Source organism: Triticum urartu, chromosome 7 (assembly GCF_003073215.2).
Source record: "Triticum urartu cultivar G1812 chromosome 7, Tu2.1, whole genome shotgun sequence".
NCBI classification, from domain to species: Eukaryota; Viridiplantae; Streptophyta; class Magnoliopsida; order Poales; family Poaceae; genus Triticum; species Triticum urartu.
The window spans coordinates 665,415,811-665,487,899 of NC_053028.1; the positions used below are offsets into that span (position 1 = coordinate 665,415,811).

The window sequence follows — 72,089 nt, forward strand, 5'->3', positions numbered from 1 at the left end:
TTGTCCTAGGGTGCATGCTTCGGTCCCATGCAAGAAATGGGAATGAATTTTGAACACCATGGCACCGTTGATACCCGGCAAAACATTGAGATGCCTGGTTTTAAATTCTAGTAAATCCAAAACTCGTCTATAATTCATGAGACTTGGCATGCTATCATGGAGCGGCCTCAACATGCTGTGGTAAAAAATTTGTCACTTTTGGGGCAGGTTTGGGTATATGCTTCTCACAAACCGGAGCTTTTCACAACAAGCATGATGGTTTTCGGTAGGGAACGTCCCACCTTTGGGGACCAAACGATACCCATTGCCTCTTATTGCTTTCAATTTTTTTCTCGTGTCAACATAGAACAACAGGAGTGTTGTGCGAATTTTTGTGATTTTCAGGGTTCGTTTGGACATTTTTATGCACTAAGTGAGTTTTTAATGCATTTATGTGCATAATTCAAATTTGAACTAAATGCACATGCTCCAGTACATATAAATTGGTCAAAAAATCAAATCTTTGTCCTTGGGTGCATTCTTAGGTCCTATGTAAGAAATGGAAATGAATTTCAAACACCATGGCACCGTTGATAGCTGGCAAAACATTGAGAAGCCTAGTTTTTTAATTCTAGTAAATCCAAAACTCGTCTGAAATTCATGAAACTTGGCATGCTATCATGGAGCGGCACCAACATGCCGTGGTAAAATTTTTGTCCATTTAGGGAAAGTTTGGGTATATGTTTCTCACAAACCATAGCTTCTCACAACAAGCATGATGGTTTTCGGTAGGGAACGTCCCACCTTTGAGGATGAAACGATATCCATTACCTCTTATTGCTTTCAATTTTTCTCTCGTGTCAACATAGAACAACAGGAGTGTTGTGTGAATTTTTGTGATTTTTCAGGGTTCATTTGGATATATTTATGCATTATGTGAGTTTTCAATGCATTTATGTGCATAATTCAAATTTGAACTACATGCACATGCTCCAGTGCATATAAATTGGTCAAAAAATAGAATATTTGTCCTTGGGTGCATGCTTAGGTCCCATGCAAGAAATGGGAATGAATTTCAAACACCAGGGCACCGTTGATTGCCGGTAAAACATTGAGATATTTTGTTTTTAAATTCTAGTAAATCCAAAATTCATCTGAAATTCGCGAAACTTGGCATGCTATCATGGAGCGGCACCCGACATGCCGTGGTAAAAATTTTGTCCCATTTGGGGCAGGTTTGGATATATGCTTCTCACAAATCGGAGCTTCTCACAACAAGCATTATGGTTTTCGGTAGGGAACGCCCCACCTTTGGGGACAAAACGATATCCATTGCCTCTTATTGATTTCATTTTTTTCTTGTGTCAACATAGAACAACAGGAGTGTTGTGTGAATTGTTGTTATTTTTCGGGGTTCGTCTGGACATTTTTATGCATTAACTGAGTTTTCAATGCATTTATGTGCATAATTCAAATTAGAACTACATGTGCATGCTCCACTACATATAAATTTGGTTGGAAAACCAAATCTGTGTCCTTGGGTGCATGCTTAGGTCCCATGCAAGAAATGGGAATGAATTTGAAACACCAGGGCACCATTGATTGCCGGCAAAACGTTGAGATGCCTGGTTTTTAAATTCTAGTAAATCCAAAACTCGTCTGAAATTCACGAAACTTGGCATGCTATCATGGAGCGGCACCCGACATGCCGTGGTAAATTTTTTATCCCATTTGGGGCAGGTTTGGGTATATGCTTCTCACAAACCAGAGCTTCTCACAACAAGCATGATGGTTTTCGGTAGGGAACGCCCCACCTTTGGGGACGAAACGATATCCATTGCCTCTTATTGCTTCTAAATTTTTTTCTCGTGTCAACATAGAGCAACATGAGTGTTCTGTGAATTTGTGTGATGTTTCGAGGTTCGTTTGGACATTTTTATACATTAACTAAGTTATCAATGCATTTATGTGCATAATTCAAATTTGAACTAGATGCACATGCTCCAGTGCATATAAATTGGTTGAAAAATCAAATATGTGTCATAGGGTGCATGCTTAGGTCCCATGCAAGAAATGGGAATGAATTTCAAACACATGGGTACCGTTCATTGCCGGCAAAACGTTGAGATGCTTGATTTTTTAATTCTAGTAAATCCAAAACTCATTTGAAATTCATGAAACTTGGCATGCTATCATGGAGCGGCCCCCGACTGTCAGGACCCCGATTCCAAGTCACATCGATCTAGCCGGTAACACCTCATATCACTTTGCGGCCTCACGCACGGTATCCCACGGGTGTCGCCTTACCATGGCCCGGAACTGTTTGCGCCTTTTGGCTCACGTATATGATAGTGTCGCTAGCATCCATATGACAGAGAACCCGGGCCGACATGGCTAGTTGTGAACCCAAAGCGGCACAGACCTATGGAGATAGGCATACATGAATCACGTCAAGCATGTCGGTCATCAACGAGTGATTCCGGGCTGTAGCACTGGGCTAACAGGACTCCGGGGAACCCGGGCTGTAGCAGGCTAGGCAGGACTCCGGAAGTCACCGCGTGACATTTCCCCGAAGGGACAGACATAGGAACGAAGTGAAACACATGCCGGCCAGTCAAGTGTCCTGAATAGTAGTGCTGGGCTAGCAGGACTCCGGTGAACCGGGCTGTAGCGGACTACTATGGCTCATGGAAGCACTAGACTACATTTCCCCATAAGAGAGACTGCCAAGGATAAACAACTAGATTGTCGGATCCCACACATACCAAGCATTTCAATCATACACACAATATGCTCGATATGTGTAAATACAACATGGCATCACAACATAACTCTACAACTCAAGTATTTATTCATTAGGCTCCGAGGAGCGAGATATTACAAACATGGGTCTTATGACCCAACACACAGAACATACAAGCAACAAGCACATGCGGAAGCTTAACTTGTCTAAGTACAGACAACTACAAATGAAGAAGGCTGAGAAGCCTGACTATCTACCAGATCCTGCCAAGGGCACAAGATCGTAGCTGAGGTATCAAGCTAAACGTCGAAGTCCACGCGGAACTACTAGCGAGACTGAAATCTCTCTGCAAAACATAAATTAAGCAAACGTGAGTACAAGAGTACTCAGCAAGACTTACATCAGAACTAGCTACATATGCATCGGTATCAACGAAAGGGGAGGGGGTGGTGGAGTTTAACTGCAGCAAGCCAGCTTTGACTCGATGGCTATCTGAACTACGACTGCAAGCAACTCTTTTGAGGTGGCGCACACGAGTCCACATATTCACCATCCAATACACCACTATGGAACCACTCCGGTCTCCCTACGAGAAGGCCATCCATAGCACTCACACTTATCTTGCGAGTTTTAGAGTATCCACTTTCACTTGTCTATGAACTGTTATAGGCAACCCAGAAGTCCTTTACCGCGGACACGGCTATTCGAATAGATCATTTATAACCCTGCAGGGGTGTACTTCGTCACACATGTTTCCACCACTTAGCGTCTGCACACGACATGTGCTCGGCAGACTTCAAGCGAAAACCGACGTGGGTGTAGACCACGACCTGACTAGCCTCACAAGTCTCTAGTCCAGGTTTATCGCCTATTCAGGTTCCATCCGCAAGGAAATCCGGCCGGGGTGTCCTCAACGGCCCCAAACGATGTGAACAGGGTTCCCGAGACACCAAACGGGTGACTCGGTACACCGTGCCACGGTGTATCTACCGCAACATAGCCCACCCCTAGGGTCAGCGCTACGCACGGCCGCCAACACATGTCCTACAAACACCAGAAACTAGTTGCAACTCCTGGACAGAGGCGAGAGGGGTCAGTAAGTCGAGCGGGGTCATACCAACACATGTCCTACAAACACCAGAAACTAGTTGCAACTCCTGGACAGAGGCAAGAGGGGTCAGTAAGTCGAGCGGGGTCATATTTCAGGGCCCAATGTGGTAGTAGCTGTTCATGGATCACAAACACAGACTCAGTTCCTGAGGACAGTTTCAATGAGACAACCCACCATGTACTCCTACATGGCCTCTCACCGCTACCTTTACCAAATCGTGTTCACACACTTAGCACACACAGTAGGACATGTTCACCACATTCCAATTCATCCCCGATGAATCATACCTGACTCAACTCTAAGCAGTAGCAGGCATGACAAACAAGCATGAATGAGTAGGCACATCAGGGCTCAAACAACTCCTACTCATGCTAGTGGGTTTCATCTATTTACTGTGGCAATGACAGGTCATGCAGAGGATAAAGGGGTTCAACTACCGCAACAAGTAACAGATGAATCGTTGTTGTCCTAATGCAGTAAAAGAGAGCAGGAGCGAGAGAGTGGGATTGTATCGGAATGAACAAGGGGGTTTTGCTTGCCTGGCACTTCTGAAGATATTATAGCTCTTCATCGGTGTCATCGAACCCATCGTCGAAACCACGTCTATCGAGAGGGGACAAATACCGGCAACAGGAGAAAGAAACACAATCAATGCAATGCACAATATGATGCATGATCATGACATGTCAATATGCTATGGTTTGAGCTAATGCAACTAGCAACATGTTAAATGGAGTTGGTTTGAACCCTAGGTTCAAATTCAAACTCCATATGTGAGAGTTTAAATTCCATTTATATGAATTGGCCTAATCACAGCCATAAGTTGTTCTAACATGCATGAAAATGCCATAAACAGATTCCTTGAATTTTTCTGATAATTTTTCATATATAATTTATTTCATTTGGAGTTACGGTTGATTTCTATGATTTTTAGAAGTTTTGGGCATTTTCTGGAATTTTCTGAATTATTTAGAATTAACTAATTCCAGAAAATGAATTATTGCGTCAGCATTACGTCACTGTGACGTCAGCTGGTCAACACGGTCGCCCAGAGTCAAACCTGACGGCTGGGACCCACGGGTCAGTGTAACAGGGCTGGTTTGGGTGGATGACATGTGGGACCGGTCAACTGCCGCGTCAGCAATAGTCAACACTGACGGGTGGGGTCGGTCAACGTGTGACGTGGCCAGGTCAAACTGACCGGTGGGGCCACGGTCATTAGCTTAAATTAAACAGGGTATAACCCTGTGGTTAATTTAACGGGTGGGGCCCGTCTGTCAGCGTCTGTTAGGAGAGGGATTAGTGGTGATTAGTCTTAATTAAGCGACCACGTCAGCGGTCGACGCCGGCGACCAAAAGCACGGCGGTGGCTCGCCGGAGATGCTCGGGACGGAGCTACAGAGCATCGTTTCGCTCGTGGTTTGCGGCTACGGCGAGCTGGGAGACTCGCGCATCCAGCGGTGGCAACACCTCGCGCCGGGGTTGACTAAATCGAGGCGGCGGCAACTTTTGCGGCGGCCGGAGTTCGGGAACATGCGGGCACGAGGCTGCGATGCACTAGGGGGCCGGCTAGCGGCTGCGTTGGCCTCCTGGGGAGTGTTCGGTTGCGAGTTTGCGCGGCTGTGGTCACGGTGGCGGCATGGCCGGCGGAGCCAAGCTCTCGGGCTCGACGGGAACGGGTGCTACGATGAGCTAGTGGGCATGGGAGTAGGGGGGATCGGTAGAGGAGCTCACCGCGAGTCCAACGAGCGCGAGGGCGAGGTCGGGGACGTCCGGTAGCTCCCGAATCGACGGCGATGAGCTTCGGTGGCCGGCGACGGAAACGATGGTGACGATGAAGCAGCGCGTCCGAGGCCGGGAGAATCGTCGAGGAGGAAGAGGCAGATGAGGCGGAGCTCGTGAGCACGTTGGATGGGCGAGGGAGGGCCAGTGGCCGTGGCAACAGCGAGCGGCGCGACGGGCATGCTCGGCCATGGGGGGGGGGCAATCAGAGGAGCGAGGGGGAGGGAGGTCCAGAGAGCGAGGGAGAAGTGAGAGGGGGTCGGGGAGGTGGCGTGGCACTCGTGGAGGCGTCCAGGCCCTCGACGGCGAGCAGGAGCTGGCGAGGCGCGTGCCAGCGCGCCGCGGCCACGCTCATCCTCCTGGCAAGGAGGAAGACGACAGGGGAGGGGGCCAGGTGGGCCGGGCCGGCCACTTGGGCCGCCAGGTAAGGCCCAAGTGGGCTTCTCTCTCTTCTCTGTTTTATTAATTGTTTCAGTTTTCTATTTTTCTGCAATTGTTTTGGGTTTAGTTTTAACACCAAACCATTTTATAAAATCCTGAAAATAATTATGTGACTAGAACTAAAATATCCCAAAACCACATAAAATGTTCCAGAATTATTGGACATATATTAATTATATAAAGAATATATATCCAATGCAAATAGTTATTGAATTAATTCAAAGGCCCAAAATAAATATCTCTGAGATTCCAAAAATATTGTTTTAAGTTTTACCTCTTGCCAATATTTTCAGAGACTAAGAGGAACATTTTCTTGGACTTCTTTGAAAAGATTTTAATGTTGATTATTTTTGAAGTGATTTATGAGGGTTTCAACTAACCTCAATTCAACTTTCAGAATTTAGACATGATGCATGATGCTCACTCAGGTAAAAGCTACAAGCAACATCTAGGGCTGTGACAGCTACAAGCAACATCTAGGGCTGTGACACCGACATGCTGTGTTATTTTGTGTGTCCGTTTTCAGAGAAGGCGCACTCGAATAATGACTACCAACAAAGGCATTTTGAAAAAAGTATCTACCACTTTAATATCTCAAACGTTTGTATAATTCAAACCATGTGTGTTCGGTTAAATATTCACGTGACGCCACGTGTCTTGGTTTTAATGGCTATAGGAGGTGCCGTGTGGACAGCTGCTTGACTGAACGGGAGGCATGCGAGCGCAGTCCGGTGCGCAGGCTCACTGGGAAGCATACAAGCTGTTCAACGCAGGATTTGTGCATCTCTTCAATGCAAACGGTTCAGATTACGGTATGCAAATTAAAGCCAGACTTCGGCGCTAAGCTAAGAGACACTACGATTTGTCAAAATATGCAGCTAAAAATCAATATCACTATCTATTTTTTGCAACTAAACTTCAGTAATTAAGCATAGATTTCATTCATACTAGAGATTAAGCAGTCGTTCTCACCGGGAAGCGAGACAGCCTTGGACCGCCGCCCGCCTCACTCCCACTGGTCTATATTAATGGCGCCGCCGAGCGGCCACACCCCCCATCCTCGCCACACACACAATTCCTCTTTCTCTGCCCGCATCCTCGACGCCGCTCTGAGTCCTCAAGGCCGTCAGTGTACGAGGATGCCGCCGAACCGCCCCATCGGAGGGAGTGGCGACGCCGGGGCTGCTGAAGCACCGGAGCACGGCGTCAATATGGAGACAAAGGTTTCCTTCCCGGCCGACGAGGTGGAGAAAGAGGCTGCCAACAAGCGGAGGCGAGTCGAGAAAGAACCACAAGCGAATCCAACAGGCCTAGGCTTCATCGACAACCTCCCCGATGATATGTTCAGAGTCATCATATCCCTCCTCCCAATCCAAAATCTGGCGAGGACAGCCGCCGTTTCCCGACGGTGGCGCACCCTATCGCTCCGCACCCCTGTCGACCTCCTCCATGAACACAAGCTCTGGCATGGCTATCACCATAGCTTGGATGCGTTCTCCCATATCCTCGACAGTCACCATGGCCCAATCAAAGGCCTTATCGTGGGCAAGTTCTGTTCCAATGGCAAGGAGTGAGCCAAGCTTGACGAGTGGTTCCGATCCCGCGCCATAGATCAACTCGAGAACCTAAGTTATAATGATGGGCATATGAGCTTGCTGCCAACGTCCGGGCTCCGCTTCACGCCCACGCTGCGCCTCGCCAAGTTCATGAACTGCCATTCCCCCCCTTAATGACGTGCCCGCTCTTTTTCTACCACGACTGAAGCACCTCGAGCTCTTCGCCGTCCACATCCCAAAGGTTGACATGGAGTGCCTGCTCCGTGGCTATACTGCACTCGAGTTCCTTTGTCTTCAGGCGATGAATTGGTCGAGTACCTTGCACATCACCTCCAGGACTCTCCGCACTACTTATGTGTGTTGCTGGTGCTGCAACGAGAGATCACAAAAGGTGGACCACAATATGGTGATCCAGGACACACCTTCACTTGAGAGATTACTTGTAGTTGATCAACAAGGTCCAACAAGAATCATTGTCATTTCTGCACCGAAATTGAAAGTGGTGGGCCACTCGTCTGTCAAATACTACAACTTTCAGGTACAACAGTCGCCTTATATACCTCTCCTTGATATCAACGTTATTTCTAGTTTTGAAGATGTATGTTCGTCTGTCATCCAGCAAAGCTTCACCCAGACTCTGGGCACAGTGAAGGTCTTGGCACTAGAATCTGTCGTCCCCAACCCGGACCAAGTTTTCAGTTGCCTGGGATGCTCTTCGTGCCTGAAGAAGTTGTATATCGAGGTGATGTTCCTTTCCTGTTAAATGTTAACCATAAGGGAGTTTAATTTTTTGCACCTTTTCCCAAGTTTACAATGACAATGTACTACGATTTCTGAAGGAATTTTGGAGGATTTTAGGACATACACCCTACCCCATATTGGTTGCTTTATTCATATGGTTACAATCGTCCATAAGCATTTCTCCTTTGGATTCATCTGTACTGGTTTTCTTAGGGAATTTTTCATTCAATCCAACCTCTTGTGAAGAAGGCTACATGTTTCTAGATTGTAATCAAATTAATGCCCATGTTTATCATGCCATATCAAAGATGGCATGTTGGTGCATTTTACAAATCCTGTAAACCAAACGGGCGTGTAGCAGTGTTCAAAACTGCATGTAGGCACTAACACGTTCTGTTCTTTTGCAGTGCATATTAGGCCTGGTGGAAGATGTTGATAACGACAATCACATCGAATGCCTGGCTCTGCATCTCTCAAATATTACTTTAAACTCCTACCGAGGGACCCCACCGAAGATTACACTCGCCATGTTCTTTCTTGCTAGAGCCAAGGTGCTGAGGGTACTGAGGTTGAACACGCATTTAATTAGGAAAGATCAATGGTATGATTATCAGAGACGGCTGGTACTGCAGAATGGAAGTGCCTCCAAAAATACCAAACTTCGTATTGGAAGAGCATATGGCAAAGCAATTGGAAGTTATTGTGTCAAACTCATACATGACTTATCAGCGGTTGATCCCTTTTTAGAAATGACGTAGCTTGCAATGTTTGAATTTGGGCGTTGTAATCTTTGAATTTGAACCTTGCAATATTTATGGTATTTGTTATATTGAACCGTTTCTGTTCTCTTTTCTCAACGCAAACAGTTCAGCCAGGTGAACCGCATGTCATACATCGCACACACCTTGATCTGGCTGACCGTTTCTTCTATGTTGCCTAATCACAAACAGTTCATCCGAGTGAACTGTATGCTTTATATCGCACACACCTTCATCTGGATGCTCGTTTCTTTTGTGTTGCCTAATCACAAAAAGTTCATCCAAGTGAACCGTATGCTGTATATCGCACACACACCTTCATCTGGCTGCCCGTTTCTTTTGTTCCTCCTCATCCAAAATGGTTAACTGAACTGAACTGTATGCCGTGAATCGCACACACAACTATAATCTGAACCATGTTTGATGCATCTGTCATCACAAATGTTTTGCATCTTTTTTGATGATTTTTTACAGCACCGTTTGCGATTATTGCATCGCACACAGTTTCGTCGAAGGGTCTCTAATCGTATTGTCGTGTTAGCAGCATCCTACACTATCTGTTGGCATATGTAGTATCAGAAAGACTGTCGGCGTAGCTATGGCATCACACTATCCATCGCATAGTACTGTGTCAGAAGAAATGTCGTCATAGAGTGGTCTGTCGCTGTAGGAATGTCTGTCGGCGTAAACCTCACCAATGGTGGCATAATTTCTGTCGGCATATTTTTTTTCTGTCGACGTATACCTTTACTAGCAGGACTATAGGCGACACCTTCTATTCATCGGGAAAGGTCTTTGCCGACACAATATGCGTCGCCTTAGGTGATCTATGTCGACTTGGGTATTTCCTTAATGTCTGTAGCTAACTTGAGTGAAGAAAACTAGTGAATATTCTATATATGTTGAATGAATGCATTGGCTGTTAACTTCTAATGAATGGAAGAGTGCAATTGGAATCATCTAGATATCTTGAATGAATGGATTGGCTGTTATCTCATGATTAATAGAAGAGTGTAATTGTATTGCATACTGAACATGAATTGAATAGCATGATTTTAATTTCATGTTAATAATGGTGTTTTTGCATTTATGCTGAGATGTATAACCCTCGCATTAAGTGTGTCGGTAGAAGGGTTGCATGCCACATTATTTGTTGGAATAACACAATAGCAGAATATCTCTCAGCATAGATACATGCGATGCACTATCTTGCGGCATATGTAGTATCAGAAAACTATCGACGTAGCTATGCCATCACACAATCTGTCGACGTAGTACTTTTTTTCATATGAACTGTCGGTATAGAGTGGTATGTCACTGTAGAAATGTCTGTCGGCGTAAACCTCATCAATGGTGGCATAATTTCTGTCGACATATATTTTCTATCAGCGTATACCTTTCCCAGCAGGACTATATGCAACACCTTCTTTTCTTTGAGAAATGTGTTTGCCGACACAAAATATGTCGCCTTAGGTGATCTATGCCGACAGATTGTCGGACGCTGCTTTGAGTGTCATTGTGTAGTGCAGGTTCAAGAAAAATCTGTTTCAATGAACCCGAAATGCCCTTCAAAAGTTTTCATGATTTATTGTACAAGGTGAAAACCTAGGCCAAAATGGTCAACAGTTTTCTGGTCATGTATGGGCTTTGAAAGAATTCAATAGGTATTTGAATTTGAGCTATTTAAATGCTATAAATACTTTTAGTAACACCAATAATTATGAAAACTTGTGAGTGGCTCTGAATATAATGTATGAAGCAACATAATAATTTTTAGAAGGTACAAAATTGATTTGGTTTAAAAATTAACTCAAAAAAGACTGCTGAAATTAAAAAATAGAAAGAAAATGGAAAAGACACACATAGAGAGAGAACTCCCGTGCAGCCCAACACTGTAGCTGTCCGGCCCAGCCCACCCAGTGCAGACTTGTCATCTTCTCCACCACACCAGGAGGACGTGTGTGTGGCCACCGTGCGTGCGCATGCGCGCAGGCCACCTCCGGCCTCCATGCTTACTCCCGCGACTCCCCGGAGACGCCACACAACCCCCCAGCCACTCTCATTCTCGCCCCGTGCTCATCCTCTCCTCTGCTCTCTCTCTCTCTCTCTCTCTCTCTCTCTCTCTCTTCCGTCGACCCGGCCATGTACAAGAGCGCCACCGTGCACTGCCATGGCCACAACCACCCCGAGACTTCTTGCCGTGTCCCTGAGCTATGTCTCATCATGTTGAAGCTCTCCGCTGAGCCACGCTTCGACGGAAGCCCTGCAACATCGCTACCATCGTCATCTTTGCCTCGGCCACCGTAGATCATCGACGTTGATTCGTCGCCTGCAGAGCCTCCCCCGAGCCGCTCACCTTCCCTTCGACCTCACTATGAGTTCCTGCTCCGAACCTCTCCCCCCCTCGCTTTTGCATGCTCTAGCTCCGTCCGCCGCCATGGCCGTAGCTTCCGTCGCCGTCGTTATAGTCACCGGAGCTCACGTCTGTGCGCGTCTTCCTGCTAATCACAGCTCCAGGAGCAAGTAGCAAGTAGCAAGTAGCCGCTTCTCCTGTCGGGTGCCGTGTCGCCTTAGCCGTTGAGCTCGTATCCCGGCCGCCGTCACGAGCTTGTTTCTGGCGAGCTCTGACCATCATGCGCCCTCCTTTCGCCTTCCCTGGATGCGGACAACCACGAGCTACGCCCCGGTGCTCTCAGCCGTCGCTACCGTGGCCGGAAATGCAGACACCGCCGTGTCCCGTGGTCACGGGCGGCGAACTCCGCCACCTGAGCCACTGACCGGTACGTCCCGCCAGTCAAATAATTAAATTAGGGCTAATTACCCCCTGGTGACACCGATAGGTGGGCACTATCTTCTTAATTAACATGAAAAAAATATTTAGTTAGGCTAAATAAACCCCTGTTAACGCTGTGCCACTGACCTGTGGAGCCCACACATTCGACTCTCCTGATGGCTGACTTGATGATGCAATAGTGATGCATTGCTGATGCGGTTAGTGATTTTCTGGATTATATATAATCCAGGAGACTCCAGAAATTGTTTACACTAGTAAAATTCATAGAAATTCAAGCGTAGCTCAAATTGAAATAATTTATATATGAAAAATTATAAGAAAAAATCAAGCTATCTATATGTACCATTTTCATGCATGACAAACCAATCTATACCTATTGTATACATAGAAACACATAAATGGCATTTTAAATGCTTAAATTTGGAGTTGCATTTGAATCTTGATTCAAATGAGCTTCATTTAACTTGTTGCTAGTTGCATTAGCACAATCCATAGCATCTTTTCAATGTCATCATCATGCATCATATTGTTGCATTTGTTGTGTATTGATTGTCTCTCCGGTACTTCCTTTTTGATAGGTTTTGCTCCTGTGAGTGGCACTGCATATCTATGTGAGGAGCAGTGCTACTGTGTTGATCTTTGAGGCATTCCGATACAATCCCACTCTCTCGCTCCTGCTCTCCTTTACTGAATTTAGACAACAACGTTTCAACTATTACTTATTGCGGTAGCTGAACCCACTTCCTCTACATGACCTATGTTTGCCATAGTAAATAATAAAACCTTACTAGCATGGTTAGGAGTTTCTTGATCCCCTATTGTGACATTTACCATTATGTTTGTTATGCTTTCTAAGCTTAGAGTTGTGTCAGGTACGGTTCATCTCAGAGTTGGATTGGAGTGAATCGTGTTCTGATGATGAGAGCCAAGTGTGTGAACACAATTCGGTAAAGGTAGTGATGAGATGCCATGTAGAAGTACTTGGTGGGTTGTCTCATCGATACCGTCCTTAAGAACTGAGTCATGTTTATGTTATCCAAGACAAATACTACCACACATTGGGCTCGAAACCAATGACCCCTCTCAACTTATTAATCGCCTTGATCTCTATCCAGGAGTTGCAACTAGTTTATGGCGTTTATAGGTTGTGCTATTTTTCTACCAAGTGGCACTTGGTACCAGTGAGCTTGGGATAGACTAGGCACCATGGCCCGCTGTACCGAGCGCAGTTCCACCCAGCAAGGTGGGCTTGGTAACCGTGCACACATTGTTTGGCACCATAATGGAAACTTCAGCTGGACTTCCCTTGCGGGTTCAGCCTCAGGTAGGCAATAAAACTGGACTAGAGTCTTGCGTGGTTAGTCAGGTTTCTGCTTGAAGGTTGTCGAGATACATGACGTTTATATGGTGGTAACTGGTGAGAGCGTGTGTGAAGAAGTACACCCTCGCAGGGTAATATGATCTATTCAAATAGCCACGTCCTCGGATATGGACTATTTGGAGACTTATATGGTGTTAAACAATTCAAAGTGGACACTCTAAAATGCACAAGATAAGTGTGAGTGTTATGGATGGCCTCATCATATGGAGATGGGATAGAATCCATAGTTATGTGTTGTGGTGGTGATTAGTGGACTCGTGTGCGCTTTCCCACTTCAAAGAAATTACTGGTTGTCATAGTACAGGATAGCCACTGAGTCAAAGCTTTCTTGCTGCAGTTAAACTCCACCACCCCATTCTGATACTGATAAAATATAGTTAGTTCTAATGTAAGTCTTGCTGAGTACATTGGTAATCATGTTTGCTTAATTTACGTTTTTGCAGAGAAGACTTCAGTCTTATTAGTAGTTCTAGGTGGACTTCGATGAGTAGCTTGTATCCCAGCTACAATCTTGTACCGTTGGGAGGGTCTTGTAGTTAGTCGGGCTTCTCAGCCTTTTTCATTTGTAGTTGTCTGTACTCAGACATGTTATGCTTCTATTGCTTGTTTTCCTTGAATGATGGGTCATGTGACCCCTGTTTGTAATATCATGTTATGTATGGCTCCTCGAAGCCTTTTGAATAAATATTTGAGTCGTAGAGTTATGTTGTGATGCCATGTTGCATCTACACATATCGAGCATATCGTGTGTATGTTATTGAAATGCTTTGGTATGTGTGGGATCCGACACCTAGTTGTCTGTTCTTGGTAGCCTTCCTTATGGGGAAATGCCTCCTAGTGCTTCCATCTGGAACACATGGATTGACCAGCATATATCCTTCTTAGCTCTTGTGTCTGTCGCTATAGGGAAATGTCACGTGGTGTTTACTGGAGTCCTTTGTAGCCTCACTACAACTCGGTTACACTCGCTGCTGACCGACACGTGCATTCTTGGGTCACTGATGTGGCTTGAACTACGTCGGTATTTCTCCAATGAGGTGGATAATGCAGCACAGCTACGGTAGGTATTTCCCTTAGTGGTGGGACCAAGATTATCGAACCACTAGGAGAACCACACAACACTATGTAAATGGTACCTGCACACAAAGAACAAATACTTGCAACCCGACGTAAAAGAGGGGTTGTCAATCCCTCCCGGGTAAAAAGATAGATAAAATTGTAGTAGATTGGATAAATAGATCTCGCGGGAAAGTGAGATAAGAAAAATAACAAAAAATTGCAGCAAGGTATTTTTCGGTTTTTGGATTAATAGATCTAAAAATAAAAGCATCTTGCGAATGACAAGTGATAAACACTCATCTTGCCAATAACACATCTAGCATGGAAAAATATCGGCCACCCCCTACCGTTTCAAGAGGGGTACGAGCACACAAAAAGGAAATTTATTTTGAAAGTTATAGATGGTACATACAAATTTGCTTAGAACGACACGAAAATACCGCATATAGGTAGGTATAGTGGACTCACATGGCAAAACTGGGGTTAAGGATTTTGGATGCACAAGTAGTAATCATACTTAGTACAAGTGAAGGCTAGCAAAAGATTGAGAAGCATCCAACCAAGAAATGAAAAATCTCATAAGCGAGCATTAGGCATAACTAACACCGAATAGTGCACCCCAAGTAGGATGTAATTTCATTGCATAAGTATTGACTTTCGTGCTGCATAGGGAATCACAAACCTTAACATCAATATTCTTACTAAACCATAATTACTCATCAACATGACTCACATATTATATCATCATATCACCAAACTATTACAAAGAATCAAGTTTTTATTATATCCCTCTTGAATATCTATCACTTTGGGACTAGCTTTATATGTTGCTTTTAATAGCTCAAACAAATCTAAGTGAAGAACATGAGCATAAAAATTTCTTCTCTCAAAATAATATAAGTGAAGCATGAGAGAATTTCTTAAAAATTACTAACTCTCAAATAAATCTAAGTGAAGCATTATAGTATTTCTTCAAAAATACAAAAGCGTACCGTGCTCAAAAAGATATACGTGAAGCACTAGAGCAATTCCATAGCTAAAAAAGATTAAGTGAAGCACATAGAGCAATTCTAACAAATCATAGCATAGTTTTGGCTTTCTCAAATAGGTGTGGCTAGCAAAGATAGATGACACAAGATAAAAAGCAAACCAAGCAAATACTGAAGATGCTCCAAGAAAAACTCATGATATGTGACAAATAAAAATATAGCTCCAAGTAAAATACGGATGGTCGTTAGAAGAAAGAGGGGATGCCACTCGGGGGCATCCCCAAGCTTAGTTGCTTTCTTCTTCTTTAGATAATGGCTTAGTATGCCATGGGGTATCTATCCCCAAGCTTAGGATCTTCTTACTCCTTATTCTTTCATCCATCGTGATCTCACCCAAAACTTGAAAACTTCAGTCACACAAAACTCAACAAAACCTTTGTGAGATCCGTTAGTATAATAAAGCAAATCACTACTCTAAATATTCTTGAAAACCCATTCATATTTTATTTTTGCATTATATCTAATGTATTCCAACTTTACCATGGCTTATACCCTCCAATACAAACCATAGATTCATCAAAATAAGCACACAACACATAGAAAACAGAATCTGTCAAAAACAGAACAGTCTGTAACAATCTGAAAACTACGAATACTGTTTTAAATCCAAAAATTATGAAAAATAAGGAAAACGTGGGAAATTTGTATATCAATCTTGTGTACAAAAATCAGGATTTATCATGCTTTTGTTAGAAACTAAAATTGTTTTACTGGGTCCAAAAGTTTCTGTTTTTCCACAAGATCAAATCAACTATCACCCAACATGATCCCAACGGCTTTGCTTAGCACAAACACTAATTAGAACCTAAAAAACACAATCATAACAGTAGCATAATTGTGCAAACACTCAAGAACAGAAAGAAAGAGGCAAAAAATAAAATTTATTCATTGGGTTGCCTCCCAACAAGCGCCATCGTTTTATGGCCCTAGCTAGGCATAATGCAAAGATCTAAGTATTGTTATTTGTAGTTTTGGAAACTTTTGTAAGGGCTTTCTCAAACCCGGGAGGATCTTTACACTTGCCTAAATTCTCAAAAAGGAAACCATCTTGAGATAAAAAATATCCAACCGTCTATTGCAAAGAGTAATCAAAGTATTCATGTGATTGAGGTTTCCACTAATATGTTTGAGAGGCTCATTATATTTTCGCAACTCGTCCATATGTTTTTGAAAATCACTCAACTTGTCTAAAATTTGGACCCCTTCTTGAGTAAAAGAAATCCCCTATTTGGTTGGTGGGATTCCCAAGATTCCCTCTAGGATCTCATAAGCAGCATTAGCATCAAGTTTGATAAAATCCCCTTTAGCGGCAAAATCCAAAAGTTGTCTGTGATGCAAAGCTAATCCTATATAAATTTTTTGAAGCAAAATCTTTGCATCTCCTTTAAGATTGCTAATGCGACAAAATTCCATTAATCTATACCAAGCATCTTTCAAATTTTCTCCTTATTTTTGCTTGAAGTATAGAACTTCAAAATCTGGTGACAAAGGAGGGGTAGTTATGCTAGCCATAAAGACAAAGTAGGAAAGAAAGGTTGCACTCATAAATAGATCTAACGAGAAAGCGGTGAATGAAAAAGAGGGTGAATAAAACGAATTTTTTTGTGAAGTAGGGGAGATGAAATCGAGAGGCAAATGGTAAATAATGTAAATCTCAAGGAGATTAGCTTTGTGCTTAGGAACCCGATAGATGTTGATGATGTCTTCCCGGCGACGGTGCCAGAAATTCCTTTTGATGTGGTTTGAACTACGTCGGTATTTCCCCAAAGAGGAAGGGATGATGCAACACAGTTACGGTAGGTATTTCCCTCAGTGATGAGACCAAGGTTATCGAACCAGTAGGAGAACCACACAACACTACACTACTAGGAAAATTCTTATACACAGTAGCATAGTAGTAGCGCTGGAAAAGAGTAAACGCTGCTGCTACTTAGTGGTAGCGCTGTTGCACTACAAGCGCTGCTACTATGGGCATAGCAATAGCGCCAGAAATGGAAAACGCGCCACTACTAAAACTGACACACCGTTCTAGGTATGCTTGGGATACTAGTAGCGCTCATGGAAAAAAAGCGCTACTACTATTGATCTTAGCAACAACGCTTTTTCCCTTACCAGCGCTACTGATATATTCAGTCCCCTCCTAATAAGACCAAAGTTTAGTCCCACCTCACTCAGTGAACGGAATTTTTAGCACCTTAAATATGGTGCTTCTCAAACCATCACAACCACTTGGTCTTCATTTAACTCTATGTGTAGGATCTGTGGCCACAATAGGAATTCCCATTGACAATTTAGATTCTACACAAAAAGATCATTTATGACCAATGTATTTTTGAATTTTTTTACATGCTTAGCGTTAGCAGTAGTGCTTTTATACAGAGAGCGCTACTGTTATTGATTTTAGCAGTAGCGCTTTTCTTCAGAAAGCCTACTGCTATAGATTTTTGCAGTAGCGCTTTTTAAGGACAAGCACTACCACTAAGGGCCCTTGTCCAAATTAACTGGCCCACGCATCCTCTCACTCTCCCCCTCACACTCTCGCCTCCTTCGCCTCTCTGTCGCCGCCGTCGCCGTCCTCCTCCTCCACCCCAAGGTCTATCCCTCCCTCCTCCTCCTCCCTCTCCGGCGCCGGTGGCCCCCTCCTCCTCCTCCTCCCTCCTCCTCCCTCCTCTCTCCTCCTCCCCCTCCTGCTCTCTCTCCTCCTCCTTCCCATCATCCTGGCCTCCTCCCACACCTCCTCCTCCCCCTTTCTGTAAATAGGTTTTAGTTTTTGTTAAATGTAGGTTTTTGTTTTTAGTAAATGCATGTTTTTAGAAAATTTGAATAAGTAATTTGAAAAGAATAAGTAAATGTAGGTCTTTTGAATAGAATAGGAATTTTTTAGAAATTTTGAATAAGTAAATTTGAATATAATAAAATATGAAATTGAAAAAAATAAGTAAATGTAGGTGTTTTGAATAGAATAGAATTTTTTTTAGAAAATTTGAATAAGTAAATTTGAATAGAATAAGAAATTATAAGTAAATTTGAATAGAATAATTTAATGTAGCTTATGGAGTTTCACTAAGTCCTAAGATGACGATAATAATGTTTTTGTTTATATTTTGTTTTTGCAGAAATCAAGGAGCCCCTACATCATCCCCGCCGTCGTCCCCATCACCAACTCCCTCCGACCTTGATCGAGGTGAGAGCAGCCACCCCATGTTGTTAATTTAATTTAGGTATTTTAGGTGTTTAATCTTAGAATAATATAGTATGAACCCTAGTTATGATCGAATCATGTTCAAAATGTAGGTTTTTAATTAGGTGTAGTTAATAGAATTTAGGTGTTTTAGGTGTCACATTAGTTGTTATTTTTTAGTTAAAGCAATTATTCCCACATCGACGTCGACAATGCCTATCCCGCATCCTCGTCGTCGACTCGGCGGAGGAGGCCTGGGCTTGGTGAGGAGCCATATCCGGAACTGGGCTCCGCCGGGCTGGTACTGGTAGGTGCTACCTTTCGGGCAGCGCAACTTGGTGGGGAGCCAGCCCGTCGTTGACCCGAACCTTCTTTGGTGGCGGTAGTGTGGGCCAGTGACGGTGCGGAGGCTTGAGGACCCCGCAGAGGTGGTACATCACCGTGTCAGCGAGGAGGACAAGCATGTCCGTCGCTACATGGTTGCATTGGAGGGCAGGTTCTCCAACACCTCGGAGGTTCTTCAGGGATCTCACTGGAGCTATGATCCTATGATGGTTACTCCTCTTTGGGTGTCCACCGCCCGCGCCGATACCTGTCGTTTGCTATGGTTTTAGCTGTATTAGTGATGTTATATGTAAGATACTATTCGAGATCTATTATTGATAATATTCGACGATGTACGGACGAAAGAGATGATTTAGTTTTTCTTATTGAATGAATACTAATTTATTTTACGATTTAGATATGTGCTTGCCCATATGATGTTAGATATAAACATGTATATCTTGTGTTGCTGAAATAGGATATGTGCTTGCCCAAGTGGTCGGCCATGTTTGCAGGTTACACCTCCTATAGTGGCCTATGTTTTGCCGGAGTGTTAATCAATTTCTATTCCGGCAAATTTCAGGCACTCGATATGTCATTTTTTAGCAAAGGTCATGCCGGATTTTTCCGTGAAGTCTGGCATGACTTGTGCTAGAATATGTAGGAAATATCGAGTGGCCTGGATTTTCTCGAAAAATAATTAAACGACATTTCGGGTTGACTTTAAGTCTGTCGAGGCTCGATCACCAAAGGTCGAAAAATCAGTGAGGGAGTGTATCCACCATATATGAGAGAGGATGAAGAAGCCCGAATGTTGTCGTGGGGGTCGTTTTTCCTTCTTCTCCTTGTGCTAGACATTTGTTATGCACTAGGGGAAGGAGAAATAATGACCATCACCGCCGGTCGAAAAATCTATGAGGGAGTGTATCCACCATATATGAGAGAGGACGAAGAATCCTGACTGTTGTTGTGGTGGTCGTTTCTCCTTCTTCTCCTTGTGTTAGACCTTTGTTATGCACTAGGGGAAGGAGGAGTAATGACCATCACCAACGATCGCAAATGTCAGAGAGGAATCTGTGAGGGAGAGTCTCCACCATATAGACTCGGCAGACCGATAGTCAACCCGTGATGAATAATAATGATCTAATTTAATTTTTATGATACATATATTGAATTGTACAAGTTTAATCTTTGAATTATGGACGTAGGAAATGTCGTCATCGGACGACGAAAGTCTCCCGGGGGAGTGCAGCTGGTGCAACGACGACCGCGATCTGTGCGACAGGACTCATCCGGACGAAGATCGGCGCTTCAGCATTAAGCTCCAGGAGACCTTCGATGTTGAAACGGTACACAACGACGAAAAGTGTTTTGTTCGTAATTAAGCATGACTTCAACTATTTCAACGTGTAATTTTCATCTTTTACAATTTGAGTAGCTTATCCCATGCCATCCAAGACGCTATGTCTTGGAGAGGATGGGTTTTGATGACCATGAAAATTTCCAAACAAAGAAAATTCATCTAAGGACCCATCATGATGTGGATTTTGAAGTAAATCTGTATAATTCTGAGAGCGTAACCCATTTTGGTTGCAAAAATTGGGAAGAACTTTGCAAGATGTATGGTTTTTATGAGGGTATGCTTGTCACCATGGATCTTGGTGATCCTGACATCGACCAAGACAATATGGACATTTGGGTCCTTATTGATACGCTTCCAATTCTACAGGTAGTGAGTTTCTCAAACATAGTTATTAACTAATTTATATTGTCCATTTCAAAATAGTTGACAGCTTATTTCCATTGATAGCTTATTTTCATTGTTCAAACAATGTGCGGAACATGGTAGACAGAACCTACTACACCGATGGCTCTGAGTTAACTTATCAGGAGAAAAATCATCTGGTCGCATTTTGTACTGATCTTGAGAATTACAATATCTATTATAAAACTCCTCCACATTATGGTCAATACGTACCACTAGTGCACGTGTTGAACTACGGTAACATCCATGGAGATTCCATGGTAAGATTTTTTTAGTATTACGACATCCGTGCATCTTTTGCATAAATTCTTTTAAAACTTAACTACATTGCTAACTACGAAGTTATTACTATGTTTTTCAACAGAAAATCCCGAATGATTGTGTGCCTCATCTGATGTATCAGAATGGTCGCCTTGATGTATTGAACATACAGCCAGGTCATCATATGAATCTCACATGTCCATATTGGATTTCTAAAAGAAGTGGAGACATGAAAAATCAAAGATTGGGAAAAATGTATGGACAGTCGTAAGGAGGTACTTGGAAGCAACATTGTGCGAAAGGCAAGAATTGAAGACAGGATAATCTCCATTCTCCATAATGGAGAGTCAGGGCCTATCTTGTTTTATGCTATTATACCTAAGAGAAGGTAGTAGGTCCTAGTTAATAATACTCATGATCATGTGCTAAGAACAACTAAGTAGGATTGGTTATATGACTATGATGATGACGTGGTATCGAGTAGAAGTTGTATGATCGATGGTGATGAGTATGACTTGTTATTATGATACCAATGATGAGTTATTTATTATTATGATCCATGATGCATGATGCTAAGTTGTTATATGAGCATGATTACTTATTATATATAACAGTGGGTGAAATGAACGTGGAGTAGATTCAAGTGGAGGCAACATGTGGTGCAGGTCGAAAGTACTACTAATCCAAACTAGATCAAGTTTGGATTAGAGTAGTACTTTCGACATGCACCACATGTGGATTAGAGTAGTACTTTCGACATGCACCACATGTTGGATTCAAGTGGAGGCAACATGTGGTGCATGTTGAAAGTACTACTCTAATCCAAACTTGATCTAGTTTTGATTAGTAGTACTTTCGACATGCACCACATGTTGCCTCCACTTGAATCTACTCCACGTTCATTTTACCCACTGTTATATATAATAAGTAATCATGGTCATAAAATCATATGATGAAAGTACTGTATATAAAACCACACAATGAAAATAAGATGTATTTTTAAAAATACAGGAAAAATTAGCAGCATCGCTTTTTAGAACAAGCGCTACTGCTACTTACAAGTAGCAGTAGCACTGTCCAAAGGAAAGCGCTACTGCTAACTAGGTGTAGCAGTAGCGCTCCCTTTCCAGCACTACTACTACTAGTTAGCTGTGGCGCCTTAGTGGTGGCACTAGACCCAGTGCTTCTTCTATGAATATTTCAAGCGCTACTACTAGGGTTATCCCTAGTAGTGCTATGTAAACGGTACCTGCACACAAAGAATGAATACTAGCAACCTGACGCAAAAGAGGGGTTGTCAGTCCCTTCCGGGTAAAAAGATAGATAAATTGTAGTAGATTGGATAAATAGATCTCAGGGGAAAGTTAGATAAGATAAATAACAAAAAATTGCAACAAGGTATTTTTGGGTTTTTGGATTAATAGATCTGAAAATAAAAGCGAATAAAAATAGATCTCGAAGGCAAATATGATAAATAAGAGACCCGGGGGCCTTAGATTTCACTAGTGGCTTCTCTCTAGAAAAATACCATATGGTGGTAAGAAAATTACTGTTGGGAAATTGATAAAACTTCAAATAATTATGATGATATATAGGCAATGATCATTATATAGGCATCACGTCCAAGATTAGTAGACCGACTCTTGTCTGCATCTACTATTATTACTTCAAACATCGACTGTTATCTAGCATGCATCTAGTGTATTAAGTTCATGGAGAAACGGAGTAATGTAATAAGAACGATGACATGATGTAGACAACATCTATTCATGTAGGAATAAACCCCATCTTGTTATCCTTAATAGCAACGATACATACGTGTCATATGCCCTTCTTGAAGGAAATATGCCCTAGAGGCAATAATAAAGTTGTTATTTATATTTCCTTATATCATGATAAATGCTTATTATTCATGCTAGAATTGTATTAACCGGAAACTTAGTACATGTGTGATTACATAGACAAATAGAGTGTCCCTAGTATGCCTCTACTTGACTAGCTCGTTAATCAAAGATGGTTAAGTTTCCTAGCCATGGACATGTGTTGTCATTTGATGAACGGGATCACATCATTAGAGAACGATGTGATGGACAAGACCCATCTGTTAGCTTAGCATAATGATCGTTCAGTTTTATTGCTACTGCTTTCTTCATAACTTATACATGTTCCTCTGACTATGAGATTATGCAACTCCCGAATACCGGAGGAACACCTTGTGTGCTATCAAACGTCACAACGTAACTGGGTGATTATAAAGATTCTCTACAGGTGTCTCCGATGGTGTTTGTTGAGTTGGCATAGATCGAGATTAGGATTTGTCACTCCGTGTATCGGAGAGGTATCTCTGGTCCTCTCGGTAATGCACATCACTATAAGACTTGCAAGCAATGTGACTAATGAGTTAGTTACAGGATGCTGCATTACAGAACGAGTAAAGAGGCTTGCCGGTAACGAGATTGAACTAGGTATTGAGATACCAATGATCGAATATCGGGCAAGTAACATACCGATGACAAAGGGAACAACGTATGTTGTTATGCGGTTTGACCGATAAAGATCTTCGTAGAATATGTAGGAGCTAATATGAGCATCCAGGTTCCGCTATTGGTTATTGATCGAAGATGTGTCTCGGTCATGTCTACATAGTTCTCATACCCATAGGGTCCGCACGCTTAACGTTCTGTGACGATCGGTATTATGAGTTTATGTGTTTTGATGTACCGAAGGTTGTTCGGAGTCCCGGATGAGATCAGGGACATGATCAGGAGTCTCGAAATGTTCGAGACGTAAAGATCGATATGTTGGAAGGCTATATTAGGACATCTGAAAGGCTCTGAGTGGTTCGGGTATTTATCGGAGTACCGGAGAGTTACGGGAATTCGCCGGGGAGTATATGGGCCTTATTGGGCTTTAGGGGAAAGAGAGAGGGGAGGCTGCGCACCCCCAAGGCCTAGTCCGAATTGGACTTGGGGGAGGGGCGGCGCCCCCTCCTTCCTTGTCTTCTCTTTTCCCTTTCCTTCTCTCCTACTTCTACTACATGGAAGGGGGGATCCTACTCCCGGTGGGAGTAGGACTCCCCAGGGCGCGCCATAGTAGAGGGCCGGCCCTCCCCCTCCTCCACTCCTTTATATACGGGGGAAGGGGGTACCCCATGGTCACACAAGTTGATCAGTTGATCTTTTAGCCGCGTGCGGTGCCCCCCTCCACCATAATCCACCTCGGTCATATCGTAGCGGTGCTTAGGAGAAGCCCTGCGTCGGTAGCATCATCATCACCATCATCACGCCGTCGTGCTGAAGGAACTCTCCCTCGAAGCTCTGATGGATCAGAGTTCGTGGGACGTCACCGAGCTGAACGTGTGCTGAACTCGGAGGTGTCATACGTTCGATACTAGGATCGGTCGGATCATGAAGACGTACAACTACATCAACCGCGTTCTCATAATGCTTCCGTTTACAGTATACGAGGGTACGTGGACAACACTCTCCCCTCTCGTTGCTATGCATCACCATGATCTTGCGTGTGCGTAGGAAAATTTTGAAATTACTACGTTCCCCAACACTTCTGTCACTGAGATTGAGCACCGTAAGATCGAACCCATCACAAAGAACCTCTTCCCATGGCAAGAAAAATCGATCTAGTCAGCCTAACTAAACAAAAGATTTGAAGAAGAAATACGAGGCTATAAGCAATCATGCATATAAGAGATCAAAACTCAAATAACTTTCATGGATAAAATAGATCTGGTCATAAACTCAAAGTTCATCGGATCCCAAAAAACACACCGCAAAACGAGTTACATCAAATAGATCTCCAAGAAACCATTGTATTGAGAATCAAAAGAGAGAGAGAGGAAGCCATCTAGCTACTAACTATGCACTCGTATGTCTACAATGAACTGCTGACACATCATCGGAGAGGCACCATTGAGGATGATGAACCCCTCCGTGATGGTGTCTAGATTGGATCTGTGGTTTCTGGAACTTGCGGCGGCTGGAATTGTGTTTCGTCGACTCCCCAAGGGTTTTTGGATTTTCGGTGTATTTATAGAGAAAAGAGGTGTTGCGGGAGGCGACCGAGGGGGGCACAACCCACAAGGGCACGCCTGGTCCCCCAAGCGCGCCCAAGTGGGTTGTGCCCCCATTGGGGCAGCCTCTGGTACTTCTTCGGCCCATCTTGTGTCTTCTGGTCCAAAAAATCTCCAAAAAGTTTCGCTGCATTTGGACTCCGTTTGGTATGGATTTTCTGCAAAGTAAAAAACAAGCAAAAAATAGCAACTGGCACTGGGCACTATGTCAATAGGTTAGTCCCAAAAAATGATATGAAGTTGCTATAAAATGATTGTAAAACATCCAAGATTGATAATACAACAACATGAAACAATAAAAAATTATAGATACATTGGAGACATATCAGTCACGTATGCTTCTCCTTGTAAGTTTGTGCCACCTTGGTTTACGACTAGTCATCTCGACCCGGGTTCTCTGTCAGAGGGATGCTAGCGCACAGTCATATACTTGAGCCAAAAGGCGCAAATAGTCCCGACCAAGGTAAGGCTGCACCCGTGGGAATACCATGCCTGAGGCCGCAAAGTGATATGGTGTGACTTATGATCGGGGTCCCGACAGTTGCAAGCATGGGAACATTATGGGGGAAAAGTGTTATCCAAGAATTCTTTAAATGCACGGGGACATTGTCTTGTGATGATATTGCTATTCTTAAAAGAACCAAGTGTTACACCGAAGCTATTTCATCGCTCGTTCTTAAACTTGAAAGAAAATTCATGCATACCCACCCCACTTTGCAAAGGTTGTTCTGTGAGTTGCCTATTATCAAGCACCCTAGGGCTAAGAAAATAGCTACTCTCATCCTCATGAATGAATTTTAATATATAGTATGTGAGGATAGAGAAATCTTTGATTTTCTTAATATGAGCCGTGAACATCTTGTCATAGATGAAATTTTCTATGAAGAAGATTATTTGTTGAGGCACTTGTTCTATTATAATCATACCTTTGATGAATATACTAAAAAAGGAAGTTACTTCTATACATATTATCCAACAAATTTTCAATGGTATTAATCGACAATATTCTTGGATAGTAAAGAGAAACCAACAATGGTTTGAGGAAGGTTGTTTTGACAATGCTAAAATCATGCTTAATGATCTGTTTCCCATTCTTTTTGAAAAGCCTCCCGATGAACCCATGCCTAATGATGCAAAAAACTATGGATGGCAACACTTCAAACTATGCATTACGCTTAGCTATGGGCGTAAAACAATAGCACTTGTTGGGAGGCAACCCAATAATTATCTCAATTTTTCTATTTCTTTTTTTTGGTGTGCACACAATTATTCTACTGTTATGGTTGTGTTTTTGTGTTTTCATTAGTGTTTGTGCCAAGTAAAGTCTTTGGGATGATTTAGATGATAGTTGCTTTGATTCTGTGGGAAAACATAAACTTTCGCGCCCAGTAGAAGTGTTGTTGAGATTCACCGGAGTGTAATAAAATTCTAATTTTTTTACATATAACTGATAAAATAATTGCCCACGCTTTCCCAATTTTTTAAAATTTAGAGTTACACAAGTATGGTCGTTGTTCGAATCATTATAGATTGTTCTATTTTTGACAGATATTATTTTCGTTGTGTTGTTTGCTTCTTTCGATGAATCTATAAATTGTATCGGGTGGTATAAGCCATGATGAAGTTAGAGTATAGTGGATATAATGCAATAATAAAATATGAATGAGTTTACAACATTACCTAAAGTGGTGATTTGCTTCGTTAAACTAACGGATCCCACAAATTTTTTGTTAAGTTTTGTGTACTGAAGTTTTTAAGTTTTGAATGAGGTCACGATGGATAAAAAAAATAAAAAGTGGTAAGAGGCTAAACTTGGGGATGCTCGAGACACCCCAAGATAATATTTAAGGACTCCCAAGCATCTAAGCCCGAGGACCAACTATTGGTGGATTACTTGGAGCTATATCTATTATATTATTAAAATGGTAGAATAAAACAAATGGCTAATATGTAACTGTAGAAAAAAAAGCCCGAAAGAACGGTTACGATTTACTTAAAAGAAGTAAAAGAATTTAGAAAAATGAATAAGAGATAAACTAGAATCCAAGTGCTATATGGATCTATTAAAAAAACACGGCTATGTATCCCATACGATTCCAGCTAGCCTAGAGAAAAATACGAGTTCAGAGTCTAACTCCAATCCGAATGTGCTAAATACTCAACACACGTCTCTTTGTATGGGACTTTCTATGCTATGTAAAGAACAAACTCCTTTTTACATATGCTGAAAAACATTTTTTTAATATAGTATAGATGCAAGCCCTCATACATACGCGCATACTCTCATTCCTATGAATGCACACACGCACACCTACCTCTATAAGCATCTTCAAGAGATTGAGTTGGCATATCATCTTGAGATTTACGAAGTTACTGTAGGCGCTTCGTCGTCGACGGGAACATCTCCTCTCACTAAAAAGACATTGCTGAAAATTGCAAGCACCAGGATTTGAACCCTGACGGACAGGGGATACCGCTACCCCTCTAACCATCCAACCACTAGTTGGTTCGCAAAACAAATTCTTTCTTGACAGGATCTTTTTAATATAATTTGGAGAACTGGATCACGCTATTTTATTTTACTTTGTAATGTTGACCCACGCTATTAGTCGGAAAGCAAAGAATAAAGGATGAAACATCCAAATAGTTCCGTATATCACGTACGGATACTTCCAGAAGAGATACATAACTTTGAGTCAAACACGATTGATAGGGTAGCAATCCAGTTTGCACGTGTACATGTTGAAGGCAAAACTGGTCCTATCCGGTTCGTAGTAGTCATCCTAAACTACAAACAATGGCATCACTCTGTTCTCATATCCTAGAAAGATACTCTCTCTCTGTTTCAAAATACTTGACTTTTATTTGTCCAAAAATAGATGTATCTATATACGAAAATATGTCTAGATACATCAATATTTTGATAAAAGGAAGACATGTATTGTGAAACGGAAGGAGTACAACGTACCGTCTTTGGTCCCAGTTTGCGTTTCTTCGGAACTTACCAAACATCCCCAAGTGCGCAAATACGAAAGTGGCGGTTTTCTCCCAACCACTCCTCATAAGGTTTTTTTTCTTTAGTCTTGTTTGGAATTATGTTCAAGACATAACACGAAGTCAACAAAGCCTCCCCCACCATGTCTTAGATAAACCAGCAGTGTCCAACATGTCATTCACCAAGCCGGTCAGCATGCAGTTTTACCTCTCAGCAACCCCAGTTGATTGGGGCGAGTAGGGAGGCGTCCTCTCATGAATAAATCATGTTCCTCACAGAACTCATCAAATATTTTGGGAAAATATTCCCTACCGCGATCCGACCTAAGACGTTTGATCTTTCTCTCTAATTGATTTTCGATTTCAGCCTTATAGATTTTAAAGTAGTCTAAAGCTTCATCTTTAGTTTGCAACAAATAAACATAGCAGAACCTTGTAGCATCATCAATTAACGTCATAAAATTCAGAATTAAACTCAAATTGGATAGCCGAGATAGTAAACCAAAATTAACATGACATAAATGAGAGTGCCAAACATCAACCTCTGAATGAACATTGCCATAAATATGGTTTACTGACTTATTGCAAAATTTGAAATGTGAAAAGCGGAACAAGCCTCCGCAGCATAGCCTTTACCAATAAATTGTGCAAATCTCCATACAACTACTTTATTGAACTCAAACACTATTTTAAACCCATCTCTGCAAAGAAGAGAGCCGCTAACGAGATTCTTGTTCATAGTAGGGACATTTTGCACATTCCTCAGTTGCACGATCTTCCCTGAAGTAGACTTCGGATCTACCATCCCAACACCACGAAGAGTAGCATGTGATCCATTCCCCATTAGGACGGAAGAATCCCGAGCAACTTGATAAGAAGTGAACATAGAGATGTCAGCACACACATGAACATGTATCAATCCACCAACATGAAGACTGAAAAGACTGAAAGTAACATCAGAAAATTACCGTACCCATCAGTATTTCTAGTAGTCACGATGTTGACATTCTTTGTGCTGTTTTCCCCCCTCTTGTCCGCGCGATCAAAAAACTCCTTAGAAAAGTGGCCGAGCGCTCCACAGGCATAGCACTTGAGCCCAGCTTTGTTCATCACCTTCTTCCTATTATTCCTGAAGGAAGTAGTATTGATAGGACCATTGAACTGGAGCTTGTAGTTCCCTTTGTTCTCATTGTTGTTCTCGACATGGTGATTCTTCTGCACCATGTTGGCGCTAGCCTTAATCTCACCACCTTTGTCACTTGTGTCCTTTGCCCTGGCTTTCCCCTCAACATCAAGAGATGCTATCAGATTTTCAACCGATATCTCCTGTCTCTTATGTTTGAGATATGTGGCGAATTTCCTCTATGAAGAAGGCAACTTTGCAATAATGCAATCAGCCACAAATCTGTCAGGCAACACAACGTTGAGGAATTCAAGCTCTTTTGCAATGCATTGTATTTCATGAGTCTGTTCAACTATAGAACGGTTATTCACCATCTTGTACTCGTGAAAGCTCTCCATGACGTACAACTCACTGCCTGCATTGGTTGCACCAAACTTAGTATTCAATGCATTCCAGAGCTCCTTAGCGTTTTCGATGTGCATATACACATCGCACAGACGCCCATTGTCGGTGTCAAAACCGGCGGATCTCGGGTAGGGGGTCCCGAACTATGCGTCTAGGCCAGATGGTAACATGAGGCAAGGGACACGAAGTTTTACCCAGGTTCGGGCCCTCTCGATGGAGGTAAAACCCTACGTCCTGCTTGATTAATATAGATGATATGGGTAGTACAAGAGTAGATCTACCACGAGATCGAAGAGGCTAAACCCTAGAAGCTAGCCTATGGTATGATTGTTGATGTGTACGTTGTCCTACGGACTAAAACCCTCTGGTTTATATAGACACCGGATAGGTTAGGGTTACATAGAGTCGGTTACAATGGTAGGAGATCTACATATCCGTATCGCCAAGCTTGCCTTCCACGCCAAGGAAAGTCCCTCCCGGACACGGGACGAAGTCTTCAATCTTGTATCTTCATAGTCCAGGAGTCCGGCTGAAGGTATAGTCCGGCTACCCGAACACCCCCTAATCCAGGACTCCCTCAGTAGCCTCTGAACCAGGCTTCAATGACGACGAGTCCGGCGCGCAGATTGTCTTCGACATTGCAAGGCGGGTTCCTCCTCCAAGTACTTCATAGAAGATTTTGAACACAAAGATAGTGTTCGGCTTTGCAAAATAAGTTTCCACATATTGCCATAGAGAGAATAATATCTCTACTACTATAGTACACGATTTTTTGAATATTTGAATCTGCCCTCTTCTCTCTTGTTTTACCCGCCACATCCAAGATGGAATCATCTGTGGCCGTCAACTTATTAAATCGAACAGCCTGTATCACCCGGATTCGTGGCCCACGCAATCCCACCAAACCTGAAAATGAGCCGCGCTTCTAGAGAACTCCACGACCCACGGTAGCCTCCAGGCTCTGGCAAATTAATTCCCCGCCAACCTCCTCACGCTGATCTTTCCCCTGTAATCTGGATGCTCTGTATCCAGTATTCCAATTTCTCTAGCCCGCGGGTCACACACCACCAGCTCCATTGGTCCATCCCCCCGTCCACACACCCAGCACGGCAGCACCTCCAAATCACCTCCACGTCCAGATTGCATCTCCAGCCCTGTCTCCTTGCAGTCTGTGGCTTGCTTCGAAATTTGTTTGCGCCTGGTGATTCCAGGCTCAGAGTAGTTGGACATCCATCTACGGCCAGCTGACCACAGGTGCCGCTGATCACAGGTGAGGTTGCTGATTCTTCTGCTTCCTTTGGGAATTTTGCTGCGTGAGAATGTTCTGCAAGTGATTCTTCTTGCTTACAATGATATGAAATACAAATCCACTGGTCCGATTGTAGCTTGCTGATTTTTTTACTTTTCTTGCACGCAAGGTGTTTATGTTTTTGTCCAAACAGTACACTATGAAAGGCAATGCAACATATGTTCATTCTGTTCATGTCTCATGGCTATTTGTAAATTTGTATATGCTTTAATTATTTTTCTTGGGTTTGGTAACCTAAAAAATGGTCTAATGCTTATACTGTAGGTTGTGGTTGAAAACACTTGGCTTACAAAATCAAGTAAAATCGACAAGATGGAAGGCCGAGTTCCATTCAGAGATATTACAAATGTTCACCCAACAACTTCACCAAAAAGGATCTACTGTAAGTTTTTTTATTATCTTGATATCTAATTATTATCCTTATCAATCCTTTGCCTTGACATACTATTTGTTTTTGTTTGTTTTGTTTTGTGGGGAAATATTAGCTGTCGTTGGAGAGTAGAATGATCCTTTAGTTGAAACCAGAAATGCTACGCAAATGAATTCTTCCCAGCGTAAGCGTTACTGTGACCGGGATAGATACTTGCAAATGACTCCATATCAGAGGGAAGCCTATTTGCAAAGGAATCGTGAGTACAAAAGAATGAGGCGTGAGTGCAGCGCAAGTTGTAGCAATACACAACCAGCACCCCAGCAGAAAAATACAAGAGCTAATAAGAACATATGCATGACAGGTACTGTTCTAATCGACAAAATATTCATTTCTAATATTATCAATGACCATTGAATGTTCATTTACCTTTTTAATATATGATGTATAATTTTTTACGGGATAAGGTTGAACCTACATTACAGGAAAGGAAGTCGTGGCCAGTTCAAACTATGAGAAGCATGATTCGGTATTTACTCAACTGGGGTCTTCATCAAAAGGAAAACAAGGTTGTGATACATAATGAATTAACAAATATCAAATATCAAAATTTATTTTTTTGTATATTTCATCACACTGTCGTTGACCCTTTTTCCTTAAAACAGTGGCGGATGTTGGTGGTTCTGGCACAAGTCGTCCAAAAGCTGGAACTCGATTCACCATCAGTCCATCTGGCATATATTTATCATCAATATCCTCGGAAGATCAAGCTGCAAAATATGAATTGAAAAATGTACGTCAGCGTAAGCGACATCGTTGCGTCAACATGCACTCAGAACTGTCACATGATCAAGAAGAAACACACGTACAAGAGATTTGTGGCCATAATAAAAGACAGAGGCCAGAAAAAGAAAGTTGTAGTACTGCACGGGATCGTGGCAGAGAGACCAACAACTTGCATGAAGACCTCATTTATGTGCCCCAGGATTCTTTTCCTGCCATTCATGGTAATGTTAGTCATAAATAACAATGATTTAATTATATGTTGCACATAGCAAGTATTTCATCTATTGACAACTAGAGATAATTTTTAACAGAATATCTGGCAAATACTGAAGACTCTATTGAGTACGATGATGTGAATGATGAGAGTCTAATGTATAATAGACCATGTAAGTATTGACTGATATTTTCATCAATGATTCTCAATTTTTGTAATACTTACTAAATTACTTTTGAAAAACACAGGTCTTGACTTTGAATCATATCAAGAGCCAAAGCATGTCACAAAATGCATACAAGCAGATCCATATGATCATATATATCATAAATTGCCCCGTGGCTATCATTTTCTAGAGCGAGTGCCCAACTGTAGACATTGCAATGCGAAAAGGTTCCAATATGAGACGCCAACATTTTGTTGCATGAATGGAAAAGTAAAGATAGTAACCCCAGTGGTTCCTGATGAATTGCGTCAGTTGTACACGAGCCAGGATCCAAATGCAAAATACTTCCAAGATCATATACGGTACTTCAATTCTCATTTCTCTTTTACCTCTCTTGGTGTGATCTTGGACCAAAGATTCTGCAATAGGAGGTCTGGAGTATACACCTTTCGCGCACAGGGCCAAATTTATCACCGTATTGACCAGTTGGTTCCAAAAGAAGATGGCCCCAAGCATTTACAGTTATACTTCTATGACACGGATGCAGATTTGCAACAAAGATTTCTTCACTCGCCAAACCTTGACCAAACTCTGATCCGGAAGTTGGTGAATATACTTTCAAGTAATCCTTATGCACAAATATTTAGAAACCTTGGTTCTATTCCAAACCTTGATGAATATAATATTGAGCTCAACACAAATATTGCCTTAGATCAAAGAGTATATAATGCTCCGACAACATCACAAGTAGCAGCAATTTGGGTCGAGGGAAATAATCCTCGAAGTTATTTTGACAGGAGTATCATGGTTTACGGTAAATCGGACAAACCACAATACATAAAAGCATACCATGGTTGCTATGATCCATTGTCATATCCACTTTTTTTCCCGAATGGGGAAGTTGGATGGAACCTGAATTTACCAAAAGTTGCTCCCCATGGTAAGAGGAAGAGAAATGATCAAGCAGATGCTCTCAGCGAAGAAGGCAAGTTTTTTTTTCAAGTTTTTTTTTGCTTGATTACTTTGTTTCAGATTCATTTATCTAACCATAACTTGCCTTGAATGCAGGAGTGGAAAAGAGCTCTGGTTCTTGTGTATCACCAAGGGAATATTATTGTTATAAGTTACAAATCCGAGATGGCGAGTTCAACGTCTTACTATTTGGAAAGAGATTAACTCAACAGTATATTGTTGATATGTACATCAAGATTGAATCAATAAGGTTGGCTTTCTATTTACAATAGTCAACTCAGGTTCTCATACGTGCAGATTTATATCAAGGATTGGTTGATAGTGTTGTAGCCGGTGAGACACGTGCATGCATGACTGGAAAGCGTATTGTGCTCCCCCCAAAATTTATTGGAGGACCAAGAGACATGCGCCGAAGGTATCTAGATGCAATGGCATTGGTCCAACGGTTTGGAAAGCCAGACTTATTCATTACAATGACTTGCAACCCGCAATGGGAAGAGATAACTAGAGAGCTGGAACCAGGTCAATCGCCACAAGATCGTCCAGATTTGGTAGCACGGGTCTTCAAGGCAAAGTTGGAGGATCTTAAAGATCTTTTATTCAAGAGGAAATTATTTGGTGAAGTTGTTGCACATGTTCATGTAATAGAATTTCAGAAGAGAGGCCTACCGCATGCACACTTCTTAATTATTCTGAAGTCAACTTGCAAGATTACTAATCCAGATCAATATGATGAGATAATATCAGCAGAGATCCCAGATAAAGACAAATACCCTGTACTGCATGCTTTAGTTATTAAGCACATGATGCATGGACCATGCGGAGTTCTCAACAGTAAAAATACTTGCATGGAAAATGGAAGTTGTAGATACCATTATCCACGGACATTCTCAGAGACAACATTACAAGGAAAGGACTCATATCCAATTTATAGACGGAGGGATGATGGTTGTCGAGTTCGCATTAGGGGTGCGGTCTTGGATAATAGATGGGTTGTTCCTTATAGTCCATCTCTACTTATGCGATATAATTGCCATATAAATGTAGAAGTTTGCTCTAGCATTAAGGCCGTTAAATATTTATTTAAATACATCTACAAAGGTCATGATCGCGCATCCTTTGTCATTGAGTCCAGAGGAGATAATGTTTTTATTGATGAGATTCGCGAATATAGGGATGCAAGGTTTATATCACCTCCAGAGGCTATATGGAGGATTTATTCTTTCAATCTAAGTGAGATGTCACCTCCAGTTTTGCAGTTACAGGTCCATTTGCCAAATATGCATCTTGTGCATTATGAAGATTCTGATAATTTGGATAGCGTGTTACGCAGAGAATCATCTTCAAAAACAATGCTTAGTGAATATTTTAGAATGAATTCTGTTGATATTTTTGCAAGGAATTTCTTGTACAAGGAGTTTCCAGAATATTTTGTGTGGGATAGCAGTTGCAAAAATTGGAGACGTCGCAAGCAGAAACGAATTCAGATTGGTAGACTTGTGTCTGCGCACCCTGCTGAAGGAGAGCGTTATTATTTGAGGATACTACTAAATCACGTGAGGGGAGCCAAATCATTTGAGGATCTACGAACTGTTGATGGTGTTATTTTCTCGACATTTAGAGAGGCTGCACAGAGAAGGGGTCTCATTGAGGATGATCGTAGTATTTCTGATTGTCTCAACGAGGCTGCGGCATTTCAAATGCCATCTGCACTTAGAAGACTTTTTGCAACAATTTTAGTTTTCTGCGAGGTAACAAATGTCCGTGAACTGTGGGACAAGCATTTTGAAGCCATGGGTGATGATTTTCGAAGAGAAAATGTAAATGCTGAAGTAATTGATCAGATGGTGCTTAAAGATCTTAGAAGTTTGTTATATTCAATGGGAAAGGACATAAAGAACTTTGACTTGCCCTGCTTATTGGATGATAATGATTTGGAGAGCTTAGATTGGAGAGAATTATATGATGAGATGTTTATTGAGGTTGAGCAGGAACACTTGGATTTGTATAACAAGCTAAACAATGAGCAGCGACTTGCTTTTGATGAGATAATGACTCATGTCTTGCACCAGAAGAGTATGGTTTTTTTCATAGATGGTCCGGGAGGTACGGGAAAAACATACCTTTATAAGGCTTTGCTCGCTAAAGTGCGATCGATGGGGCGAATAGCTATCGTAACAGCAACGTCAGGCATTGCTGCGTCTATCATGCCTGGCGGTAGAACAGCACATTCCAGGTTCAAAATTCCCATTAATATTCAGGATGACAGCATGTGCAACTTCAGTAAACAGAGTGGAACTGCAGAATTACTCACGAGGTCGTCTTTAATAATTTGGGACGAAGTTGCTATGACAAAGCGTCAAGCTGTGGAGGCACTTGATAGATCCCTGCGAGATATCACCGGTTGTGGATCACCCTTTGGAGGAAAAGTAGTAGTGTTTGGATGTGATTTTAGACAGGTTCTTCTAGTGGTGAGGCATGGCACTAGAGCACAAATTACAGATGCTACACTAAAGAAGTCTTATCTTTGGCAAGACATAAAACATATCAAACTTTGGCGCAATATGAGGGCTTTGTTTGATCCATGGTTCTCTGATTTTCTCCTTAGAATTGGTAACGGTGAAGAGGAATCAATTGGTCAAGAATATGTGCGCCTGCCTGAAGAAATTGTTATAGGTTACACGGATTTGAAGGCCTCCGTTAGTAAGTTAATTGATGACATCTTTCCTCTAATGGACAAAAATGGAAACTCACCGTCCTATATTAGTGCACGTGCAATTCTTTCCACAAAGAATGAATATGTGGATGAGTTAAATGATATGCTTATTGACCGATTTCCTGGAGAAGAAAAGGTCTATTACAGTTTTGACTCAGTGGTTGATGATCCACATAATCACTATCAACCTGAGTTCCTAAATTCACTCACACCTAATGGCCTTCCTCCACATATTCTCAGATTGAAGATCAACTGCCCTGTTATTTTGATTCGCAACCTTGATCCTTCTAATGGTTTATGCAATGGTACAAGGCTTATCATTAAGGCATTTCAAGAGAACGCTATTGATGCAGAAATTATTGGCGGACAATATGCTGGGAAGCGAGTGTTCCTTCCACAAATTCCTCTCTATCCTTCTGAGGATGATGTTCTCCCCTTCAAGTTTAAAAGAAAGCAATTTACAATTCGGCTTAGTTTTGCCATGACAATCAACAAAGCCCAAGGTCAAACCATCCCAAATGTTGGCATCTATCTTCCTGAGCCGGTGTTATCTCATGGCCAACTCTATGTCGCTCTGTCTAGAGGGATATCAAGACAAACAACTAGAGTACTTGCAAAACCAAATAAGGATATTGACCCATCAGGGAAAAGCACAAAAAATATTGTCTACAGGGATGTTTTGGTATAATTCATGTACATGATGTGTATTGCCGTGTGATGTTTCTAATATGGTTGTATTCCTGTAAATAGTACTACCCAGGAAATATAATGTTATATAGGGTTTCAGTCATTAGCTTGTCCCTGTGAGAGTTATTATGTACCAAAAGATATATTTGAAGTGGTATTATTCTAGCATATACAATACTCAAGTCTTATAGATGTACCATTCCTTTTTCAGTTATTGCATATAGCAAAAATCCAGCAACATAAGTGAGCAAATATCATTCTTTATTATACCGAGCCATTGGGCTTCACATGTATATGCAATATACTGACATTTTTCAGTTTTAACATACAACAGAATCATCCGGTCAACAGAAGGGAGCACAGACCATTTTGCTTTAGTCATACGAAATCAATTACAGAGTCATTACAAACCAACTCAACAATGGAGGGACATGCCCCATCCATAGATAGATTACTAATTCGAATCTGATGTGCCTGGGCAGCAAGAACATGAACAGAACCAGCACGTTGCCTACCAATTTTCAGGAACTTACACAGGTGATAAACCAGGAACGAAGGTTACGAACATCAGCGTAGATGTTGTAGCTTCTACATGCTGGCGCTACATCAGAGTTAGCAGAATCATGTTCGAACTCAATGGGGTAGTGCAATGATCCAGCGTCAAGTGCATATCATACTTCACAGTGCTCACTTCAGAGTTTTCAGCATCGAAACAATTCTCACGTTCCTGGTTATCAGCAAAGAGGATCTCGCCAAGGTGATACCTTGAAATTACACCTGCAGAAGCTACAAATACAAGATATGAAAATTCACAATAATGACAACGAACCTAAAAATTGTTCTTAGTATTGGCAACATCCAATATATTTAGTTACATTGAAAGGACATAGAAACAATTACAATTTAACTATGATTTTTTTGTAACCAACAAATGGGGGCACAAATGTTTCAATCACCACGCTTATTCTTTATTTTTGGAACCTACAAATCAGCAATTTTCACACTTCTCTATCAAAAAAAGGATCACAACCATCAATCTTATTCTTCGTTCTTTAATTGGAAAAAAAATCAGAAATTGAATCCCCTCAGAGACATCCGATAAAATCCGAAATTGGAGAACAAACCATGTTGATGCCTGCTAAATGCCGAATGTTGATGTAGTGATGCTACGGTCGGTGCTACTCACCTGCGTCATCGCTCGGAGGCATGAAGTGTGCCGCCTACCGGCGTGTGTTGTGTGCGGCCATGGCTGCTGAATTCAGGAGCCGCTGTGCCTGCTGATGACGACTGGGCGAGTCCAGCACGATATCCAATGGCCGGGTCGTGCGCTGCGCCAGCGGCGTGGGAATCCTAGGGTCGGCGTTCGGCGGGTCGGCGGGGACGGGAGAAGGTGCGGCAGTGCGGCGGCGCTCCGCTCGACAGTCTTTCATTTTATAGAACTCCGCTCGACAGCCAGAGGCAGAAGGACCTGGTTCGCGTTTTTGAGTGGGGCTCCATACAGCTAGCCCAGTGGCAGGCTTCAAGGCCCGTCTGGCCGAATGTCAGCCCAAATCCATATTTTAGCCTGCAGAAGGTCCAACGATCTCCCCTCAAATAAAAAACAAATTTTTTAAAAATAAAAAATATAGAAACAAATAAAAATTTGGGGAAAAACAGAAGGTCAAGTGGAACAGGCTATTCTCACGTTTTCCCCATGAATTTTAGGACTGTATATGGACTGATATAGACTACTAAAAAAGTATATATGGACCGACACATATCCATTTTTTTGTTGACAATAAATATTATGCAAGGTAGAATGCATTACATTCCATGTACATCCAAGTGATGTAGAATGCGCGGAGATGATTATTTCTTGAACAAACTTTAATCCCATGATGTAACTTACTGTTTTGAGAATGTTTACTTCAAGTTTGTCTCTCTCTTTTTTTTGCGGGAAATTGTAAATTTGTCAAGTACTCCCTTCGTAAACTAATTTAAGAGCATTTAGATCACTACTTTAGTGATCTAAACACTCTTATATTAATTTACAGATGGAGTAAGTGTTAACCAAAATTACTCTATGCATGTTTTGAAAATATAAGAAAATCAAATTTGTCCATGGACATTGTAAGTTGGCAAGTGGTTTGTCAAAGTGCATCGTCTGTATTTAAAATTTTCTTCATGTATGATGTTTTTAATTAAGAACGCACACGTGCAAAGCACGTGCCTTTAACTAGTTTACACCAATCTAATCTGCTGACGTATTCCATAGCGTGTCACACCACGGCCAAGCCTTTATCCGAGTCGTTTCATTATCCCACCTCAGCGCGTCATGTGAGGCGGTTTCCTTGGCACGTCTTGTTAAAGCAGAGATCGTGTCCCCTTATCCCGGGATTCCCATCAATACGGGCGTGGGTAACCCAACCGCGCCATTGATTATGGCACTTGGAGATAAGCGAGTTTTACCAGGCTGGTGGGGACATGTAGTTGCATCCACCCATATAAGGGGATAAGGATCCACCTTTTCACCTACGCCTTCTTCCTCCTTCGCCTATCCATTCTTGCGCACTCGAGCTCCAGCGCCCACGTCCGCACTCCCCACCTCAACCTTCTCCAGCCATGTCTGGAGCGGGAGGCAAGTGGATGGTCTTCTCCGTCATGGAGGGACATATCAAAAAGCTGAGGAAGGCTGGATACCTGTCTAACGACATCGCGTACCGGCTCCCCGAAAAGGGGTAGCTCATCCCCACCCTAGGCCCCATGAGATGGTGGTGTTCCTCCCCCATTTCCTCCGCGGACTGGGCTTCCCTCTCCACCCATTTGTCCGGGGGCTCATGTTCTACTACGGCCTGGATTTCCACGATCTGGCCCCGAACTTCGTCCTCAACATCTCGGCGTTTATCGTCGTGTGCGAGGCCTTCCTCCGCATCCGCCCCCAATTCGGCCTATGGCTCAAGACTTTCAACGTCAATCCGAAGGTGGTGCACGGCAACCAGGCGGAGTGCGGAGGCACCATGGTGGGCAAGATGGCCAACGTCCTATGGCTCGAGGGCTCCTTTGTGGAGACCCTGAAGGGGTGGCAATCGGGGTGGTTTTACATCACCGAGCCGCGCGACGCCGAATGGGTCGCACCCCCTGAGTTCCGATCCGGACCCCCTACGCGGCTCACCTCCTGGAAGGAGACGGGCCTGTCTTGGGGTAAAAAAGGAGAGCTAACCGGACTCCAAACATGCATCCAAACCCTGGCGGACAAGAAGCTCAAACTTGTCAACGTAGTCCAGGTTATGCTCATCCGCCTGATCCTCCCGTGTCAACAACGGGCTTTCAACCTGTGGGAGTTCGACCCGGCGCGGCACCAAACTCTAAGCAGGCTCTTCGACACGACGTATGAAGATGCCTGGAAGGTGCTTTTCAAAGGCGCCGAGGCTCCCGCATCCGCTACCGAAGATCGCGGATTCAGTGCGCAGCGTCATGCTCTCGTGGTAAGCTGTTTTTTTTCTTTTACAGGGTATCAGTTTTTCATAGTTTGACTCCATGCGGGACATAAGCTCCCTTACCTTTCACAGGATTGGCAGGTGACGTCCGGATAGATCAACTGTCCGGCTCCTTTGCCCGAAGGCCCAGTGGACGCTCGCTTGGCGAAGCTGCTGGTTCCGGCACCCTATGTGGTGCCGGAGAAGAAGGCCGCGGGGACTCGAAAGAGTGCCCGGTGCCAGGAGATGTCGGATCCATCATCCGACGGTTCCGAGGCGCATTCCTCCCGTGAAGACGAGGAGGAAGAAGAGGAGAATTCTCCCCCTCCGGCGGGAGGAGAGAAGAAAAGGAAGGCCGCCCTCTCTGGGGAGGCCGGAGGGTCCAAGAAGGGGAAAACCCTTCCTCCGGACTACTCCACCGGCGCCGACGACGGAGAGGAGTGGCAGCCCAGGGCCAAGCCCCTGGCAAAATCGTAAGTATCCGGATACCATAGTAATTCATAGTATTCGTTTATTGCATAGCTTTCCCTTACGTCGAATATGTTTATGCAGCCCACCCAAAGACCGGCTCGACGCATCGTCGAGCGGCTCACTGGACTCGTCGGATGTGAACTCGCTTCCGACGGCTTCCTCCCCCCGCCCTACGGACGACACCGAAGTGTTGTCCCAACAGGTTCCAAGCCGAGAGGAGGTGGTCCTGGAGGCGTCACAAGGCGACCTCCCGGACTCCAGGAGTAAAGGGGATGAAACCCCCCCAGGGCTCCAAGTCCGGCTCTAGGCCGGACACCGCTCCGGAACCTTCAAAGGTTCCAGAGTCCGGCGGGGGACCTCCTTCCAAGAGGAGCAAGTCCACCATGCCGGCGGCCCCCGTCCAACCGGAGGCGCCGGACAATATGTTGGAGGCGCTCCAAGGCGCCTCCATCGACGAGGAGCACCGCACTATTATGAGTGCGGTGGGCCAGAAGGTTCAGTCCGCCAAGAGCGGACTGACGGAAGCTTGTACTAGCCTTTTGACAGGCTTTGAGGTAAGTAAAGAATGTGTAAATAATAGTACCGCATAGACAGTAGCCCCTGATGCTCTGTTTGGCGTTCGGGAAGAAAAGCCGAATAGAGGATCAAATAGAATTCGCAGGAGTCTAACAAAAATGAGTCAATATGCATATGCAGGCTTCCCTGCTTGCGTCCGCCGCACTGACTGCGGAAGTGGACACGCTAAAGCAGAACCTCGAGCGGTCCGAGCAAGAGCTCGGGCGTGCCAAGAAGCAACTCGAGGACAATGAAGGTAAGAAATACCTTATTTTTAAATATATATAAAAAGGTGCAATTGCAAAGGATGACAGGATTATCGTGGCTATTTTAGGGGCCACGTCTGAAGTGGCGACCCTTAAGCGAGCGCTGGTCGAGGCCGAGAAGAGGGCGGCCTCGGAGCGCACCGAGCAGGAGAAGTATGAGGCCAAGGTTGGCAAGGTGCAGCAAGAGCTCAAGGCTCTCATGGAAAAACATGAGAGTTTGGAGCTTGACTCAAAGACGCAAGCGTCCGAGCTCGCGGTGGCTATTGAAAATGCCAAGTCTGCCAAGGCCGAATCCCAGAAGACCCTCCAGGAGTTGGATGAGGTGAAGAAGATAGCGGTGGGTAAGGCATTCTTTATGCAAAGCAAACACATAAACGTGAGTTACTTGTTACTTACCCGAATCCGGAGCTCTCTAGGAGCATTCGTAGATCTTCCCCGGAGTGTGTCTGATGCCGCCGCATTCTATCGAGCCAAGGATGGCAGCTCGACAGAGAAGGTGTTCTGGTCTCAGTATGCTGAGGCCGGACACCCCGTTCCCCTGAGAGACCAGCTGAAGCAACTGGTCGAGCTCCACAAGGCGGCCGAACAGGCCATGAAGGGCCTCATTGTTCGGCTGTGGCCTGGAGGGGCTCTGCCTGGGAGCTATTTCGGGTTGGTGCGGCGGTTGGTGGAGGCCTGTCCAAGGCTCGAAGTCATCAAGCGCTCCGTCTGCATTGAAGGTGCCCGTAGGGCCATTGTCCGTGCTAAGGTGCACTGGGACAAGCTGGATGCTGAGAAGCTGGTGAAGGACAGGCCACTGCCGGGGAAAGAGCATCGCAAGCCCGAGAATTACTATAAGGATGTTCTGAAGGGTGCCCGCCTTGTGGCGGATGAATGTTCTAGGGATGTAATTTTTGAGTGAAACTTGCTCGTTTTGTCCTGTGCGCTGAAAACTTGTTTATATGCGCTAAGCAATGCTGTTGGAATTTAAAATATTACCTTCTGTGTGGCTGTTTATCAATTCTGAGAGATGGCGAGTCGTCGGCTTCTGCCCCCATGCCGCTAGTGCTGGGGTGTTCGGGGATAAACATGAGCGCTCTTTTTCCCATGTTTGGGTCCTTCGAGGGAGGCGCTCAGCCCCAACGAACAAGGCAATCGGACTATAATGCGTGAACACTCTCACTTAGCCATAGAATTCTATAATTTTAAATTTCGGCGAAGCCCCTGGTATTCAGAAGACCGAGTTCGGGGCGCTATCCACGCCTTGGCCGGACAGAGCTGGCTCCTCGCCCTAAGCGGCATAAGTCTTTAGGGACTCGAAAAACCTCTCGAACAGCGACCAGCTCTCACTTCATCATGACAGTCAGTTTTAGCTTTCTCCACTGAGGTGCTCGACCCAGCTCAACTGGGGCACAATCGCAGTGGTTCTCCTAGTGCTACCTTAGCCGATATAGCGGAACGTAAGGCAGCAAAACATAGGAGCCGGGCAAACCCAACTATTGACCCAAGACATGATTCGGAGCCAATGCATATAATGCTATAAGTTCGGGGTGCCACACTTGTTGAAGTGTTCGGACTTCTCACACCATATTGAGGGGTACTAAATCCCCTGGTGTATTTTGGCCGTACCAACGTGTACGGGTGCAACATGTCGTTAAGGAACATATATAAAGAAAAAAGGTAATGCAAAAATAGACGAAAGCTATGCACTGTTTATTAAAAAGGGCTGCGATCAAAGCAGAACGATACAAATAATGCGATAAGTGGAAGGTTGGACTAGTTAACATGTCCGTTCCAGGGGCAAGCCGCGGAATAGTATGCGGAACAGGTATACTGCTCGTGATAGAGACCACCTGGGAGTTTCGTACTGCGGCGTGGCTTGTCTGCTTTCCCTGGTTCTTGCATCGTTTGAGCGGCGATTGAACTACCGAACAGGCCTTCCGAAGGATGGAGTCCTGAAAGTAAGAGAAAATTAAAAAAAATCGGCAGCCCCTGGTACGGTTTAAGCCGTATTTTTGGGCGTGCCGTGATGGTGCCCCTCCCCCTGTACCCATGGTATCTCTAGAGCGTAGTTATGTACGTGAAGTACTGGCGTCGCCTTTTTGCAAGGGTTGGGGTTGGGGCCGCATTGCTACGCCTGCTCGAATCGTGCCAGGCGGTCTTGTTCTAGGTTACTCCAGGCGCGCTTGACAGTGTCCGGTCGTTTAGTGGCCGGACTGGGGAACTGCCTGGAGAGGCTGCTTTGTACTTCCGTTGCAAGGGCCACCGTGTGCTCCTCCGTTTGGAGGGAGCGTTCGGTGTTTCCATTGACCGTAATTACTCCTCGAGGGCCTGGCATCTTGAGCTTAAGGTATGCGTAGTGCGGTACCGCATTGAACTTAGCGAATGCGGTTCGCCCGAGCAGTGCGTGATAACCACTGCGAAACGGGACTATGTCGAAGATTAACTTCTCGCTTTGGAAATTATCCGGAGATCCGAAGACCACTTCAAGTGTGACTGAGCCTGTACAGTTGGCCTCTACACATGGTATTACGCATTTAAAGGTCGTTTTGGTGAGCTTAATCCTCGAGGGATCTATGCCCATTTTCCGCACTGTATCCTGGTAAAGCAGGTTCAGGCTGCTGCCGCCGTCCATAAGGACTCTAGTGAGATGAAATCCGTCAATAATTGGGTCCAGGACCAATGCGGCGAATCCGCCATGACGGATGCTAGTGGGATGGTCTCTTTGATCAAAGGTGATCGGGCAGGAGGACCATGGGTTGAACTTTGGGGCGACTGGCTCTACTGCGTATACGTCCCTTAACGCGCGCTTCCGCTCTCTTTTGGGGACGTGGGTTGCGTATATCATGTTCACCGTCCGCACTTGTGGGGGAAAACCCTTCTGTCCACTGTTGTTTGGCGGCCGGGGCTCCTCGTCGTCATTGCTATGCAGCCCCTTGTCTTCATTTTCGGCGTTTAACTTGCCTGCCTGCTTGAACACCCAACAATCCCTGTTGGTGTGATTGGCCGGCTTTTTGGGGGTGCCATGTATCTGGCACAAGCGGTCGAGTATTCGGTCCAAACTGGACGGGCCCCTAGGATTCCTTTTGAATGGCTTTTTCCGCTGACCGGATTTAGAGCCTCTGAATCCGGCATTAACTGCCGTATCCTCAGCATTGTTGCTGTTAATGCGGCGCTTCTACTTGTTGTGACGCGACCTGCCACTTCTGTCCCTGGTGTCCGAATTACCAGGGTTCTTGGTCATATTGTTGCTACGAGCAAGCCAGCTGTCTTCTCCCGCGCAAAAGCGGGTCATGAGTGTCGTGAGTGCTGTCATAGATTTCGGCTTTTCCTGTCCAAGGTGCCGGGCCAGCCACTCATCACGGATATTGTGCTTGAAGGCTGCTAGGGCCTCAACGTCCGGACAGTCGACTATTTGATTTTTCTTTGTTAGGAACCGTGTCCAGAATTGCCTGGCCGATTCCTCTGGCTGTTGAATTACGTGTCTTAGGTCATCGGCGTCTGGGGGTCGCACATAAGTGCCCTGGAAATTGTCGAGGAATGCGGCTTCCAGGTCCTCCCAACAACTAATTGATCCTGTTGGCAAGCTGTTAAGCCAATGCCGAGCTGGTCCTTTAAGCTTGAGTGGGAGGTATTTGATGGCGTGGAAATCGTCGCCGCGGGCCATGTGGATATGAAGGAGATAATTCTCGATCCATACCGCAGGATCTGTTGTGCCATCATATGATTCGATGTTTACGGGTTTGAAACCCTCGGGGATTTGATGATCCATTATTTCGTCTGTAAAGCAGAGTGGGTGTGCGGCGCCTCTGTACTGGGCTATATCATGACGTAGCTCCATTGAGTCTTGTCTACTGTGTTCGGCCCCGCCGAATTGGTGGCCGGCGTGACGGTTACCGTCTCGAGCCGTGGGGCGCCCACGCGATCCGTAGATCGACTTGTTTGCCTTGCCTTGTCCTCCAACATGTCTCGTAAGTCCGGCGCATATTCCCGTGCCTTGGTACGGGATGCGGCTTGAGTGGAGGGCCGAGAGGCCTCTCTGTCGCGACCACGAGGTGGCCGGTCGGCCGCATCAAGTGCTTCCTCCTCTAATCGGGGTAGCAACCTGCGCTTTGGGTAGCTCTTGGAGGGGCGTTCGAGTTTATGCTCTGCGGCCGCAAGGACTTCAGTCCATCTGTCGACTAGCAAATCTTGATCAGCTCTAAGTTGTTGCTGTTTTTTCTTGAGGCTTCTTGCCGTGGCCATAAGCCTGCCTTGAAAACGCTCTTGCTCGACGGGATCCTCTGGCACGATGAATTCGTCGTCGTCGAGGCTTGCCTCGTCTTCGGAGGGAGGCATATAATTATCGTCCTCGACCTCTATGTCTGCCGCTCTCTCATGAGGGCTGGTTTCTCCATCCTCCTATGCTAAATCTTGCTGGAGGGGGTTTTCTTTGGCGCTTTCCGGAGTATTATTATCTCCCGTGCTGGAATCGTCGTGTTTGTTTTGGCGGGATTTTGAGCGGCGCCGCTGACGCCGGCGCTTAGGATGTTTCTTGGAGGGGTCATCCTCCGCTGTTCCATCCCCATATCCCTCTTTTGGGGTGTCCACCATGTATATGTCATATGACGAGGTGGCTTTCCAGGGCCTAGTAGGCGCTGGTTCTTCATCATCTCCTTCATCGGCGTCCATACCGTCCATGTCTTCAGAGTCGAAGTCAAGCATGTCGGTTAAGTCATCGACAGTGGCTACAAAGTGGGTGGTGGGTGGGCTTTGAATTTCTTCATCGTCCGTACCCCAACCTTGCTGACCGTAGTCCGGCCAGGGCTCTCCTGATAAAGAGAGAGACTTCAGTGACTTCAGGATATCGCCGAAAGGCGAGTGCTGAAAGATCTCCGTGGCAGTGAACTCCATGATCGGCGCCCAATTGGATTCGATCGGCAGGGGCGCGGAGGGTTCGGAGTCCGGCTCCTTGGAGTCACGAGTCTCGCAGAGTACGGGGCTGGTGTTTGGCTCAATCGCCATCGGGGTCGCAGCCCCCGAGGTGGCGTCCAACCGCCCATCCTCGATCGGCGCAGCTGGCTCCAAATTAAGGGTCGGACCCGATGCGGGTGCGGCCTCCAGGGCACTGTTCGGCGGCAGAGCTAAATCATGCTCGTCGTGATAGTGCGGCGCGCTCGGCAGTGGCTCGAATCCATCAAAGATCAAGTCCCCGCGGATGTCATCCGTGTAGTTTAAACTTCCAAATCTGACCTGACGGCCGGGGGCGTAGCTTTCGATCTGCTCCAGACGGCCAAGCGAATTGGCCCGCAGTGCGAAGCCGCCGAAAACGAAGATCTGTCCGGGGAGGAAGGCCTCACCCTGGACTGCATCGCTATTGATGATCGTAGGAGCCATTGAGCCTGATGGCGACGACACAGAGGAACTCTTAATGAAAGCACCAATGTCGGTGTCAAAACCGACGGATCTCGGGTAGGGGGTCCCGAACTGTGCGTCTAGGCCAGATGGTAACAGGAGGCAAGGGACACGAAGTTTTACCCAGTTTCGGTCCCTCTCGATGGAGGTAAAACCCTACGTCCTGCTTGATTAATATTGATGATATGGGTAGTACAAGAGTAGATCTACCACGAAATCGAAGAGGCTAAACCCTAGAAGCTAGCCTATGGTATGATTGTTGATGTGTACGTTGTCCTACAGACTAAAACCCTCCGATTTATATAGACACCGGATATGTTAGGGTTACATAGAGTCGGTTACAATGGTAGGATAATCTACATATCCGTATCGCTAAGCTTGTCTTCCACGCCAAGGAAAGTCCCTCCCGGACACGGGACAAAGTCTTCAATCTTGTATCTTCATAGTCCAGGAATCCGGCTGAAGGTATAGTCCGGCTACCCGAACACCCCCTAATCCAGGACTCCCTCACCCATCAAGGACACTCAAAACACAACCTCCGAAATTAGTATTGGCTTCTTTAAAGTTGGCATCTCACTTGCCATCTCTTAAAGTTTGTACCCTTAAAACTTTCCGGTCTCATAGCATCGGCAAAACCAGCAATGGTCAGTACAGGAAAATGCCTACAATTAGGTTTTTGAATTGTTGAATAATTAGGCATAACTTGCATGATTAATTTCAGAATATTAAACATGACGAACTAAACAGCATGAACTGTAGCAACACAAGTCAGGTGGAGACAAAATTTGTCTCGGCTCAAGGCTCGAATTCAGGAAACGTGATCGCGACGTGTCGAGACAAACGAGCGGTGGAGGAGGAGTTCATGAGATACTTTCTTATTCTCACTCATTTACAAGTGCTACAACACTCCACCTTATAAGGTGGTGTGCAACTCCTCCAACTTCCAAGGTGAGACAAAACTTTCCACTCCCACCACTTGCTCACACACATGGGTCTTTGAGATTTCAGAAATTGTCTATTGGGGTGCCCCATAAATGGGCCCAATACTCTAACAGAACGCGTCTCGTTGAAAAACCTAAAATTAATCCAGAATAAATACAAGTATCGGGACTTGAAACCTAGTGGGTTAAGGATATCACTGTCCTACTAACTATCCAACCACGGGTTGCTTTGCATGACACACTTGACTTAGCGCCAACTTTTTAGTCTTTTCTCCAAAAAAACTTTTTAATCTTATCAGCAACGTTATGCGCTGTTTTCGAACAGACTTGCTTGCTATTCCGAGGCTTGAGCCCATGTGCAAGCACATAATTAAAAGAGAAACCCTACTGCCATCGGATGCTCCTTTGACAACTCTCTTAATCATGCTGGAATCATTGCTGCAGGGTCAGCTTGTCCCCTTGACTGCTCATGATTTGTGATAAGATAACCTCATAATGCATGAATTTGTACCGCATAATTCAGGCCGGCGCGTCGATCGTTATCGTGAGGCGCTGTCATCCAGGTGGCTCCCGTGCTTCCTCCCTCCACATGGCTGCGGGTTCTGGATTGGCATGTGAAGCTGTATGCAATCACTCGCCTTCGCTACCACTGTTTATGAGCTCCTGATGGCATGGCATGTTTCGACGTACATTCCACGAGGAAGGCGAGGGCCTGGTGATGCCCCCACACCTGGCACGTCTCAGCTAACAGCATATTCATGTGTGCACTGCAGGCACACAAGCTCGGCATGATTGATCGCCCGTGCAGGCTGCCACGGCATGGCGAGAGGACGAGACGGTAGGTCCCGGCCTGAAATCTCGTGGGCACAGATCAAGCTGAGGCGAGCAGATCGTATCCGCATGCCGGTGATCACGCCCTGTGACGATGATACATAGCCGACCGATCACGGTGGGTGTCACGGGCTGCTGGATCTCAGACGTGAGGACGTTCGATGCTGCAGCTGTCACCCACGTATGTGTCTCGGGCTTGGTCTCTAGTCTCTACATCCTTTGGTATCATATCACGACACCTTCAGAAATCTCTAGCGCTCCACCGAGAGGTGGTTCTAGTTCGGAGCACGTGAATTTCAGGACAATAAACGAGTTGACACCAGCAGAAAACAAGGCAAGCTACCCCACAGTTGGTGTTTTCTACTGCTGCAACGGGATGGACACGGCTGCCTGCCACGACGGTGAGCTATATCTTTCTGGGAGAGCGCGACGACGTCTCACCTCCACGCAATCTCGTTCCGGAAGAAGAACCCAGTCGCAATTCGCAAATGACCGTCTCCCACGGCATCTGCAGGGCGCGGGCTACGAAATGATCTGGGTGGGAGCACACGTGAAGTCCGAACGAGCGCGTGCACCACGAGCGCTCCAGCCCATCCGTCCACCCAACAACCAGGAAGCGGATCATGTCAAATCACGACGCAACCATAAAATAATCCTAGAAACTGGGATCAGTAAGATGGGCAAATCATAGAGTACAGAATCTAACAGATCATTTCGAATTCAAAGGCGGAAATTTTGCACATATACATGACGATTGTGTTAGTAGAGAACTTTTCTTCAGCGGACGGTTTTTTTAGAAGATTTATGAAAAGGTTACACATAGTCTGCACGTTTTATGCATTTTTCCACGCTGGGAACTAGTACTGCTGCGGCTAGTCGGTAGGGCCCCAGAGCTTAAGCGCACGCCTATATAGAACTGCTAGCTAGTGAGTGTGGTGTGGCCGTGTGGGTGAGGTTTCCTCCGTCAGAGGCCAAATTGTTGGAGAGGCAGGGCAGAGGCTGGCCCCTCGCGAGTTTGTGTGCCGGCGGGTAACAGCCACGCGAGGCTCGGCGGCCGTCCCCGGCGTCCGGCGGAGCCGTTCGACGGCGCCGGCGAAGCAGAGGCGAGGCAGCCGGCGACATCGGCGGCGGCGGCAGATGGGGGCGCGCGTCATGGCGTGGTGGCGGGCAAGGGTGGTCGCGCCCATGCGCCGCGCCTGCAGGCTCGCCGTCGCAGCCGCCCGCGCCCGCGTCCGCAAGGGTGGTACGTAAGCTATCACTACTCACTGCTCTGCTTTTCTTGGAACTGCCACTGAAGCGTGAACTGGAGCGATGAACTTGGTAGAAACAGTACAATGCAATCGACTCGTTTTCTTCGACTCTACATATTAGCTCAGGCAGGCTCAAAGGATTTGCAGGCATAGCAAACCTGCCATTCTTTGCTGAACCGGTGGATGTAGTCATGCATCTCGCTAATGCGACGGAAAATTCATCATGCCTGAACTAATTAATCTCCGAGACCAAATTTGCGGTAGCCGTCATGCTTAGTTTGTTTAGAGAAGACGCTCAAATGGCATCTTATACTATCTGATAATTACCAAGAAAATACCCAATATTCAATGGAAAGACAATAAGATTGGTGGTCAGTTCATGGAACCAGAAGATAGTAGCAGTGCTCCAAAGAATTAGGTGAAGGAGCATTATCACAAGAAGCAAACAAACGGATCCGAGAGATCGGCCATGGCCCATGCGCGTTATCTTTTTGCACGCTGCTGCACACCAAAGGACTTGGGACACGTTATCTCGTGCTTCCAACCGCCCATTTGCATTATGTACTTTGGACCACCTAATCTAATCCGCAGCCCTTATGGTGGTTACGCGGATACATCACCTGATATTCTCTCTCTGAGACAGGAGTATCCAGTAGTACACAATGCAACTAATTTGCTGCATAATGTAGTACTCCCTCTGTTCCATGTTAATTGTATTCAGGAGTACTACCAAACTGCTTTAATCTTCGTTTGGTTAATGGGATGAATGGTATGCAGAGTGCGGGGTCCTGAACCTTCACCAGGACGTGCAGACGTGCGGCTACCACGACGTGCAGGTGATGTGGGACATGCTCAGCTCCGACAAGGAGGCCGCTGCCGCCGCCTCGGCGCCCGCGAAGCAGCAGCAGCGGCGGAAGAGGCCGTTCTGGAAGCTGCCTCCGTCGTTCTGGCCCGCCGGGTCGCCGCGCGACGCCGCAGCGCAATGAAGTGAACGGTGTACGAGCTGGTGCCTGGCAATGTGGACAGAACGCCTGTACCATGGCACCCTGCCGCTGTCATGCTGCTGCCTGTCATTGCGCCGCGAGTTCATGGCAATGATCCCTGCGACCAGACCAGCCCGACCATGCATGTGTACACATGATTTTTGTATAGTTTTTGGACAGTGCAAATCGCTTCTCCTCTGATCTGGTGTTAATTTGACCGTGCTCTGGCGTGGACAGAGCAGTTTGGACTTCGGACTTGCCCCCGTCGATTTAGTGTTTGATTATCATCATGCAGGGGGCAGCTAATATTCAACATGCAATTTGAAGAGGAAGTCATGTATTAGTCAGGCATCTATTTTATTGTTTAGATTACAGAGGAGCTGCTCTCCTCCCTCGCCAGAACCGCCATCTCCTCTCTTCCCCACAGTCGCCACCTCGTACCTCTCTCCGTCCACCCTTTCCCTCGCTACTGCTAGAGACCAGAGGCCGACTAAGTCCCGACATTGATCGATGAAGGCGGCGGCGGGGACATCTCTTCTCCGGTACCATTCCGCGTCGAGATGCGAGATCTACAAGCAATGACTTGAGGCAAAGGTTATGACTATGCAACAGTGGCGGCGGTGTTTTCGATCGGGCTGGCGATCTGGGTGGTGAGGCGTCAGTGGCCGCAATCTCATTTGCATGTACACGAGCGGCAGTAGCGACCTTCTACATCCCAATTAGGCGGTCCTAACTCAGGCACGCAGTTGGCGTCGTGCACATGCGCTGCTGGGCGGTTGTCATGGAGCATCAAATCGGGCGGCAACGATGAGTATGTTTTGTCGACCAATTCTGCCATCACTGACGAGGACGGTGGAGAATAAGGATAGTGGGAGACTACCAGAGTGTCCCCAGTTGGGATTTTGGCGGGGCCGGTGACATTATCCCCTTGCATTTTTTTTGCATGTGTGATGGTGACATTTGTCATTCCAAGCCTTTGGTAGCAACTGACACTTGTTGCGGTTTGACTGTTACTTATACAGGCATGGACTTCAATTGCATGGCATATTAGGTCAAGACCATCTTATGCATGTAGCTGGTGAGATCGCATAAAGTGAAGGCGGCAACACATGATGATTTTGATTTTGGTGGTGCTTCTCAAGTACTCGGTCTCGAGCTATGGGGTGAAATTCAAAGTTATGGCCCTAATTGATTGTACCGGTCAATGGTGATGTTTTTGTGGCATTACCTTGTTGAAGATATTTCTTGGATTTGCTCGGGCCTTATCTTCATTGTTAAAACTCAGGATTTGACCTTTGGTGGTTGGATATGGGGACGGCGTTGTTGGATCGTTGTTGCCTTTCTCGAGATGTTGTCGCTGAAGAACCTTTCACATTGTTTTTGTGATGTCATAGTTGATGCATATGGTCAGTGTTGTAGTTCATAGATCGGTGGCTTGATCACTGCTGAAGAACCTTTCTCATTGTTTTGGTGCTGTCATAGTTGACACATATGGTTAGTGTTTGGGCAATTATTTGCCCAATGTTCCTTCTAACGCAAGTAAAGCATCCATCTCTCTTTTTGTATTTCTTCTAACGCTTCTTCTTCAAGGTTGTATTCTGTTGGATAGAGTTCTTTCCCTTGAAGTTGTGGAAATTCTTCTCCACCACATTGGCGCTAGAAGAAGACTCTGCCTCTTTTATGTGTGAGTTCTTTGCTCTCCAGTTCTGATCAACACTTAGATGGCCGATGACATCCTCAACAAAGAATTCACGTCTCAAGTGCTTGAGAGAAGTAGCAAAGTTCCTCCATCTAAGAGGGAGTTTTGCAATAATGCAGTCCGCGACAAACTTGTCTGGTAACTCACACTTCAAGAGCTTCAGCTCCTTGGAGATGCACTGTATCTCATGAGCCTGGTCCAACACAGGACGGCTATCAACCATCTTGTAATCATGGAACTCCTCCATATATAGCATACAATTCTCTTCCAGCATTGGTTGTACTCGAGCGCATCCCACAAGTTTTTGGCAACGCACATATGGAGATATGTCTCAACCAACTTGTCTCCGATCACACTAAGAATGGCCCCCACAAAGACAGTGCTTGCTACCCCGAATGCCTTATCCTTCTCGGGATCAATCGTTCCAATGGGAATCACACCACAGACCAAGAAGACATTCATAGCAGGGAGCCACAAGGTTTTCCTCATCTGCCAACCCTTAAAATGTGTTCCGGTAAACTTTTCTAGTTTCGGTGTAGCAACAAAGCCTTGAATCAAAAAGTAGCTAAAATAAGGTTTTTGGATTGTTGGAACGTTAGGAGCTTTTTGACTAATCTAATCCACGAGTAGGTAATAAACATTGCAATCACAATATGCAACTCATAACGATACCTAAGCATGTGAGCGCATACAATACATAGAACCGAATCATTAATGAACAGAACATATACGTCTAGCAGATGAACGAGAAAAATAGGGGATGAATGAGTCATACCCTCCGGTTCGTCAGGACAATGCGGTGGCGGTAGCCACAACATCGTCCGATGCCTACTTCTTGGCGGCTTTGTTGTCAGCCATGGAGTGGATACAGAGGAAGTAGTGGAAGCAGAGGTGGGTGGATACGGGGATGGATCGCGAGCAGTCGCGTCGAGATGCTCCCCAGAAACCTTAGTGCCGTTCTCCAAGGTAGGATCTCGAACGACAGGGTTCCGGAGGCACCTGCTCTCTCGATAGGCCAGCACCTCCTTACACTATTAGGAGAAAAGCCTACTAGTAGCGCTTGAAATACATATAGTAGTAGCGCTGGGTCCAGCACTACTGCTAACGCGCTACAGTTAAGTTGTAGCAGTAGCACTGCCTTGACCAGTGCTACTGGTAAGTATGGTTAGCAGTAGCGCTAGTCAGGGCAGCGCTACTGCTAACTATCTGTAGCACTGTAGCAACACAAGCGTTGTTGCTAATCCAGCGCTACTGCTAGATGCCTTCCGGCGCTACTGCTAGTATTCTTGCTTTCACAGATTTATACCCCCTCTACGTATTTTGTGCTGTATTTGTACAAGCTCTATATAGTAGTTTCATCAGATCGTAATAAACATACACTATTGTCATCATATCATACACATACAGTAGTCTCGTCATCATCATCATCATCATCATCATCATCATTCAACACAAATATCATCACATCTCAAAAATAGCGATGCACAAGTCATGTCCTGTCTCGAATAAGTGCAACTGCATGATCATGGCACACACACAAATTTCATCATCTCTATCTAAACCATGATGTGGAAGGGAAGAGTGATCAGCATGAGCAAGAGCGCGACTATGTAGTACTTAAGGCACCGGCGGTTCCACCTCCGCTCTTGCCGGAGCGTCCACCTCAAGTAACTACTTTCTGCATTGGCTCTGCTGTCGAACCCTCTGTGGCTAGCACCCGGGTATTTGTCCACCTGGGCCTGAGAGTCTGGCCAGCGGTCGTAGACTCCTGGAACCCTCCCAATGAACACGGCGTAGCAGTCCTTCGCCATCTCTGACCTATGTACCTGCTTCGTCGGTTGATGAATTCAACGATAATATGCAACATAATGTACTTAAGAAAACAAAGAGGCATAATTAGCAAAATACAAGCAACCTATAGTAAACATAAATAATGAAGTTCCTCATACCCAAACTAATTAACTAGAGCGATCTACGCTAGTTCAGGAGGACAGTTTAATTATATCACAGAGTTTCGTCGTGCATAAAATTCAAAGTTTTGCCTTAGAAAGACAGTAGTGAAACATTGTCATCGACAATCAGTCCTCCAGGTCAGGGAGGAAGCACCCGAGCTTCTTGAAAGGCTTCAGGTCCAGACGCTGAGCGAGTAGCAGTGCTCGGACATCATCCCGCATGATTGGACCATGGTAGAACATCCCTATTGGTTCAAGGACATCACTCATGATCACTTGAGCAAGTTCACACTGTACGTGATAAAACTAAGCTCGGATTCGATGATCCGTTGTTTTTTTCTATGCTTGTGGCCCAGTTGACAATCTCGGAATTGTTGGTAGTAGCTGACATGCGAAGGCGTTGATTATCCCTTCTGTACTCGATCAGGTGATGCATGAGGTAGAATCCACCGGTCTTACTGGTGTACGGTTGCTGGATGTAGCAGAAGTCGATCTTATGGCCGAAACCTAGCCCGTTCTTCATGTGCTTTTTTCACCTTAATATATCCACCAGATAGGCTGAAGGTTACCAAGGCATTATCGAGAGCACTCTTGACGTGCGTGTAATCATTTTTCTTGATGTTCTTAGATGAGTCCAAGTACATAGCATGGGAGTATTATGGGTACAGAACAATGAGAACCCCCCCCCCCCCCCCCCCCCCCCCCCGCTGCGCAAAATAAGTACACCTCAAATTAGGTTCCATGCTTGCAAAGGAATGATTAAAACTTATGAAAGGATATCCGTGGATGACTTACGTGGGATGATAAGGAAGGAGAATCACTTCCTTGTCCTTATTAGCATACATGAAATCGGCGATGTACTTGCTCGCATAGTCACGGTGCTCTTTGCAGACTTCCAAGAAGCTCTCGTGAATATATTATGGGTCCGCGATGCAGATATATTTTATGTTCTCGTGCCCGATGAAATAGTTGAGATACAACGCATACATGCGGATGAACTGGAAATCCAGCTTGGTCATGTGGAACATGTCGTGGATGTAGTCATATCGTAGGATGAACTTAACTGCGGGCCATCTCTCAACGTACAACTTCCCACCCGGCACCTGAGCCGCGTAAAGCGGGTATCCTGATTTTTCCGAGATGAGAAGGCTTTTCTCTCTGGCCAGCACATCTTCATGGAGTCTCCTTAGATCATTGTTCAGTATGTTCTCTAACGCTTTCGCAGGTAGGATCGGGTCACCGGCGACATTGAAATGCTTCGCACCTTCGACAGGTACTCTATCTACCACCGGGGCTTCAGAGGCGGCTGGCTGCTTGAAGCAGCTCTGGCGCCTTTAGGGCCTTTACCGTCCGATCTCCTCCTTTGCTTCTTGGCGGGTGGCGGTAGTGAGCCCACCATACCTTCCCTAACCACCACCCCTAGTGTCGTCGGGCTAACCAGTGGACGGCCCTCGGGTTGTTGCTAGGTAGAGGCGACACTTGGAGGTGTCTCTTGCGAGGGTCGCTTGAATAGAGACTTTTGACATTCCGCCATAGGACGTTACGGCTCCGGCAAATCAGGCAGCTTCAAGTCATCATCTCCACGCTCATAGCCTGAGTCTTCGTCATCCTGAGCCATCAATCCTCCATCATCATAGGCGGTATTGAAATACTTGAGAGGGTCATCATCCTCCTCCTCCATGTCATCATCAGTATTTGCTTCTTCGACAACGGGGGCGACGTCATCTGGTACTAATGGAGGCCCTTCCTTGCGTCGTCCGCTATCACCTACCATGACAAGTGCAGGTAATTTGGTAGGTGGGGTGGTGTTCATATCTTATTGAGAAGCCGTCGTTGGTGTGATACTGGGCGCCTCGACATGAAGAAGTGTCTTCGGCCAAGGCAAGAACCAGCTCTTGCATGCGCCAATTCGCTTAGGGGTCTCCTCGTCATCGACTGGTACGGAGGAGGCCCTCGAAGCCCGCTATGACACTGGCCACGTTAACCTTGAAGATGCCATTGGGCATCTCTTGATTGTGGAACATGCGGTCCTTCGGCTTCACGATCGGTGCCTTTCCCACGACCACCCTCTGGCCCTTGATGTCGTAGATTAGGGTGCATGGGGTATCGTCGGCCTACGAAGAAGATATGTCTGCGACGTCTTACATCTGAAAGGAAACTGAAACGGAAGACTATAGACATGCTGGTGAAAAAGGGTATGACACATAATTACCACTAGTAGAAATGCCCGTGCGTTGCATCGGGCGATCTTTTTTTGTAAAACCTTCTCCTACTCGGAGTTCCACTATGTGCCACTTCTTATATCCAAGACAAATGTCAAAAATAAGGTTACCCTCATTCGCTATAAGGTGAATGTGCCTTCGTGTTGCCACAGTTGAATTATCGCTAAGCTATGGTTGAGGAATGAGTCTGCTCTTCAGCCGCCTCCACAAGAAAACCAAGATCACCTCTTCTTCTCTCGCCGCCGCCATGGTACACCACCTGGCAAAGCCCGCACAAAGCCGTCGGCGACGAGGAGGTCCTTTGGAGATGTTGTGCCCTAGTGGGCCGCGCGATATGGCAGGGAGGGAGGGTCGGCTGTTGTGCGTGGATTGGTAGTTGGTCCGGGCTGGCGTCTCATCTCCAGCGTGTTGGCTACCTTCAGTGGCGGCCCGACCTAGCCTGGTCACTGGAGAAGGGGGTTGCATGACGGGATCCTAGGCGACGACGGGTTCTCGGTTGTCTTAGTGTTTTGGATAGGGAACCGAGAGAGCGGTGTCATCCCTCCGTAGGAATATGGTTCTCCCCGTCCTATCCATGTTTCATTGTTGTGTTTATTGGCAGCCAAGGGTGTGTGGAGCCATGTCTCCGGCAGGTCTTCCAAGATTTGCTATGTTTAGGTTTCTGGGGTATCTGTTCGGATTCGATCGATTTTTTTGGTCTTGCAGTTTCTACATTCCGTTCTCACATTTTCTACTTCGGGGCAGCGATTTGCTTCACAAATTGTGGTCGACGACATCTCGTGGTCTACATCAACATCTTCTCGGCCGTTGCTTCCACAAGCTCCTGGGTTGAAAAGAGTTTGATCCCTCGAGGAAGTGGCTTAGAGGGATGCAGGAGGAACAAGAGCTCGGCTCCCCTAGAGATTTGAATGTAATTTTCTTTTTTCGTACGAGTGAGTTTGTAAGGACATGTGTTCCTTAATATTTGGCCTTAGGCCTTTTCGCAAACAAAAAAGGAATTGTTGCTTTCTGGACAATGAAGTATTGATGTGAAGAACAAACCCTAACATCCTTGGTCAACGCCTACTTCAACTTTGCACTGCCATCGGATGGAATAGTACTCCAACTAATTATACTTACAAAGCATGGCAACCCATCTTCCAGCTTACACGTCCTTTGAATCTCAAAAACATGCACTCTGAACTTTTGAACGTTTAAGCTGCTGCTTTCAACTTGCAACTGCTCTCCACATTCAGATTTCAGGCAAATTGTTGACACACGAACACGTCACGTGTACCCTCGACGCCGAGGGTGATGCACCGCAGCTCACGTCGAAGGAGACCCGACCGACAGCACGATACGCAAGACAGTCGACGGGCGCTTTTGCAGACCCGAAAACCCCACACCCCTGGGAGGGACCCCGTCAGGGAGTGCGGCGGCTATGGGCTGCCCTAGGTCGATTCGCTCGCCCCTAGGGCCTTGGGATTCGCAGCTCTCAAACACGAAGAACAACGAAGAATGAGAGAGAAAAACAGTGGAGAGATAAAACGTAGATGAAAAATAGTATATTGATTTGTTCGATTGTGTGTTGTTTAATCAGCCATCACACCCAACATATATAAGAGGTGGCTAGACTTCCCGTACAAGCAAATGATTCATCTAGGCTTTCCTTACAAAAAATTACATCAATTCACGTCCTAGAGTCCTAGTTCTATTCCAACTCGGATTCAGTCTGAATCTGGCCCAACTTCTGTCTTCCTCTTTGTGCGGGCCGCCAAGCTTGCATATGACCTCCGATCAAGACGGCCCAAATATGAAACTTGTGCACCTCGACGAGACGAACAATCCTTATGTTGAACACTTTTCCAAATAAGACCATCTTGAATATTCTACCATGCCATCTTTAATATCCAGTCGGACTCGGTCGTGTAACGGACTAGATTGTCCGAGTCTCGTAGTGAACTTACAGGCCATATACTATCTCATATGATAATGACTCCAAAACCAAAGTTCACCATTTTGACGATGCGCACAACTTTTGTGTTGATCACTTTTCCATCCGAGGTCATCTGGATTACCTTTCGGGCACATCTTTAGTTTCACTCGGATCCGAGCTCATCCACTCGGATATTAGAGTTTTTCGTCCGACTGGACCTTTTCACTCGGATGTTAGAGTCTTTCACTTGGAAGACAATCTTTCACTCGGATAATTTCACTCGGAAGACAATCTTTCACTCGGATGACTATATTTCGCTCGGAAGGCAATATCTTACTCAAACGTCAAGTTTTCATTCCGATGGTAATCTTTTCACTCGGAATAACTTCACTCGGATGATAATTTCACTCGGATTACTATATTTTCACTCGGAAGCCAATCTTTTACTCGATCGATACGTTTTTCACTCGACCTTTTACTCGATCGGTAGGTTTTCACTCGGATGGTAAACTTTTCACTCGGATTTCCCGACGGAAAACACAACCTGATCTTGATTTGCCTCTCCAGGTTGCATACGACCTCGGATTGAGACAAGTTTTATATGAAAAACGATCGGCTCGACGAGACAAAACTTTTTCGTGTTGAAGGTTTTTCGATTGAAGGCCGTCTTGATGGCCGAATTACTCGCGCAACCTATCAGACAAGTGTCTGGCACCTCGCGCCATATTTCCATTGAGGTTCGGTCTGCAGTGTATTGCCTCTAACTTTTGCATATGAATTTGGATTGAGATGATTTATATATCAAAATCGATTGCCTCGACGAGACGAAGACAATTCCTTAAGAGTGCTCCTTCATCCGAGGTCATCTTGAATACGTGATTGGCCAAAAACCACTCGTAACATTGAATTATGCCACTCGGAGTATAGTTTCGGTCCGTAAGATAAAGTCGAATGAATATAACCGAAACACCAAAGTGGTTCCACTCGGCGACGTGAATCTTTTCATGCTGAAAACCCGTTCACTCGAGACCATCTTAATTGCAATCTATATCTTGCCAAAATCAGGTGTCAACACATTCCCCCCTGTTTTTCAGCAAAGCTTGCACGCCGAAAAATAATATGCATAGTGTTTGTTCTAAGGACAATATCAGCACTCCATCAGCCATTTATTTTTCTCAGGGAGATAATTATGTATCGGCCATGTTTGTGCTAAGGGCGATAATCGTATATCGACCATTGCCTAATTAGGCTTCCTGCCACACACTCGGGTGGTACTTCTTCAAATATTTGCCATTGAGAGCTCGAGGTAACAATGCCCCTTGTATTGATTCCACCAAATATGAATTTCCGGGAACAACTCTTGTAATTCTAAAAGGACCTTCCCAACTTGGAGACCACTTTCCAAATTTTCTATCTCTTGAACCAATCGGCAGAATCACTTTCCAGACGAGATCACCAACTTGAAAATTCTTCAACTTAACTTTCTTATTGTAAGCTCTTGCAACCATCAACTTGTCTCTCTCTATGGACTTCAAAGCAACCAAACATTTATTGGCAACCTCATCAATATTGTCCATCATCAAGTTATAAAAGTCTACTGCCGATAAATCATTTTGTTTGGCTATTCTGAAAGCATTCAAATTTACTTCCATTGGTAAAACAGCCTCCTGACCATATACTAGCTCATATGGAGTCACTTTCGTAGCACCATGCCTTGAGATTCTATGTGCCCATAATGCCTCAGACAATAAGTCATGCCATCTCCTTGGATTATCCTCAATATTCTTCTTGATGAGCTTGATTAAAATTTTATTGCTAGACTCAGCTTGTCCATTAGCTTGGGCATAATATGGAGAGGAATTGAGCAACTTTACGTTATAAGATTCGGCAAACTCTCTGACTTGGTGTGACATGAAAGATGAACCTTGATCTGTAGTTAACGTTTGAGGAATACCGAATCTATGAATAATGTGCTCGGTTATGAATTGAATTACCTCCGTATGCGTCATGTTCTTGAGATGTACTGCTTCAGACCATTTAGTGAAATAATCAGTTGCCACCAATACGAACCGATGCCCTTTTGAGGAAGACGGATGGATTTGTGCAATGAAATCTAAACCCCGACCTCAGAAAGGCCACGGTTTGATAATAGGATGTAACATAGCAGCAGGAGCCAATTGAATATCACCAAACTTTTGACAAGCTTCACACACCTTATAATATCTGAAGGAATCATTAATCATAGTCGGCCAATAAAACCCAGCACGTCGCAATAACCATTTCATCTTGGGAGCTGACTGGTGAGTGCCACAAATACCTTCATGTACTTCTCCCATAGCAACTCTTGCCTGGTCCTCGTCCAAACACTTTAGAAGAACATCATCGACTGTTCGGCGATAAAGACCATCATCTCTCATTGTATACTTGAAAGCCATACGCCGAACAGCCCTATCCACCCTTTCACTCGGATTGCACAAGTAATCAACAATGGGCTTCCTCCAGTCAGGATTGTTACCTGCACTAGATTTTTTGTTAATGACCGAATCAGTGGGTTCTGGTTCGGCCTCTTCTATACTGGTAAGACAAGACATCGGACTTTGAGAAATATGAAACATGCCATGATCAACATGGTATCCAGATGCTTGCTGTGCCAACTCATTTGCTCTCCAGTTGTCATGTCTAGATATATGTGCAATGCTAAAACAATCCAAAGTAGAGATTATATCTAGACATTTATCAAGATAAACATTAAGTGATTCGTCCAAACACTAAAAGACTTTGGATATTTGCTGCACCACTAGTAACGAATCACCATAAGCCTCAATATGTGTAACACCTATGGCAAGTAACATCTCTTGGCCGAATAACAATGCTTCATATTCGGCTTGATTGTTTGTGCAAAAATATTCTAAGCGGCATGAGGCTTCAAAAACAGCACCATGAGGAGATATATAAACAATACCAACACCTTGGCCATTGCTACAAACTGAACCATCAAAGTATAATCTCCATGGTACTAATGAAACAAGGTTCATATCAACATCATGCTTGTTATTAATCCGATGTTCAACAATGAAATTAGCAACAATTTGGCCTTTCATGGATTTTAGAGATTCATAAGCCAAATCATATTCAATCAAAGCATAAGCCCACTTGCCAATTCTACCACTAAGAATTGGCCTATGCAACATGTATTTAATGACATCGGTTTGACAAGCTACTACACAAACACTCGGCACAAAATAATGTCTCAGTTTTGTGCAAGCATAATATAAGCATAGACATAATTTCTCAATAAATGTATACCTTGTCTCTGCGTCCAATAAGCGGCGGCTCAAATAAGTGATGGCATGCTCTTTTCCTTCGGTCTCTTGAGTTAGAACAGCACCAATAACTCCTTCCTCTACTACAATGTAAAGTCTGAAGGGTTGCCTATGCTTGGGTGCTCTCATCACCGGAGGAGTGCACAAATAATTCTTGATCATATCAAATGCTTCTTGCTGTTTTGCCCCCCAAGTGAAATCAGCATCATTCTTTAACCGAAGGATAGGAGTAAATGCATCAACTTTCCCTGATAGATTAGCTATGAACCTTCTCAAATAATTGACCTTGCCAAGAAACTTTTTCATATCTCTCTTGCATGTTGGAGCCTCCACTTTATGTATGACCTCTATCTTTTTGGGATCAATCTCTATACCATCTTCATGAATAATGAAACCCAAAAACTTGCCAGCTGACACGCCGAAAGCACACTTCAAAGGATTCATTTTCAGTCCATACTTTTTCATTCTTTCAAAAGCTAAATGCAAATCGGCCAAGTGAGATTCAAAAGCATCCGATTTGACAACAATATCATCAATATAAACTTCAAGTATGACACCGAGTAAATCATGAAAAATCAAATTCATAGCCCTTTGATATGTGGCGCCAGCATTTTTTAATCCGAATGTCATCACTGTCCACTCGAATAAACCAAGGAAACCAGGGCATCAAAAAGTTGTCTTGTACATGTCCTCTTCGGCCATAAAAATTTGGTTGTATCCGGCATTACAATCTAGAAAGCTAATATCCTTATGTCCAGAAGCATCATTAATAAGCATATTGGCTATTGGCATAGGATACTCATCTTTGGGTGTAGCCCTATTCAAATCTCTGAAGTCAATGCACACCCTCAACTTACCGGACCCTTTCTTCTCCACTGGGACAATGTTAGAAATCCACTCGGCATACCTGCAAGGTCGAATGAAATTAGGTTCAAGTAGTCGACCGATCTCTTCCTTGATCCGGTCATATGTTTTCGGATTAAATTTTCTGGCCGATTGTTTATAAGGTCTAAAACCGGCCTTTATAGGCAACCGATGCTCCACTAGCTCTCGGCTTAACCCTGGCATCTCATGATATTCCCATGCAAAGCAACAAACATATTCTTTCAATAGCTCGATTAACTTAGCCTTACAATCGGCTTTCAAATTTTTGTTTATAAATGTCGGTCGAGTGACTGAACCATCTCCAATATCTACCTCTTCTAACAGATCGGCTGATGTAAAACCTTGTCCAAGTTTATCCATGTCATCCAGCTCCTCTATAGACTCATACATATCGTTCTCATTGGTCCGATACTTTACAAGACGTTTTTGTAACCACTCGGAATTAGGATCCATTTAAACATATCATACCTTGGAGCCGATTGCATTCACTCGGCTTTAAAGAGACAGGCACAACACCATTCTTGGTCGCGCTGAGAAAATCAAATTCTGATAAGTCACGTCCCGTCAAGCAAGTAGCATTGGGATGTTGCCAATCCACCGATGCATCGGCCAAAGCAACACAGTCGAGTTATCCGCATGAATAACTTCCACTTCATCATCAACCCACTGAATCAAAAACTGGTGCATAGTGGATGGCACGCACTGGTTTGCATGAACCCAATCGCGGCCTAGTATGACGTTGTAGTTACCTTGCACCTCAGCGACAAAGAATGCAGTAGCCAAAGTTTTGCTTCCGACTGTAAGCTCCACATACATCACACCTTTGGCTTCAGTTTTCTCTTTGCCTTCAAATCCGTTGAGCACCGTATTGGTCTTGATCAATTCTTCATCAGGCAAACCCAATTTCTTGAACACCGAATAGGGCATAAGATTTACCACAGCACCACCATCAACAAGCATCCGAATGAGCGGCGACCCATTGATATGACCTCTGAGATATAATGGTTTAAGATGCGTTACTGGTTCTTTTGGCTTCTTGAATATTGCATTTTTAGGGCCAAAATCCAGCTGAGCCACCTCCCCTTCTTCATCTACAGCACGAAACTCAGCAGGTAAGTAATACACCATATTGATATCCATACCTTCATGAACCGGCGTAGACTCATAGTCCAACATATCAGCCTCCTCCTCGAGTGCATCCACAGATTCTGAAATTTGTCCGAGTGAAGGAGAAGTAAGAAGTGTCACAGACGATGTCATATATGTTGCATCCTCCTCCTTTGGTGATGTAGGTATTGCTGTGATAGATGTAGAAGTTGCTGTACCTTGTATTTGTTTAGGCCTCCACACTTGTTTTGGTGGAACCATGGGTCGAGTGTCATTGAACAACTTATCCCTTTGTTTCTCGGCCTCCTGTTCTGCCATCTCTTGACTCCTTAACCTCTGTAGTTTCCTCTTTTGTGTGTTTGTTAGCCCTGGAGGACACCACTTGGGCTGAGTCTATTTAGGATCTCTCGTTTTTACCTGGCTGGTGCTTGCCTCATGGTCATTAGCTGAGTGCTTTGGCGCGATAGCAAGTATCGGCTCAGTCGGATTGCTATGCACAATCGGCTGCTGTATGGCGAATGTTTCGGTGCCCAAGATAAGTGATTCGACATCCATTTTCTCCTTGCCTTTTCCCGACTCAACTGCTACAACACTTGGTGATTTAACACACCATTCTTTTCAACTTTCCAGATGCATGAAATTTCCACTCGGGCGCACCTTTTTACTCTGATAGAATCCACTCGGATGGATATCACTCAGATGGAATTCAGTCAGATGGAATCTACTCGGCCACATTTTTTCACTCGGATAGCTTCCACCTGGGTGCATTCTTACACTCGGATAATTTCTATCCGTTCACATGTTTTGACCAGCCGACCGATAGTTACCGATGTTCAGTCGGCCATTATATGAGTATTCAAGTCGACCCCAAACAGTTTGCCTTTGCTCTTCTGGAAACAACGCCTTTGGTCCACTCAGTTTCATATACTGACTGAACATACCATCTGATGGTGACCTTGGTCGCTTCAAGTATGATGGCCGGTTAGAGCCAGGACCAGCCGACTGATTAGCATATTTGGATAGCAACATATCAAAAGTTGGCTTGATCCGCTTGCATTCCACTTTAGCTTCATTCCTCTTCCACTTGCCAACTTCTAGACTCTTGGGTTTGACAAATTTAACTCAAGTATTTTCTTGCACTTGCGGTTGCCCCCCGAGTGTAGGATTCTTGATGGTGATTTTGATTACTTCCTTGCCATCGGGCTGCTTATCAAGCACAACATGTCTCCCCAAGACCGTGCTGCCTTCCTTGTCTTTCCTGGGCTCACCAATAATGATATTAGCTTTATTAGCAGATTCGGCTACCTCAGGCCGAATGAGTAGCTTCTTTCCCTCCGAATCCATGGTATTCATTGGAAAAGGTTGTTTATCAACTTGCATCTCAGAAAAGTTCAGTCGTCCGTCATTAATGGCCGATTGTATCTGTCGTCGAAAAAGATTGCAATCGTTAGTAGCATGAGAAAAAGAATTATGATACTTGCAATAAGCACGCCGTTTTAGCTCTTCAAACGGCGGTAAAGTATGAGATATTCTAATAATCTTAGCCTGCAGCAAAGAATCAAATATTCTATCACACTTAGCAATGTTAAAAGTAAACTTCATCTCTTCATCACGATTCTTATGAATCGGTTTCAGATCATTGCAAGTAAAGGGTTTGGCCTTAGATGGCCAAACAAATTCAGTAGCAAAAACATCACCCTCATCGTCCGAGTGATCACTATCATATTCCACCATATTCATCTTTGGACGATCGGCTTTGTATCTATGTACTTTTTGAGATCTTTGCTTCGGCTTTCCTGAGCCAAAGCCCTTTGTAAGACTTGGTTGATATTTAAGAACTCATAACCTTCTAGCTTTTCTCTAATGGGAGTTCTCAAACCACTCAGCACTAGGTCTGCCAAGTCTCTCTCGGTTATCACCAATCTAAAACACCGGTTTTTTGTTTCTCTGAATCTCTTGACGTAATCGGAGACCGATTCATCATGCTTCTGTTTAACCGATGTTAGATGTGATAACTTGAGTTCATTGTCGCCGCTATAAAAGTGATCATGAAATTTCTGCTCTAGCTACGACCAAACCCGAATGGAACCATGTGTGGTAAAGAAGAAAACCATGAAAATGCAGTACCAGTTAAAGATAAAGGAAACAAACGCACTTTCAACTCATTTAGTGAGCCTGCTTCACCTAGTTGTGGTAAGTATTGACTAACATGCTCCCATGTGGTTTTTGTGCCCTCTCCATTGAACTTAACAAAATCTGGAATCTTATATCCCGGAGGGCACTGGATGGCATCAAAGTACTCGGGGTACGGCTTTTGGTAAATCCGATTCCGAGGTAACTCAACTCCAAAATTTTCTCGAAGCATCTTAGCCATCTCCTCTCTAAGATTAGCTAGACCATCATCCATAGTGGATGATGCAGCTTGTGGCAGTGGCATAGAAGGAGTAGGGTTACTAGCTGTAGGTAGGAATTGTGGTATGTATGTCGAACCATAATTTGGTAGTGGTCGGGTGGATGTAGCTGTAAGTAGGGTTTGGTTCGGCGTTGCCACCGAACATGTCATGCTCATAATAGGATTAATGGGTGCAGCCACAATCTGATTTGTTTGGGTAGGATAATAAGCCATCGGCACTGGAGGCGCCGATGAAATAGGTAAAGCTAGATTAGGGTTTTGCACACTAGCAGCTACACCGTCATTACCACTAGCCGATTGAGATATATTCTTCTGAGCATTAGTATTTTCTATGAAAGTTTGATAGACTAGATTGTTACCATCAGCAATACGACTCTCAATCTCAGCCCACTGCTCAGGAGAAAAAGTAGTACTCACAAAGGGTTTGACATGCTCGGCTTGAAGAGGAGGGAACTTGATTTCTTCAATCGGAGTGATGTTGCCTTGGCGATCTTTCTTGAATTTTGCAAGGAACTCCTGCAGGTCCTTCTCCTCGCGCGCCTTCTTGTACTCCTCATAGACTTGGCGATGATCGGCCGATATCTCATCAAGACTAGGTGTTGGGGATATAACTATTTGTGTAAGCCGCCCAGGAGGGGCCGGGTTACGCAAAGAAGGACTCATCAGAAGAATCCCAAGACCAAGCATGAAGATGGCGGTTCAATAAAGGGTCTAAAGCCCACAGGCGACTTAAGGCCCATAGTGGTAAACCGCCATGATGGCATGACTTGTACCATAAGGTAGAATTAACTAGTCACCGAGCCGGACACTGTTTATGAGCCGGCAGGGACTCTGTAGGCCGCAGGGCGTCAACCCGTGTATATAAGGGGACGACCCGCCGGCGGCTTAGGACAAGAAACAAGAGATCGAGAACCGGGCATAGCGTATCTCGCTCCCTGGTCATCGAAACCTCAAGCAATTCCAACCCAACTAGACGTAGGCCTTCCTTCACTGTAAGGGGCTGAACTAGTATAAACCTCGCGTGTCCTTTGTCCCGATTAACCCCTTTAAGCTTCCTAGTTGCGATGGCTCCACGATCAAGTCCTTGCAAGAGGACATCTGCCGTGATAATTCCACAACAGTTGGCGCCCACCGTGGGGCCAGCGCACGGTGGATTCGAGTTCTTGAAGGGCAGCTTTGAAGGGCTCAAGGGATACGCAGTCGGCCGGATGACCAAGAGTCATCGCGGCAAGATCTACATTGATGACGAAGGCTGGGGCCCCGACGCTGGTTCAATTGAGTACGGTTACCGGGTCCCCTTTGGCGGAATTCACGTCTTCATTGGCCGAATTGGTGAGCCGGGACCTCAGCCGGACAACTGCACCAACCCCGTCGAGAAGGCTCAGCATGCGAAACCCGCCCGAGCTCAACCCGTCGTGAAGCGTGCCTTTGTGGGTTGCATCCATGGAGGTGAACTTCCTGAAGGATCTGAAGGTGATGGTGAGCCGGCCGTCCTCTCTGACGATGATTCATCCGCCGGCTCAACAGATTCGCTATATCAAGTTCAAGATGGTGTGCTTGGGGGCTGTTCCGATGGCGGCACTATTCCTGACCTCTCAGAGTCGCCGAACCGGGCAGGAGTCTTCATGGCTGGTACTCAACCCGGTCAAAATTCTACGCCTTCAGTGGCGATAACGTCCGGGTTAGGAGCAGCCGGGGCAGGAGGCCTCGTGCGCTCACCGGCTCAGGTACTGATGGATCTCATGGATAAGCTTACGGCTCTGTTAACTGTTACAATCATCCCTGCGAACCAATCTGAGCATGAGGCTGAGGTGGCTTAGGTTCGCGACGAGATCGCCCGGGTCAAAGAAACCTTAGCAGCTGAGGACGCTAGATTAGCAGCAAAGCGGGCGGCTTTGGACGTACGAGCACAGCAACTTCAGGCAGAAGCCTTGCAGCTCACGTTGAGCCTGAACGCATCTAATGAGGTAATGAGGAGGAGACATCAGAAAACTCAGTCCCATTTACCTCAGAATTATGATCCTCAGAATCTCTTTGCTACACTCGGGGCCGGCCCAAGTAACCCGCCAGGTGCGAATCAGCTTATTACATCCAGAGCGGGAGGTCCAGTCCGGCCTCAGGGGATGGCACCGCCTCACGGCAATATGGCACCGCCCAATTATGTACCAATACCGCAGGGTCACTTCTCAAACCCCATGGAGAACTTAATCGCAGCATCAACATGTTTGGCGGCTCTCCCGGTAGATGGGGCTGATCCGATAGTAGTGCAAACCCGGAAGATCAGAGAACTTGTCCAAACAGCCCTGGCTCAGCAAGAAACCTACTCCTATAGCCGGGATAGGATTCACTCGACTCCTCCGCCCTGGTTAGCTCCGCCTCATCAAAATCGGAGCCCGGGTTACAGTAGACACATGGAGTCAGAGGCCTTGTCAAGTAACGCTCAGCACCGGAACCAGCCCGGCAGGTATAACCCGGTTCAGGATCGGATACGTCAGGAGGACGAGCGGGCGGCTCAGCTGGCGGCTCCGCTAGCAGCCCAACAGAACTCACCGACTTACCCGACGACTTCCATTGAAGCGGGGGTTGCTACTAGAACCGGAGGAGTTCCTTGTCTGGTACCGGCTCTACGTAATGTACGTCTGCCCAAGGATTTCAGGGGGCCTCGGAAGGTGCCAAATTATACGGCCGATTTACAGCCTGGGGCATGGATTGAAAGTTATGAGATGGCTATGGAGCTGCTAGAGGTTAGTGATGAGGCGATGGCTAAATATTTCACCATGATGCTGGATGGAACAGCCCGTTCTTGGTTAAAGGGTTTGCCACCCAACTCCATTAGTTCATGGGCGGAGCTAAAAGCCTGTTTCATCCAGAACTTCAAAGATACTTGCAAGCAGTCTATGTCAATTGTGGATCTGACAAATTGTAAGCAGGAAGAAGGTGAATCTACGACTCATTGGGTGCGCCGAGTCAAGGATATAATACATTCGTCTGACAAGATGGATGTCGGCTCAGCAGTTCTCATGGTGGAGAAGAATTGCCGCTTTGAGCCTCTGAGACAGAAGCTGGGGCGCCTTAAGCGTGATTGCAATGATATGGGGACGCTGATGGCGGCTTTAGTCAAGTATGCCGATTCTGATAGTACCAAGGATCCCGCGTCTGATGAGGAAAAGACAGGGAAGGGAAAGAAGAACGGTAATGGAAAGGGTCAGCAGCATAACCCGGCGAGTCAAGGAGGCAATAAGCGTAAGGCGGACAGTAACCCAGAATTTGTGGCCAATGCACAGGGTAACAATCAGAAGCGCAAAGGAAAGCCACCCCGGTTTGGTGGGTCAGGTCCGTCTCTCGAGCAACTACTCAATGAACCCTGCCTGAAACACGGCACCCGGGAACGACTAGCGACTCATTTATGGAAGGATTGCGAAATCATGAAAGCTTTCAAGAATTATAACACATTTGATGGCAATCAAGGCCCAGGCGGCGGTTCAGGAGCCGGCGGCTTTCATGGCCCGGGCGGTGGTTCAGGATCCGGTTTTCAGGGAAACCAGGGTGGTTATAATCAGTAGCAGTCTGGTCAAGGAGGTCAGCAGCAGAAGCAGTCGGGTTATCAGAGCCATCCAAAACAGTTAAGCAGTGGGTAGTATCACGTGTTCACCACAAGTTTGTGCAAACATGATCAAAAAGTTCATAAGAGGGCTATGAATTCTATTGAACCGGCAGTCCCTCATTACTTGAGGTGGTCGGAACAGCCTATTGTCTGGAGCAGGGAGGATCACCCTCCCCGGGTTGATAATCCGGGTCAACTAGCCCTAGTGGTGGCACCGCAAGTTGGTGGTTATAAGTTTACTAAAGTGCTCATGGATGGAGGTAGCAGCATCAACATCCTCTATTACGAGACCTTTCGGCGCATGGGCTTGACTGACAAGAATTTAAAGAATTCCAACACCGTCTTCCATGGAGTGGTGCCCGGTAAGTCGGCATATCCTATGGGGAAGATTGAGCTAGAGGTGGCCTTCGGAGACGAGCATGATTCTAGGGCATAAAAGTTAACTTTTGAGGTGGTCAAAATCAAGAGTCCATATCACGCTTTGTTTAGACGGCCGGCCTATGCCAAATTCATGGCACGGCCGTGTTATGTGTATCTACAGCTCAAGATGCCGGGTTACAAGGGTACCATCACTGTGCATGGAAGCCGAAAGGTGGCCCTGGAGTGTGAAGAGGGCGATGCGGCTTACGCGAGTCTGTCTGTGCAGCTTAGGAGCTCAAATTTTATCAAGATAACGTTGACCCGGCAGATATGACTTCTCTCAAGAAGCCGACTACGGAGCATGACCCGGCCATGAAGTTTAAATCGGCTGCAGAGACTAAGCTTGTTGATTTCACTCCGGGCGATTCATCTAAGCAATTCAGCATCAGTGCCATCTTGGATCCTAAATAGGAAAGCGCGCTCATCGAGTTCATCCGTGAGAACCAGGACATCTTTGCATGGAAACCTTCTGACATTCCGGGTGTACCGAGAGAACTCGCTAACCACACTCTTAATATTGATCCGAAGTATAAGCCGGTCAGGCAATTTCTACGGCGATTCAATGAAGAGCGACGAAAAGCTATAGGAGAAGAGGTCGCCCGGCTCTTGGTGGCTGGGTTTATTGTTGAAGTTTTTCACCCGGAATGGTTGGCTAACCCGGTGCTCGTACTCAAGAAAAACGGCACCTGGAGGATGTGTGTGGATTACACGGACCTAAATAAGGCTTGTTCGGCTGATCCTTTTGCTCTCCCCCATATTGATCAAATCATTGATGCTACGGCAGGTTGTGCACGTTTGAGTTTTTTGGATGCTTATTGTGGCTATCATCAGATCAAGATGGCAGTTAAGGACCAGGAGAAAATGGCTTTCATCACCCCGTTCGGAGCCTTCTGCTATGTGTCTATGCCATTTGGGCTCAAGAGTGCCCAGGAAACTTATCAATGGTGTGTACAGAATTGTCTTCACGATCAGATTGGGCGCAATGTTCACGCTTATGTGGATGACATAGTAGTGAAATCCAGAGAGGCGGAAACCTTGATATCTGATCTCAGAGAAACCTTTGACAATCTCCGGGTTTACAAAATGATGCTTAACCCGGAGAAGTGTGTATTTGGTGTGCCTGCAGGCAAACTTTTGGGATTCTTGGTCTCAAACAGGGGCATCGAGGCTAATCCAGAGAAGATTAAGGCAATCACTTCTTTGGCTAAACCGGCATGTATTAATGATGTTCAGCGATTGGCGGGTCGTGTTTCCGCTTTGAGCCCGTTCATAAGCCGGTTAGGTGAGAAGGCCCTACCGCTGTACCAATTAATGAAGAAGGCAGACACCTTTGTCTGGAGTGATGTCGCTAATGCTGCTTTTGAGGATTTGAAGAGGCAGTTATCTGAGCCGCCCGTTCTTGCGGCTCCCATTGACAAAGAGCCTTTGCTGTTATATGTGGCTTCTAATTCACGAGCCGTCAGTGTGGCGATTGTGGTAGAGCGCAAGGAGGCTGGTAAGGAACACCCAGTCCAACGGCCGGTTTATTATGTCAGTGAGGTACTCATCGAGTCAAAGCAAAGATATCCTCATTGGCAGAAACTTGTTTACGGGGTGTTCATGGCAAGCCGGAAGCTGATGCAATACTTCCAAGGTCACCCTATCACTGTGGTATGTTCTGCCCCCTTGGG

At 45.2% G+C, this 72,089-nt stretch overlaps 2 protein-coding genes and 1 long non-coding RNA gene across 3 annotated transcripts; all 3 read left to right on the forward strand.

Moving 5' to 3' along the window:
• The first annotated feature begins 30,390 nt into the window (after positions 1–30,390).
• Positions 30,391–31,142, forward strand: LOC125524613. The gene is made up of 2 exons (XR_007290866.1): positions 30,391–30,804; positions 31,108–31,142. It is a non-coding gene; the product is annotated as an uncharacterized LOC125524613 (long non-coding RNA).
• A 194-nt stretch (positions 31,143–31,336) lies between these two features.
• On the forward strand, positions 31,337–33,771 carry LOC125522622. The gene is made up of 7 exons (XM_048687665.1): positions 31,337–31,577; positions 31,699–31,782; positions 31,879–32,220; positions 32,311–32,385; positions 32,462–33,001; positions 33,092–33,364; positions 33,448–33,771. Exons 1-7 carry the CDS (start codon positions 31,382–31,384, stop codon positions 33,621–33,623), a joined length of 1,686 nt encoding a protein of 561 aa, XP_048543622.1. The 5' UTR covers positions 31,337–31,381; the 3' UTR covers positions 33,624–33,771.
• Positions 33,772–49,571: 15,800 nt separating this feature from the next.
• On the forward strand, positions 49,572–51,221 carry LOC125521033. Its single transcript, XM_048686088.1, has 2 exons — positions 49,572–49,889; positions 50,674–51,221. Exons 1-2 carry the CDS (start codon positions 49,784–49,786, stop codon positions 50,880–50,882), a joined length of 315 nt encoding a protein of 104 aa, XP_048542045.1. The 5' UTR covers positions 49,572–49,783; the 3' UTR covers positions 50,883–51,221.
• Positions 51,222–72,089: the final 20,868 nt, after the last annotated feature.

Coding starts and splice junctions, on each gene's coding strand:
- LOC125522622 (XM_048687665.1), top strand. CDS start 31,382: ATGAATTCTTCCCAGCGTAAGCGTTACTGTGACCGGGATAGATACTTG. Junction 31,578..31,698: donor TAAGAACATATGCATGACAG/GTACTGTTCTAA, acceptor CCTACATTACAG/GAAAGGAAGTCGTGGCCAGT. Junction 32,386..32,461: donor TCTAATGTATAATAGACCAT/GTAAGTATTGAC, acceptor TGAAAAACACAG/GTCTTGACTTTGAATCATAT.
- LOC125521033 (XM_048686088.1), top strand. CDS start 49,784: ATGGGGGCGCGCGTCATGGCGTGGTGGCGGGCAAGGGTGGTCGCGCCC. Junction 49,890..50,673: donor CGCCCGCGTCCGCAAGGGTG/GTACGTAAGCTA, acceptor AATGGTATGCAG/AGTGCGGGGTCCTGAACCTT.